General features: G+C 42.9%; 2 protein-coding genes across 4 annotated transcripts; both read left to right on the top strand.

The window, feature by feature from the left end:
* The first annotated feature begins 1,507 nt into the window (after positions 1-1,507).
* On the top strand, positions 1,508-18,730 carry nudt14 (nudix (nucleoside diphosphate linked moiety X)-type motif 14). The gene is made up of 5 exons (XM_079290881.1): positions 1,508-1,649; positions 10,477-10,520; positions 13,117-13,181; positions 13,787-14,093; positions 15,962-18,730. Exons 1-5 carry the CDS (start codon positions 1,569-1,571, stop codon positions 16,209-16,211), a joined length of 747 nt encoding a protein of 248 aa, XP_079147007.1. The 5' UTR covers positions 1,508-1,568; the 3' UTR covers positions 16,212-18,730.
* Positions 18,731-46,566: 27,836 nt separating this feature from the next.
* On the top strand, positions 46,567-71,889 carry LOC306793575 (protein jagged-2-like). 3 transcript variants are annotated; one of them, XM_079291232.1, is made up of 24 exons: positions 46,567-46,616; positions 51,017-51,271; positions 52,221-52,281; positions 54,878-55,008; positions 56,429-56,548; positions 56,814-56,927; positions 57,223-57,336; positions 58,680-58,793; positions 59,183-59,229; positions 59,404-59,577; positions 64,828-64,990; positions 65,099-65,260; positions 65,825-65,938; positions 66,100-66,213; positions 66,397-66,510; positions 67,180-67,296; positions 67,739-67,766; positions 68,340-68,425; positions 69,443-69,556; positions 69,734-69,849; positions 70,052-70,309; positions 70,434-70,565; positions 70,859-71,009; positions 71,140-71,889. In XM_079291232.1, exons 2-24 carry the CDS (start codon positions 51,055-51,057, stop codon positions 71,628-71,630), a joined length of 3,252 nt encoding a protein of 1,083 aa, XP_079147358.1. In that variant the 5' UTR covers positions 46,567-46,616; positions 51,017-51,054; the 3' UTR covers positions 71,631-71,889. The 3 variants fall into 3 exon arrangements, with proteins under 3 accessions (XP_079147358.1, XP_079147357.1, XP_079147359.1); XM_079291231.1 differs by having other exon boundaries at positions 71,137-71,889; XM_079291233.1 differs by lacking the exon at positions 58,680-58,793 and having other exon boundaries at positions 71,137-71,889.
* The last annotated feature ends 200 nt before the right edge of the window (positions 71,890-72,089 follow it).

Raw genomic sequence — 72,089 nt, 5'->3', positions numbered from 1 at the left:
TTCCTGGAGTCTTCACTGTCCCGGCCAGTAAAAAGTCTGGCACACGACTCCCTGGCAAACGACAAATATTCATCACATCTTTATATTTAGTTTACAAATATGTGTGGTGTCAATCTTCTCTTATCTAAATATTGGAAAGGAAGTCAGTAAGCGGATTTCCCTAAATGTTGAACTATTCCTTTAACGTTTTCCGAACCTGATGACATTTTAAGGAAGACATTTCTGTCATGTAGTTTGACAAAACATCTGGAGCTATTTCTGGAGCTTTGAACACCATCGTACTTCTCTTAAATCTGCTGATGAAGAATGTAAAGACCAGTTAAAAGCAAACACAAAAAGCTAGTAAGTGGACCTAAAGGTTTTTTTCTGGCAACTGCTGAATTTTTGTTTCCATTAGAAACACAAGTTATATTTGTAAAGCAGTATACTAAATAGGGTTATATTTTAGTTATCAGTTGAGAAACACAAACAATGCAGCTTTTCCATCTGTAAAAAAAGGCTTTTATCACATACAATGCGTGAAAATAGAGTTTAGATGGTCAAAAAATGTACACATTGAGTCTTTTAAGAAAATCTTGCGTTGTTTCATTGACTAAAACGGTGTCGAGTAAACTGATGAAAGACTTTTTCTGAAACAGAATAACACAAAAAAACACTAAACATGCTGCCCTTAATGAAAAATGCTCTCCTCCTTTGGGCCAATTGGTAACTGTCACGTAACCTTCCCATGAGCCAATCAATGTAATGTTTAAAACACCAAAACACAACGATGAGATGCATCCTTATTTCAGATTGTATTCCAATAGTCTACCCTAAATTATTGTATGATGACATGTTGTCAGCCAAATGTAGAAAGAATATATATCCGCATCAAAATATACTTTAAGTACCAAATTTAAAAGTATTCATTGTGCAGAATTGCCCATCTCAGAACAATATTTATAGTGTTACTTGAAAATAATTGGTGATGCATTATTGTACATCTGTACATCAATTAAATATTGCAGCTAATGAAGGTGGGGCTGATACTGCTGGTTTGTTTAACCTATGAATATAAAACAGTGAATTTGTTGATTTATTTGTGTCAATAATCTAAATCTGCAGCTGTCAAATACATTCAATGGAGTAAAAGATACATTATTTCCCTCCAAAATGTAGAAGAGTAGAAGTATGTAGTTACTTAAGTAAAGTACAATACTTATGATAATAAACGTAGCCCACTTAGTTACACGGTTGATTTGATTTGATTGCACCACTGATGATATTTATGAATGCTACAATTAAAAGTTTGTCGTATAATTCTTATTTGCAATAATAAAAATACTTTATCTAAGCAATACTTAGAGTCGTTATCAGAGCTATTGTTCCCTATAAAGTTTGCATCACTATTTACTATTATCAGCTGCAGTGCCTTCCATTCCTAATATCCTTTCACCTCTCGTGCCACCCTCGCGGTGCAGTCTCATGTCCTCTCCCGGCTTCCGTAGACATTCCTTTGCTGTCCTTTAGTGAGTGTGCGGTGACAGATACCCATCGGTGAGCCAACAATCCAGCTCCAAGTGTAAACTATGGAAGAGATTAATAACGTTGAAGTCACTCCGTGCACAGAGTCCGATTATATGAAACCGTTCAGGGTGCACTATAACCAGGTGAGTTATTTCTGTCTGATGGCGGTTAACAGAGGCTGCTGGATGCTGTAGGCTAGCCCAACCCCCCATTCATTTAGCTGCTAGCATGCTAGCATAACATGAAGGCTAAAGTGACCTTAAACAGAGACGTTTACTACAATATTTGGCGTCACTTTAACCACAATCACTAAACAACCGTATTCGCTTTGTTTTCACGTGCGGCGTGTTTCTGTGTTTGACCTGAGCCGAGGCAGCTAACAGACAGCTACAAGCTAGCAAGATAACGGTAGCTTATAGCTGAAGAGGTTTTTTAGAAGGAGCATCACGTTAACGTTAGCACATGCTTTACAGTACATTAAAGGAGGGGGGGGGGGGTGTAAGTTAGCGATGTTACGTGACACCTGAACTTGTTTACTTGTTGATCCCAGCTGTCAAAACTGACTCCAGTGTGAATGCAGTCTGTGAGGGGTTGGTGTCTGCAGGTCAGAGGTCTTCACAGTTCAGGTTTGCATTGAGATAAATTCCCCATTTATACGTGGGACATTGTTGAGACTTGCCTGTTGAAATGCTGTGGGGTTTTATCGAGATAAAACTACTCTAAATGTCTGTTTCGCCACATGACAGTGAAAGTACAGGTCAATGATATAACATGGGACATTCAGAGGCACATGGATGCAGCTAAGGTCAGCTGCAGTCTTTTACATTGTTGTCCAAGTATTTTTTATAGGTGTTTTCTGTGCCATAATTCCCATCAAACCTGCTTTTTTTTTTTTACAGACTGCATCCTTTTGTTCTTATTTGGTCATTGATCACTTATGCTGTGTTTGGTCTTTCCACACCATTATACTGATGAAAGTGTGAATCTGTAAAAAGTGAGTTGCTTATTAAGTCATGGTATCAGATAGTTAGAAATATAAGTGGACAATAAGGATCATTACCCAACATACTGCATTGGCCTGGCATTGAACCTGACCAGAAACGTTGATCGGTTCCTACATGATTTGTTGATCTCTTTACGATGGTATTATGTAGGGATGCAGATTGGCACGTGTTCAGCAGATAGGGTATTATTCAATTCAATTCAATTCAATTTATTTTTGTATAGCCCAAAATCACAAAATACAAATTTGCCTCAGAGGGCTTTACAATATGTACACATTTGACATCCTCTTGTCCCGGGACCCTCACATCAGAACAGGAAAAACTCCCCAAAAAAACCCTTTAACGGGGAGGAAAGAGGAAGAAACCTGTGGGAGAGCAATAGAGGAGGGATCCCTCTCCCAGGATGGACAGAAGTGCAATGATGTCATGTGTAGAACAGGATAGTGAATTACAACACATTCAATGTAATTACAGCACATGCAATGTATGACACAACCACGACAGGAGGCAAGACCTGGTCCAGGTATAACCCGGATACACAGGAACCTGTGAGGCGAGAAAGTATATTATTGACCATGATCCACAGTAAAAACGGTTTCCTTGTCATAATAAAATGTCGTATTTTTGCTATTAATTCACTTTTTACCTTACGTAATTAGAAATCAATCTGATATAAATCATCTCCTCTTATATGTTTTTGTAGTGTTTCTTGTGTAGATTTAGAAGTTGTTACATTTATCCAAGCAAAAGCTGCATTCTGAAGGGCCTGTGGGTGGACGTATAGTCGCTACCCATCCATCCATCCGTCTATCCATCCTTTCAACTATCCATTTTTAGCTGCCTATCCAGGTCATGGTGGCAATCAGGGCAGGCAGAGGGAATCGTCTGTGACCGAAATCTCGTTAACTGTGCGTTTTTATCTCAGGAGATCAAAAGCTGTCAAATCTCATATTAGCCGCCTCAGTGGTTTGCAGTAAATGCTCAATATTGTTAACTGCATCATGGAAATTGAAAGGCATGATATTGTGATCCTGGAACATGACTCTGGATCAGTATTTCTATGCTTTATTTACCTGTGTTTTATAGGTTTATGATAAAGTAAATACATATATGTATAAAGAAGTGCTAATGCTGAAAGAAAAGTGTGATGACTGTGTCCTGACGGTGTCCAGCAAAGTGAGAACCGCTTCCTCACCCAAACATAGGCTGCAGTCCAGGAAGAATTTATTTTTAGGTTTCAAAATATTTGTGCGGTATCTGTGTTCCTGGGTTATAGACTTGGCTTCTGTTGTGTAAAACCAGGATATTGACGGTGGTGCAGAAGATGAATCATGGTAACACTCACTCTAAAGACACATGCCCTGTAGGCGATAGAAAGATGTTATTTTACCTGATGAAGTACAGTTAATGTGACATATATATATATATATATATAAAAGGGTACTTTCCAGCCCTGAGTGAAGAAAATAACCTTTATCTTGCATGTATATATATATATATATATATATATATATATATATATACATATACATATACATATATATATATATATATATACACACATGCAAGATAAAGGTATATACATATACATGTGTATATATATATATATATACATGCAAGATAAAGGTTATTTTCTTCACTCAGGGCTGGAAAGTACCCTTTTAAACATAAAGAAACTGCATCTTTAACTGGAAAAGTGCTCTTTTGTAGTGTTCCTTTCAATTTAATCAGAAAAACTCAAGTAGCAAGGCACTCATGTTGAGGGGAGCTCATTGAGGAGGTTTTTTTTTTTTTGTTATTTGGGGTTTACACCTGTGACAGCAGTGGGGTGGGGGTTAAGCTTGTCAAGAGAATGGCGGAACGGCTAAGACAGCAGATGGACAACAAAAGAGATGACTCCCTCTCTCCCGTCCTGTCCTCCCTTTCATCCTCGTCATCTCTCCTCTGCAGCTCGGGAGGAGCTGTTCAGGGACTCCCCACAAAGGCCTTTCCGTCCTACCGAGGGAGCATCTCTTCCTCAAACCTTTTATGTCCGTGGGTACTGCAGCTTAGCCACTGGTCACACTCACACATACACACAGAAACGTACTCTAAAAGTAGATAATATCATGCGTGAGAGGCTCTCTCCTTCATTAGTGTTTACTGGTGTTTTGTCTTCTCTCTCTACAAGGCAGGTGATTGGCCCTCGTTGACTCCGGGAAACCCCTCTTATCTCCGTCGCCTCGTGCTTAGGTTGAATGACGGGCTGCTACTTGGAACAGGATAATTACCTTCCATTTATTCATTCTAATGATTTGAATTCTTCATCTGGAATTGTTTAACCCCCCCCACACTCTACTCCATCAGTGAGTAGGAGATCTATCATGATCTTAAAACACACTCTCGTGAATAGTTATTTGTAGGCTCGAGCTGGATTCATGGCGGTAAAACGAGCCCAACATGTACGACTGTGTCTGTAGGTGGAGAGATAGTTGTCTGCTTGTTTTAAAACTTTCATTTAGGGCAGGTATTTTAGTGTCACTTATCACCTGTGAGAGGAACTCTAACAAAAAAGGTTATTGAAGTTCTTGTTTTACCCGCTGACCAGTTTTTGTCATTAAAATTCACGCTGTAAAACATCGTACGCTGATTCAACTTAAAGACGTACTGCTGTCGTACTGACGTACTGCTGTCTCAAAAACATCGTTACCTGAACTAAAGTTAAAAAGTTGGTTCAAAGTTGTCACATGAGTAGAAATATACATAACAAACTAAGTTAAGTTCACAGAGAAAAGGGATTTTAAACCGAATAAAGTTGAATAAGAAGCTATTTTTTAATACCATATTTCAGGCACACATCATATATGTTTTCTACACTCAAAAAAATGCATGCTGGGAAGTCTGCTAATATCATTATCATGTTTCTTTTAAACTTTTAAGTTGATGAGTTGAGCTGTCTCCCAGCAGTACATTCATTGAACTCATCATTTCAACTCAAAATTAAATCTAGAAAATGTAAGTTGACTTAACTTGAAATTCTATATTTCCAATGATTTAATGACAACAGATTAGTTGAATCCACTGAAGTCCTGTCTGATGTTTTACATATCAGTACAATCATCAGGTACATTCTTTTATTTTGTCCAATACTTTGATTTATGACCAAAATACCTGTAAAATAATTACATTCCAATCAGCCTCAGCTGCACTTTGTGTTTATTGCTATTTAGAAAATGTTAGCATGCCTGAGCTAACGCGGTGATCATACATTATACCTGCCGTACATCAGCGTGTTAGCACAAAGTATCGCTGTGTCTATAAACAGCCTGACCGTGCTGCTAACGGTGCTGTAGACTCTCGGTCTTTGTTAAAACAGAAATATTTTGCGGTCAATTCCTCCCAAGTAGTCACTTTGCATTGGAGGGACACTCGCATGTCAGCTGACTTGATGCGATTTGAGGACTGCATGCTTTCTGTGGGTTGCACTGGAGGACACGGTCACATGGGCGTGAGCTCGAGGAGCGCGTCCTTGACACTAGATTCGGTGGATAGGAAACCATTAGCCAGGTTGTTTTAATGCTGCAGATCTGTAATATCGTCACGGCCGGTCGGTCAGTTTTGTGCAGGTGCAGATGCTTTCGGTCATTGTCATTAGTTCAACTGGTCGTAATGTGTGTGTGATCGCCTTGCTGCCTTTTGTTCAGGCTGGTGAGAGGACAGAGACTGAAGATAAAACCAGGAGAAAAAAAACTGGAGAGCACATGTTGAGATTCAAAGTGCTATTGTATTTGAGGACGGTAGTTTTTTTTTCTTTTTGCTGCAGCAGCTGCCTGCTTTATAGTGTATGGAGGTGTGTGTGTGTGATGGCTATTAGACTTTAAGCACCTAAAAGACCATACATCTCACCCTACAATAGCCATTCACACAGGAGTCTGTCATTTCTGATGCCCAAAGCCAGAGGGACCACATTCATTTCAAGGTCCTGTGTAGCAGTGTTCCTGCTTCTTCTCTCTGTCTTCGTGTCTCTCTCTCTCTCTCTCTCTCTCTCCCCCCCCCCCCCCTCCCTCCCTCCCCACGGGCTAATCTCTCTGTAGTAATCCATGTCGGCCATGATTCTCTGTCTCCCCTGGGCCATTCAAGCCTTCCCCGCCCCCCTTCTCTCAGCAAGTGGCCCCAGTAATGAGGGGAACCCCGCCATCTGTGAGTTCTGACAGGATACAAGAGAGGTAGTATATGTGTGTATGTGTGCGCGTGTTAGAGAGGAGTTTTAACTCGTACAGTATGTTGTTGTTGGAAAATAACACCGTCTTTTTAATGTTTGATCCTGAAAATGAATCATTGCTGAGTTTATTGTGATATATTAATATGATTACTGTAAACAAACTAGACTATTCTTCCATCATCCGCTGTTACTAGAAATCTGTGAAAGCTGTAGCTCCCATTTACACGGGAAGGACAGCGATCTCACACGTCTACTCTAAGGTGGCCATATCTGATCTTCTTCTCTAAGTTTTGGACTTCCACCCCGAATAAGCTTTGTTTTGTTTATTCACTCTTAACAAATGGAGCTTTTTGATAAATCTGAATACCCCCAATGTCATGTGTTGCCGGATCTTTTGACCACACGCGGCACAGACTGTGTGGAAGTAAAAAGTCAAAACAACTTTTAGTTTAACACTCACTTTGACATGTCAACAAACAAACATCACGCAGCATTGATTGTGTTGATTGAGTGTTGATTGAGTCGATGCCTCAGATTGTTTCAGAGCCACAAGCCAAATATTTCATTTCTAAATATTGCTGTTGTCTCGCGTGTGCTGTATCCTCCAGCAAGTGTATTTTGTTTAATAAAAACATGACTGAAAGAATGTCAACAAAACAGGAACGGAATGTCCCATTGAGTCACATGGGTGTATTATCATGAGTACATGATGCCACATGTCATGTTTGCAAAGTATCCTAGTTATTCTAGCTTCAATACAAAGTATAATACAGTAAGTGTGCAGTGTGCAGCTATATAATGTTGGTCCGCTTGACATCCCTAGTGTAGTGTACATGAAAGTACCCCACAATGTACCTGTAAGAGGTTCATAGACAGGATTTGTCTCATACATCATACAATAATTACGCTTAACAAAGCAACAAGCCACAAAAAGAACATCCGTCGCCTCAGGCACGACAAGTAATCCATCACACCCACACACACACACACACACACACACACACACACACACACACGCCTTCACACTAGTTTTGCTTTTACCGAGGGAAAGCGAGAGGGGTGCGGCTGGCTTGGCCTCAAGCAGGAATGATGCCGTGTAAAGACACTCGGCACACTTTGTTGACTTGAGAGGTTTTTTTCTTTTGTGAGAGTAATTACACCGCTAGACTGTCCGCAGGGCACGCAAAACTCTTTTGATGACACGGCACAAGCGAGGAGTTTTGATAACGCCTTACTGTTGGCTGACAGCCAGAGAAGATCTATGCGCTCCGATACCCACACTACCGTACCAGTTAGTACGCCACGAAGCCATTTCTGTGCGTCCCAATACATAGCATGTCAAATGCAACCTCAATGTAAACCTGCAGCGTGAGCCTGCAGTGTTGGTTTGTAGAAAATTCTAATCAAATCAAATTTATACATAAAATAAAAGACGGAGACAAGCGATGACAATGATGACAAACTATTTGAGATTGAAGTCAGGAGTATCTGCTCAGTATTCAAACGTGCATACAGTAAGCATTTATCATAGGACTGACATAATTGCTCTTACAGTAAATAGAGGCGACATACCATAACTTAGCCGACACAAACTTTAGGCTTCATGCTCTCGTTTCACGCCACAACATGACAGTTAATGATGCATGAACGGCGTTATGATAGCTTGGCTTCACTTTGAGGCCCCGTGGACGTGAGCCGTCAGGTCCTGCACCGGTCGTTTGAAAGTATGATTTATAATATTTGTTAACGTCCGATGTGTGGGAGGTTAACACAAGGCAGGCAGTAGCCCTGAAGTAAACTCTACATTTAGAAAGTTACACTCTGTGTGCTTATGTTCTCTCACTTTTTGTTTAGTTGTGTTAAGAGAGGAGTTCAGTCAAGTGTGTGGTGTGTGTGTGTGTGTGTGTGTGTGTGTAGGTGTGTGTGTGTGTGTGTGTGTGTGTGTGTGTGTGTGTGTGTGTGTGTGTGTGTGTGTGTGTGTGTGTGTGTGTGTGTTTGAGAGAGTTTATTTCCTTTCAGATAGAAATCTTATAGTTGCTCTTTGGCACAGTGGCACTTTCAACTCAAACCCTGTGTTGCAACAACAGTCACTTTATTATTTCGGATTCTATCACCGCAATTAGCGTGCCATTCCGCCTCCTCCCATTACTTGGGTGGTGCTGAAACTGCACCGGCACACATGGAGGCACATCTATTGTAGCTGAATACAAGCCTGTCCTAGTAAAGCTGTCATCTCGTCATCGGAAGGAGCTGGTGGGTGGAGAGGAGGTGTAGCCAAAATTTTGAATTCAGGCCATATTTCCTCCAGGCATCGAGAATGTAGGCCAACTTTACCGTATGTATCCAGCATGCAATCTGTGGATGAAGGAATATACGCTGTGTTTTCAGTTTAATTCACGTGTCTTTGATTTTATGTGACTGATAGAAATGAATTTCACCTCGATCAGGATTGTTATCGCGTCGTCCCTTTACGCTTACTGCGAAGTGATGAGCCAACAATCCGACTGTGTGTGTGTGTGTGTCACTGGCCACATATTTAAGATCTTTGTGCTGATTGCGATTGCATCCCTTTCGGGCTGGTCACACACACACACACACACGCACGCACACACACCTGCCTCGGTGGTTTGATTGTAATTGCGCTGCTGGAAATTTACTGAAGGAGTGTTCAGCTGCACATCGTGTTGTGGTGATGTGACAGCTGGGCTTTTAAACACTCGGATACAACAACTTCTCTCGCGTGCAGTTTGTAACTACAGGACATGTTTTAGGGTGTAGCGATCAGGAAGTCCAGCAGTGTGGACCGTGGATTCTTTTTTGACTGGGGATGCAAAAATCGTGATATACTCCCAAAAATCACCCATTAACGAGGCATTTACGAGACAAGAAAATGCACAATAAGACACTTTTTTCAGAGTTGTAATTCACAGGATGTTCCTGACATTTAAGCTAGGGCTGCACAGTTGATCAAAATCCAGACATGGCCTTCTGCAATTTACAAATCTCTGGAGGCGCAATATGTGTCAAAATACTATTTGTTTTATTATTATTACTATTTACTGTCCCAGACGTCATATTCTACAGTTAAGAAAACAACTTTAGTACAGATCAACAAAAACCCACAAAAATCACACCATAATGTTTTTCAATACGAATAATTATGAAAAAAGTATCACTCCCTCTTGTATCTCAAATAATTTAGCAAGTTAAATATTCGTCAAATTATTCACAATGAGATCTTTTATCAAAATCTCTCAGCCCAGCCCAAGCTGCTGACTCTGACAAAACGCATCGTATAATGTTGCCAGTGTTTGCTGTAAGCTGTGTATTACATTTGGCAGTATTTGGTTGTAACTAGGGAGGAGCAACAGACATTGCTGTGACTTGAGTTCAGAGTTTTGGCTCCTGTTTAAACTATGAGTTATTTCCACCATTAACGTTTGCATTTGTCTTAGTTGTTCGGTGCCGGCACTGTGCAATCTGCAGATGTTTTGTTGGGTGTGGTGTGTGATGTTACTCCAACGTGCCCATGTAGGAATCAGTTGTTGGGCAGCTGATTGCTTCTGCAGTAATCATATTAAATAAATCAGCGCTGTTTTGACTTCCTGTCACATAAAACGGTGGTAGTGGGGAGGTGTGCTACACTGAATACACACTGTGTTCACACTTTTTGTGTACTCTGTTGTCAAACCAGAGTGCTGGACGATTAACATAATGCTCCGTTTATTGTATTAACTTGTTTATTTTTCTCTTATTTCTTCACAGAATGGAACAAAGAAATCCTGGGACTTCATGCGAACCCATGATAGGTAAAAACATGTTTCTTCTCAACTGTTGGATGGAAGCAGTCCCCGTCTTATTGTGTGTGTGTGTGTGTGTGTGCATGAATAAACACGCGCTGTCAAAACCGTTGCCAATGAAATGGCTTTGAAATGTAAAGAAAAGGCTGCGTGTCTGTCAGGAGACATTTTGCGATCTGAAGAGCTAAAGTATCTGAATCTGATCGAGGATGAATTTGATGGTCTGAGTGACAAAGGGGCTCGATTTGCACCAATTACGCTCTCTCTGTACCTCTAAATATTACATAAAATATGACAAATACTGGAATAGCAGTCAAACCAAAACAGACCTTGTTTTTTCGGGGGAACTGGTGCCCTGTTATTCTACTTGGCAATGGCTGTAAATGTCTTGGGCTTCACAGGGGCCACTTTAAGAGAAATATCACACATTTGTGTCAAAACCCCGGTCCCTACTCCCTGTTCTGCCCCCGGGTACCTGAATGCCCTGCAGTAAGTCTCAGGTCATTTAAGCCCTCTTTCCTCCACTCCTGACCCCGGAGAGAGGTCCCTGTGAAAGACGGTTCCACCGAGGCCAAAAGCAGTAAACTTCAGACTTGTACTTCCTAAAGAAAATAGCCCATGGGAACATCCAGCCCCCCCCCAGGTGGAACTTCTGCAAAGTGTTATCCCCCTTTAGCCTGTATTCAAAGTTGTTTTGCATTTGCGTGTAAGTGCGCGTAACATTTTCTTCTCGGCTGGTCCCTTTTTGTGACATTTCAGCAGACTGTGAAATATCTAACTTAGTGATTTGAAGCTTCCTGGCTTCACCACAGACGGTACAGCAATCCGCCCATTGATCTAATACCACATCTCACCCTGAGATATCGTCAACTCAAGAGGACTGGAAGTGGCTGAATCCATTGTTTTCAATCACACGTTCCAAAGTCTCCAACTTGGGAGTTCCTCCACATGTCCCACTGAAGTTCACAGCCCGATGAAGCCGACAGAATTGCATCACTGGCAAAAAAGCAGATATAAAATGTTGATATCCAAAGTAACACCAACACCTTCCTTCACAAACTGCCATTGGTTTGATTATGTCTGGTGTATCCCCAGCCAGCTAATACATGTATCATTTTCCTGTGCAACAAAGACCTGATCATAGTGTCTTGACACCAGAAGCTTTGCAGTGCGACCCAGTCCTCACCTCAGTCCCGCTCCTCGCATGTCTGTCAGAACCCAGTTTTCCCGCCGTCCAGCCTGCAGAAGCCCCGCGGAGAAAGCTTAACGGTGCGTGAAAAGTCCTGAGCGTCCGTTTAGCCGGCTTCTCGGTTTAACCATTAGAGCATTTCTCTTCAGTGGGAGGATGTGGAACAGCTGTAATGGTGTGGAACAGCACTACAAGACCCAGGCCCGCCTCAGCGGGCAGCCTCCATGCCTCAGGCCTGTGTTTCCCCACTTTACGTCCAAATGTACCACAACACCATTATCCAATCCGTACTTGTTCTCTACATTGATGAGTGCAAAGGAGGAATGGAAGTGGCTGAGCCCAGATATGAAGCTTTTTTTTTTTCTGCTGATATTCATACATATTGTTGAAAATGGACATTAGACTTTATCTTGAAATATCTGTATTGCAGACGCATATTATATCGGTATCGGGCCGGGCACTGTAGCTACAACAAGTTGTGACAGCAAAGTCCAATAATGTCCTCTCACCCTGGGAAAGACAGGGCAGGGCTTCCTGCTGCCTCAGACACATCCGCTTTCCCAACACCGACCCCAGGCCTCAAGTCTCCACTGACACACACACACACACACACACACACACACACACACACACACACACACACACACACACACACACACACACACACACACACACACACACACACACACACACACACACACACACACACACACACACACACACACACACACACACACAGAGCAGTGAACCACCTGCGTGTGTACACTTCACTGGGTGCCAGCGCTGAACCTCCACCTCTTGCTTGTTGGGAGTCGGCGTTTGAATCTGGAATGATTTGGTCCTCTTGTTCCATAATATTGCTCATTTTTCCAATTGTGTTGGATTTGAGTTTCAGTATAATTCTGGTAGAAGCAATTTAGTTGAGAAAAGCCAAAGGTTGAGGGCAACGCCGCATCGTTTAATGCCCGTAGCGCACTGGACAGTGATAACATTGCTGCTATTGTGTGGAGCGTTGCTGGTAAATAGGATAGTTACGCATGTACATACGTTGGCGTGAAAAACGACAGTCATGGGTGTTTTTGACACGTTTTGATTTCAGTTAGATTACTCAAACTTTAACCACATTTTTAAGCCTAATTTTCAGAACAAATCATCCGTCCATGAGGGTTTGTGTGGACGTCCGCATTCAGCCCAAAATGTATGACCCTGCAGTCAGTTTACTTACTTTGTCAGGTTTTCAGACTCGCATACTTGTGGGCCCACCACACTGAAATGCTGGTTTTAATCCAGTAAACCCTGCAATTTGGGGTTCAGCATCTTGCCTAATATATCATGTCTGCATCGAGATTCACTGTTTTCGAAAAGTTGTCCGATTTTTTTTTTTAAACTTGACCCTTTTTGTCTCTTTTTCTTCAGTGTGTCAGTGCTGATCTTCAACATCAGCTCACACTGTTTTGTGCTCGTCAAGCAGTTCCGCCCAGGTAAGTTTTCCTCTCACGCAAAACAGGAGACTAACTTTAATCTGCATCCTAGTTCATTCATTTTCTTCTTGTCACCCAGAAAGATCTAGATTGTCGTACATCCTGTGGGCACTTTGACTAAGAAAAAACAAAAAGGCAGCACATTGCAATCCCTGTTTATTCTGCTGGATCTTAGTAACAATGCAGACTCATAAATAGAGAGCACGAGGCCCCGTTACAAAGCAGCCTAACCTCCTTTGTTAGATGTCGCCAGGGACTGTTCCACAGCGCAGTGTGCTAAATTCAAGGAAGTCTGGGCATTGATGTTTTTTTCCTCTCCTCTCTTTGTTGAAAAAATACTGTCCTTTATCTGAAATAAATCAATTTGTCTACAACCTAGAATGGCATTTTTTTAGTTTTTTAAAGGGAGTGGTCAATATGTTTTAAGAAAGCTTCCAAAGGTTAGCATGCATCCTGTCAATATCGATTAATTTGTCACTTATTTTTCCATTTAATCGATGACTCATAGTCTGTAAAAGAAGAGACAAGTACGCAAACGTGTAACGGGAATGGCGTCTTACTTCCACCCAGGTATAACAGTATTTTCTGTCTTCTCTGCCAACCAGCTGTATACATGTGCGAGTGGGAAAGGGCCAAGACGCAGCCGCCTCAGTCGGCGGAAAAAACTGAGGAGGGCGCCTCCGAAGCCGCCGCCGCCGCCCCTGTCCCCGAGTCTCCGGAGGGCCAGTCGGCCTCAGAGGGGGAGAGCTCTTCTCAGTGGCCCCCGGCCTCAGCGGGGGTCACCTACGAGCTCTGCGCCGGGCTGGTGGACAAACCCGACCTCTCTCTGGAGGAGATCGCCCGGCAGGAGGTGCTGGAGGAGTGTGGCTACGATGTGCCTGCCTCTAAACTGAAGAGGATTACTTCTTACAGGTAAGCTGATGGCACATGCGTGTGTGTGTGTGTGTTCTGAAGCTGTAGGAAAATACCGATGAAGTTTAAGTCTCTGTAAGTTTTGGGACAAGGCATTTCACTGTCTTTTTAAATATCTACTTTCGTGTCTCCCACTGGATTTCTTGTCCCTTAACAATTAATATCCTGTTGTACTATTTCGTATAACTTTCTTTTATAATTTCTGAACCTCCTCGAGCTATGTTCACTCAGAAATAACCCACATTTCCAGCTTTGTGTCTTTAGTTGGACTGATTCCAGGTACCATTAAAGGGTAACTTCAGTATTTTTTTTAACCAGAGCCCTATTTTCTGTGTTTTTTGTGTGTAATTGACCAATAGCGACAATGCGAGCGCTGCAGACGGGAACCGCTCGGGGACTGCTTCGGCAACCTGGCATCGTCCATTTACCTCCACTAAAAGTGATAGTTTTTGCCGTCACCCTGCCATGCGTTTGTGTGTACTGATGCCAGGTCAACACAATCATTTTAGCTAATCACGTCATTTCCACCTCGTCTGCAGCAGGTCTCTCCACTCTTAAAAAGTACTTTGGTGTTGTTGTTTTTCTCCTCACAGCTTCAGTTTGTCCGCAGCATTTTATTGGTATAACTCGGAAATGTGCAAACATGAACCATCGTTTATTTTTTTTTATCTTTGAGAAAACACTAATATTTTAATATCACTAATTTCAGAAATAATTGTCTGTGTTAGTCAGTTGTATACAAAAACATGGGAAAATAATGCACAGGTTGAAAAACACCAAAGTTACCCTTTAAGAACGCCTTTAAAAGAGCGATAGCGCGTTCAAAATCTCAACACTCACCCCTGTTGACTTTAAACGAAGTAGAAAGCCCTTCATGGATGAGTACTGAACATTACCAGTTATTATGACTTTGTTTTTCTACATAAATGTATTCAGCCATTTCTGCAGCATAATCCACTTCTCCACTGTCAATAATTTGAGTTATTTAAATTCTGGGTTGAGTATCCTTTTAAATCTCGAAGCTTTCTTAAAGTCCACTTAATACGATGCACCCAAAAGGAACGCATGCATTTTCCTGACTTTGGTGGAACTACATCAAGATTAAAAAATGCAACCTCAAGAGATGGGACTAAAAGTGCTGAGGTTATGTAAGTGAGCTGTAGAGATGCATCAGGGAAAGCAGCCGTCTCTGTCAACACATTATGAGCTCACGCTGTGTCTTGACGCAGCAGTTTAAAGAGCCGCACCTGGGCAGCTTTCACTGACAGCTCTCACAGCTGTGCTTTTGATTTGACTAGAACTCCTCTGCCAGCTTTGTTGGTGTCGTCTATGAGTGTTGTTATGAGTGGGCTTCTTCCATGAAACAGATGGGTATCGTTTTAACCCTCAGGACCCCTATGAGGGTTTTTTTTGACAGCAGCGCATGGTGTGGTGACGTTCTGTGCTAATAGTAGGCAACCCGAGGTCAGTTTGGCAGAAAATGGCATTGAAAATACTTCATAAATACTGGTGTGTTGCTTATTACCAGCATTCAAAGACGGAGTTTTACAGATTTCACATGTAGTTGGAGACGACAGATTTATAAGAGAATAAACTGGGCACAAGGTGTTAGAAAAACATGGGTGTTAACCAGACAGCAACTAAAGAAAGACACGATCAAGTTGGATTAAAAACAGGGAATAAAAGTCCCCTTCTTTATGGAAGTGACAGCTTGAAACACTGATGCATTTGCATTTTGTTAAATAATGAAAAAAACAAGATGTTGGACCCTCAAACGATATCCAGCCCTGTGTCAAAACGTGAGTAATTGCAAACATACGTACACATCAATCTTTTTTTTTTTCTCTCTCCCTCCTCCTCCCCTACAGGTCAGGCGTAGGTGTAACCGGTGCCAAGCAGACTATGTTTTATGCCGAGGTGTCTGATGACAACTGCGTGAGTGCAGGTGGAGGTGAGCCCCTGGAGGGAGAGCTCATCGAGGTGGTCAAAGTCCCGCTGCACGAGGCCATGACGTTTGCCTACGACGAGCGTATACCCAAAACCATGGGCGTAGTTTTTAGTTTCATCTGGTTCCATAATAACATGTCTCCCAAGTACAAGATCTCCACCAACGTGTAACTAGTATTAACCGACCATTCTTCATACCGTTTATTCCAAATTAAATCAAACACTGACCCAGCACATCTACTCTTCCCCTTCATGGCTCTTCATCCTGTATTGCCTTTTTGCTTATTGGTACATGATGACAGGTGGGCCCCTTGTCTTGTTGCCAACAGGTATCTTTAAGTTTTGTCCCGTTAACCTTTTTTAAGTTTCATGTGGTCTTAATATTTTCCCTTAAAAACGAATTTGCCATAGCTGGTTGTCACTGGCACATTTTTCTCTTCTTGATGATTTTTGTTAATCGTTTCGTTTACTGTGCCATCTGTTCTAAATGGCTGCATATCACTGAATTCATTTGCCTGCCCTTGATTAAAGGAACACTCCACTGCTTTGAGTGTAGGTTTCTTGAATGTTACCTGCATTTATGACAGCAACAACAACAAAAAAAGCATTTAAATACACCGGATTTAAGCTCAGAACAAAAGCTCACAGTCAAATAAACAAACATGTCAAAACACGTCTCAAGCATTCCTACAACTCCCAGCGTCCATTGCAAACTCTGTGATGCTAACCCAGCCACGGTTTGCTAACATTTTAGCGTGCCAGTATTTTTATTGGGAGTTCATGCAAACGGTTCCACTTGACCTGATAAAGTGTGCAGGAGGAACTTTGCATGTGCTGGTCATCACATGAACCATTAGAGATGCAGATAAGGTAACACAGCTGAACCAAGCAGTGGAGTACTCCTTTAATCCATGATCCAGTAATGCAAAAACTATGCTCGTCGATGGTGGGGCCTTGTAACGGACTGAGGTGTGAGGTGCGTTTTAACCACCACTTGTTCGAGCATGCCTCAATAGTGTTCTCTGATCCACAGCCTTTAAGCAACACTTCTGATAGTACCCTGGGCTCAACAATCACTCGGTGTCACTGCAATCAACTCTGTTAGGAAGTCTTCATTAAGTCAAACCAGTGGACATATTGGCAGACTTTTTTTTCCCTCTGCAAGCCAAGTGGAAAATGTGATTTAGGTCTTTTTCACTTCACAGACAAAGCCCCTGCACCGAAGGCCTCGCCTACGTGTTAAGTGTCATGGTTCTGGAGCACAATCCTGCAAAGGGTTTCCGATATTTGGACTGTAACATGCCACTGAATCGTTTGAGTTTTTGAAGGAGTTCTGTTTTGCTCTCCGGTGCATCATTTCTTTTTTTTTTATCATTTTCATTACAATCAAAGTCATTTCTAGAGAGTTCCTGTCATACCCGGCATGTCGAGGTGATATCTTGAACACATTAATAATGCAGGTGTAGGAGCATATTTAAAAAAAGGACTTAAACCCATCAATAAGATTGGTCATAATTCATTTCAGAGATCATGAACCGAGGTAATGAACACACAAACCTTATCTCACAAAGTGAATCTCGACAGCAGTTTGCCAAAATCTCAGGTCCAAAAACGTTTGGTCATATTCAGGGTGGATCTCTGGATGTGACGATGACCAGCATGTTGTTATATTCATATATTTCAAATTAATTTGCAGCTCAAAAGGCAACAGAGTTCTTAGTATATGTCATTGGTTTTTCTTCTTCATTCTAAAAGGGCTGGCACTTCATTTATTAATCAATATGTGAAAAGGAAGCAATTCCCCCACCTTGTAGTTTTCTTAAAAATATGCAAGTTCTGAATCAAAGACACCATTTTTAGAAAATTCCTGCTCACAACAGAAAACACACGTCATTATTCATACATCATTACTGTTGGACGTAAGGGAGCGACTCTTCTTGGTGCACCTGCAGAGTTTGGAAGTTGGAAAATATGTGTGACGAAATATAGTGAGTGACATTTTAAGTTGATTTAAAAAAAACAAACAAAAAGAAAACGGCCTGAATAACTTGGTTTGTTGACTACAAAATGAAAAGTGCTGTATTTTAGTTATTTGTTCAACTGTAGTTCAATGTTAACAACTTGAATAAATTGAAGGTGAAATCACGAGTTCAATCATAAACCTGCTATTTCAAACAGACAACCAGAATACAACTTACTGTAGACGTGTTTTTCTGAACTCGGGTGAATGAAGAAGTTCTTCAGGTAAAGATGAGCATCAATCCAGGATTCATTTTGTTCCTCGGGGCTTTTTTTTTTTTATCCTGAGGAACAACTGACAATCAAATGTGAACATTTGTCTTCTCTTACCCTGAACACCTTGTGTGTTTTTTTTGGTAATTCTTCTTCATTGGTGTGTGTGAGACTGAATCTCACAGTGGTTCTCTTAGAAGAGGACGGGGCATCTCGACACGGTAATCTGGTGCGGCTTGAGCTCTTAATTCATTGTTTTTATCTGCACAAACAAAGTCAAGAGAATTTGTATCAACCAAACTCAATATGTTCCACATACTTGAGTCATGTTTATCCACCCGGACTATAGGAGCATATGCAGAACCCGTAAGCCCTTTTTTCTCCCCGTACGCCCCTCATTGAGCGTCGGTATCCCGCCGCGCGTCAGAGACCATTCCTTGATGTAAGATTGTATAGTTTGCTGGAACTGCTTGAACTAATTTTATTTTGTTGATTTTCTTTGGAAAAAGAAAGATGACTCATTTGCTAAATTGATTCATGTTCTCTTAATAAATTAGCATCCAAACCTGACGTCCATCACTAAATCAGATTCTCTTTGTGTTTTTTGGAATCAATCGTAAAATTCCGATGCAAAATTTCGAGCGCAGACAGGAAGTATCCACTGTAACAAGTTTGTAAAAATGTGGATTGCACCTTTGGAAACCTATGAAATGACCAATGGGCAACTTGTTAGTGTTATGTATCGAGTTAATCAAAACAAGGACGTTCACACTAGCCGTGTTTCCATTCACATAGTTTTTGCGTGTTTTGAAGTATTGCGTACGAAAAACGCCAAAATTTGATAAAACTTCCTCAATTGCGGAAATAACGTTTTAACTGACTGCGTTTTCTGGAATATTCCCATAATGTGCGACTGCTTGTCTTCGTCTCCAAACAGCATGAAACTTGGCCAATAGTAGCTGACATGAAAGAAAAATTCAAACTTGCCCAATTAAAACAAATTCCTGAAGGCCTCTCCACATCTTTCATTCTGTTTACTGGCGGATTAAAGGCATGCGTAGCCTGTAGCGCCAACTTCTGACCAAACTACGCTGTAGCCAAGTTCATTTGCTACAAACCAGTTGATGGAAACACGTCTAATTCCCATTTTTGTTTTGTGACATTTCAAGAGTTTGTTTAAAATCAACTTGTGAGCTGAATGGAGACATGGCTGCTGTAAACACCAACAGGGTTTTTTGAACAATATTTTCGTAACCACACTTTATATCTTGATAACCATCATAATATCTTTAAATTGTCATTTTTTTAGCTTTCAGAAAGTTATTTATTTGGCACCTTACCCTCGTTATATCCCTAACCTTCTAATTTCCTCCATCTTCTTCCATGTGACAAACTGTTCTTTGGTCTTCAGTTGAATGAGGTCCCGAGTGGATCTCCACACCTGTATAGTTTAATGGAGAACCTTATTGAAAGATTCCCAATGGTGCTCACAGTTTTCCATCGTTTTCTTCTTGTCTGGTACGAGATGAACCTATTGTGGCAAATGATGAAGATGGTGGTCACTGTTTTGTCGCCCACGTTTTAAATGGGTTAGCCATAATCCTTGCAAAAGGAATATTCCTGTGTGTTTAGAAAATCTCTGTTTGCTGTAATTAGGCCAACTGCTTCTGATCTGGCTTGATGTAAAACAGCCATTTTTAACTTTTAAGGCCAGTCTGTAACTTTGTGTCTGTCAAATGTGGAGAGCTGCCATGTGACTTCTCTTTTGGCCAAAATGATATTTCTTTCTGAGGGAAGTTAAAGCAAAAATACCAAGGCTTTTCTTGGCCTTCTCCACGGGCTCGTCACTGCGGGCAGCATCAGCCAGCAGTCCACATTTCTCCACACCTTCCCTCCAGCTACTAGCTGACAGTCGAGTGTGTTTAGTGAACATCGCCGAGGACAGACGGCAGCCGTAATGATTGACGAAACTAAAGTGGCATCCGCAAAAATAGTCAGCTGTTGCAAGTGGCAACCAGCGGGGCAGCACTTCACTTTCAGCTGGTTCAGCCAGCTTTTCTCTCTATATATATACGGTGGGAATTTAAATTGATGTATTTTATGTATTTTGTTCAGCCTTTGGCGTCAAAACTCACAAGCTGGTCTGTTATCAGACCTGCAGTCTATTTTATACTCAACCATTTTTTGATATTAGTTTTTTAAGCTGTTCGGATGTGACGTGCTATGTTTTTATAATCTTATTTAGTTTCACACTGATGTGTTTTTTTGTTTTTTTTTACTAAAATGCAAACATTTTACTTTGACACCAAACTCTTTGTTCTAATGGAAGTCTTGTAAAGGTTGTTAAAAGTCGTGATTGGCAGAGTTCTCGGAGGACTTGAAGGAAAAGTTTGACCATTTAGAAAATATGCTTATTTGCAATTTTTGCTGATATTTTAGACGAGAGGATCGACTTCACTCTCTTGTCTGTGTGAATATGAAGCTACGGCCAGCTGCTGGCTAACTTAGCTTAGCATAAGCTTAGCTAATGCTAAGCTATCCTGCAACTTCCTGTTTACTTTTACGCCCTGTGAGTGTGATATCGATCTTCTCGTCTTAAATCTCGGCAAGAAAAGAATATCCCCCAAAATGTTGAACTATTCCTTTAAGTCTCCCACCGCGGCCATCCTAACCTTCCCCTCCACGACAAAAGCACTTTTGACAGTCCAGAGTGAGGTTGCAGACTGTGCCACCGGTAAGCCATATGCTTCTTCTATTGAATAAAACGCTTAATATATGAGGTAAGTAAAGGGTTGTTAAATTCATTCTTGCCTGTGCTGGATATTAACCATTAGCCCGGCATTGGACAGTTCTACCTCCATCTCTCAGGCACACAACGCAAATATTTTGTGTCCGTTTGCTTGCTTCTAAGGCGCTGACATATCAAATTCTCAGCAACATGTCAGAAATGTCAACGCTCAGTGGTTCTCTGTGACAGAACTCTTTAATTCATCGGTACCAGACTTTTATAGATGTACCCCCATGGCTATGCTGTAGTTGCTTCTTCGACTGTGATCGTGTTTTTCTTTTCTTCTGTTAATGGTTTGTTCACCGTTTGACGATTTCTTACTGTGTTTTTAGTGATCATGAGCTGAGCGACAGTCAACCGTGAACATGTTTTTAAAGGTGCTATGTGTAGTATTCTCTAATTACTGTTAAATTGGACCAATGTCTGAGATAGTTTAAACATTTACCTCCGGTGATCTGCTCAACAATACTTCATTTGTTGGAAAAGTCACTTGATTTTGGATGAAGTCGGCCATGTTTGCTTCTTTATTGGCAGACTGGTAGCTGAATATTCTGAAGCAACAAGGGGCAGATAATCAGATGTGCTGCTATTAAGCCGTTCATAGTGATTATAAAGTGTAGTTCATGTTATTCTGTTAGGTAGTGTAATATTCAGTGACAATCCTCCACATAATACCTTTAAGTGAAAGAAGTGTTATGATTTTTCTCATGGTAAAGACATAAAGAAAATTGTCCAATTGTGATTTTTTATTTTCACTGAATTTACGTTTAAAAAAAGTATTTTCTGAAAAAAAAGTACAGACAAGAATATTGCAGTTTTAAGAATTTATCTTGTTTCTTTATTGTGGGCAGTGTTTTAAGTAATGTTTAAATTTTGTTAATTTATTACCTAAATGTTAAAATATTAAAACTTTTAAAACATGACACTTGGTACAAACATACAGTATATATATTTAAATATGATACTTTGCATGTGCACTAACTGTGTTGGATTAAACTGCATTAAGTTGAAATAAAATGGGTTTGATGCCCAAAATGAAATTTATTTCTTCTCCTGTAATTATTATATTATATGCTTCAAGCTTATTTTAGGAGACTGTCACGAGCACGACACTACAGACCATAGGCTGGGTTGGAGCTAAGTACAACTGAACGCTGATATTTTTAGGCGACCAATATTTTATTTGTGACCTCTGAGTAATTTGTAAACTGTATGAACTTTAATAATTAAAATATGAAACACTGTATTGTGGTTTTAAGCAGATATACAAGTTTATAATGTATGTGTCAATAACTAAAACTTCTTCTGTGGATGCCGTAAGTGGAGGCTGCAGTATAAACAGATGAGGTGTTACAATACAGAAATATGTCTTCATGAGTCATAATCACTGACAAATAACCTACTTTACCAAGTAAACCAAGTCAAACCAATCTGCTCACAACAACATTAGAGGGTCTTGGTACATGTTTGCATACTCATGGGGGACTTCAGGTAATGTTTGCATGAAGTGTAACAAATACTTTACTTCCACAGGAAACTGAAACTGAAAGAACAGAGATAAGCAAGTATAATGGGATTGACTTGAAATCTGCAGTGCTTTACCTGCTGCTGCTTACATGAATCTGTCAGCAGCTGCCCGTTGATACACATCTCTCCTGAACAAACACATCCTGATTAAGAGATAAGCCGAAAGCAAATGTAGATTCTGCAGACCTGATGCTGATCGGTTTCCCAGAAATGAAAAGCAGAGTTCTCGCATTCAGCCGGAGAGAGGAAATAAAAGACTGTTGCACTGTGGAGATGATTTTATCGAGTAAGAAAAACAGGAAGAACATTTTCTTTCTCGTGGATTTATTGTTACAAAGACAAAAATTTAAAAAACTCATCAAACTCACATTGGGGCAAGAAGTCTTTCAATGTTCTTTGTATTTGCTTCAACAACTTCATTGCTGAAATGTGTCTGTCAAGTGTGACTTTCTGTATCGGTCTCACTTTATATCCTTTATGAGGCCACACTTCTGTTGCCCTGCTTTAAAGCATGTTGCTAGGAGACAAATGGCAACAGGTCACGCTTATATACTCCTACTTTAGTGTCAAAGCACTCTTCTATGGTAAAGAAGCACTCCATAGACACATCTGACTAGATACCGAACACGTTTTTAAATTCCATTTTCATGTATATCTCTTGCCATTAAGACTGAAAGAGAATCGTTTGACCCTCTGCTTCTTACGTGGGAGGTTCAAAAACACAAGTCAGCTTACGGCCTGTGTGTATGCGAACATTTCTGTAAATACCTCTTCCCCTGGCCGTTTACTATAGAAGCGTGGTGCGGATGGGCGGATAGATGGGTGCTTGAGTTGCGTCCCTGTTGCTTTCATGTTGTAACTGGACACACGGGACGGCCCCGTTCTCCAGAGACCATCTGGATGCGTGTTACCGCAGCAGATGGATTACCTCCCCTCTTTCTGAATGCAGTCCATTCACAGGTGGGAGCTAAAAAAACCTGCTCTTTGAAGGAACGACAAGATCCAGCACTGCAGTGAGGAGTCACGGATGTGCACAATACCAGAGTGATTCCAGCACTCTCTGACACACTCTCCATCTATATGCAAATGAGATCCTACACGTATGGGAAGGAGGTGTGCTTTTAAACCTTTGTCGACCTCTGCATCGTCACAAGTCTGCTGTATGTCTTCTGTAGACATCAGTAGTGTTCATGTGCTGTAACGTTATACTTTTCATACTCTTGATACACTTAACAGATACTTGAGGGCACAGTTATAGCAGTATTCCCAGCTGAGGAGGCCACTAACGGTGGAAAATAACTAAGTACACCTACTCATGTGCTGTGTTTAAGTACACTTCTGAGGTACTTGTACTTAACTTGAGTACTTCCATTTCTAACCCAGTATATTAAGTAATTGGAATTAGCTCTTTACCAGCTGCAACATTGAAGTGGTGTACACATGAATGCATCACTAACTGTGTGATATAGTGAATTAATGTATAATATTCCGAAATTGGACCATTCTGCATGATGAGTACTTTTACTTTTGGTACTTTAGGTATATCTTGATGCCAATTCCGGTTCTTTCACTTATTTAAGATTTTGAATACAGTACATTTACATGGATCAGAGTATTTTTACAATTTAGTATTGCTACCTTTCCCTACGATAAAGTTCTGACTACCTCTTTCACCTCTGCTCTTGGAACTGCCTCCATAATGTTTAGAGTAGACTGTTCTAAATAGTACATAGATTAACTATGGTATAGTTGTAGTTTGGAACAAATGTCCTTTTCACCAACCAACCAACCTTTTTGGCTTGTTATGACTCTTTAAAGCCTCAAATCCTCCATAAAATGACCAAATACATCCTCAGTCCATTCCCTCCAAAACAGCACACATAAGAGTGAGTGAAACATCATGGTTTGTGTTAAAATGACTACTTTTCGAAGATTAGAGATCATGGTTTGAATAATAACCACATGGTTGAGGTAAGGAAATGATATTGGTCATGGCTAAAAGAATCCAGGGTTTACTGTTGGTAGGAAACGAACATCGACCAACGATTTATTTTTGCCCGTTAATCGATCCTGTCCTTTGTGACTTGTGTTCGCACTATGATGACGTCATACGGCGTCCTCCTTTGCTCCTGATTGAGAAAACAACTCTCATTTTTCTTGGTCTGTCTCCTTTAAAGTGAAGATATGTCTACTTGCAACACCTTAGTCACAGGTTGCATAAAGTATGTCAATGAGTTATGACAAGTTCAACCACAGAGTGATGGCTTGCACAATAAATAATCAAAGATTAGGAAAAAAATGCAGCAGAGTTTGTTTTCTTTTTTCTAAACTTAGTGATCTCACAACCCTTCAGATGTATCCTGCAACCCCTTAGTTACAAACCTACACTTGAAATAACTCCAAGATGTGCTGCTCCTCAGCAGCCGTTAGGTCATAGCCTTGGATTAACATGGCATTGTGCCTTGAGGAAGAGCAGAGGAGGCGACTGCTTCAAACTGATAAACGTGACAGGAGCCAGGTGAATACCGACAACCTGTTTCTGTTTTAGGGCTGGCATCAGGCTGGCCATAAAGGTTTTGCTGCTCTTTTTTTTTTTTGCAGGGATGTGAGGCCTTATCAGTGACGTATATTTACGAGGTCCTGGCCTGTGCATGCTGGGATGGATTGGAGGGTTTTAGAGCAAGTCTCCCCATAGGTACCTCCATATGTGAAAGTATTCTTATCTGCAATGTTTACACTGACAAGAGACCACATATCCTCTTTATTCAGTGATTCATCGTAGTATGCATGGCAGGCAGCGTTTAGGAGATCTGAGCATCATATATCTCTCAGGGTTTAGTGGAGGAGAGGAAGCAAAAAGAAGCAATCATTTGGGTTTAAAAGTCTTCAGGACGCTTCCCTTGGAGATGATGGCGGAGTTTTTAACAGCAGAATATAAACAGTAAAGTATTTAGTATTTCTATGCCACCACAGAATATACACAAAATGAAAGGCTGTCCTGGATGAGCAACCGTTCATTTTTGTCGTCTTGCGTCGAATATGGAAAAGGTTAAATGGGGACTGCCACTACAAAATAAATCTGTTCCAAAGCACGAGTAGGAAAAGCGAGACATCCAGTACGGCGTGTCAATAACTGGCCCAACTGGTTAGCATTGTAACTTTGGTTTTTCCATTCACAAAAATGTGTGCGTGTGTTTGTGTGTGTTGACTGTTTCCGTGTTTGCCCAGTGTTATTGAAACCCAACTATGCATTTCCAGTTGGTTTGAAAATGTCACTTTTCCTCTTCTCTGAACAGTAACATGTCACACAGACTGGCATGAAATCGGAGCTCTCCGCATGTGAAAACATGAACGCATACAGCACTATCAGCAGAGCAGAACATAAGGGTATGATAAAGGTACACTGCTGCGGTATCAGTGGTGACGAACACGTCTCATCTTGTCGAAGCGGAAATGCCCTTTCCACACACTGGATAGCTCAGTCAGCCATGGGAACTGAAGTTATTATCGTACAGCTTTACACCAGTTCCAGCTGGTAAATCTGACGTATGTAATCAATAAATCACTATTATCAATCTGTGTTGCAGAGTATTGGTAAAACAACTGGTTAACTATGTGAAAAATATCCTCATAAGGAACTGAGGTTGTACTTTTTATGTGGGATATCAAGTATGCGATATGCAGGTCGCGAGAACACTGTTGCATTGTGGGCTAAATGCCTCACTCAAGGGCACATTTACAATAGTGTCCCTATCTGATGAGCTGCACTATCCTATCATACTCGTGAGCCGGCTTTGCTAATGTTCAGAGTACATTTTTTGTGTGATGACAGATGAGGTTGGATTTGGTTTGGTTGGCTGATAACTCCGTCTGACAGGATGTTCATGGAATGGTCAAAATGGAAACAGGACTCACACCCCTGCAGGGCATATCTGGTGGATATGAAAGCCTTTCCCAAAATCACAAAATAATTCAGATAAAACACAAAATAAGTGATTATCAGTTGAGGTGAGACCAGCTGTCCCACCTGTTCAACTCCAAACAAGAATTAGAAGAACGTAACATTTTATTTATATGTTGTCGAAGCGTTGACTGTAGTACGTGGATTCTTGTCATTTTCACATCTATGTGGTATTTTTCGATGTATCTGCTTGAATCAGGATATACTACTAAGACTACTACGACGACTATGACTACTACTATACTACTACTACTACGACTACTACTACTACGACGACTACTACTACTACTACTACTACTACTACTACTACTACTACTACTACTATAGCAACTATTGCTGCTCCCACAAACAGTGGTAATGTATACCGGTTAAAGGCTGCTGTGTTTCGAGGGGAAGGGTGGAGGCCAGGAAACAAGTTTGGTCAATCATGATGAACCATAGAGGTCGAATGGGAGGTAATTAATTATTCAAAGCCCCTTTTAAAAGACATATGCATTTGAATTAATCCACAAGGGAAATAAACTCCTATTTAACAGCACTGTTTATGTACGGTCCACGTGGTGTGACCTCCACGAGATAACCACATCTATTCATCCATCAGCAGTGTAAATAAAAGCATACAGATACGCGTCGTCATGATACATACATATTTATCATTTTGACTTAACCATTAGAGAAAGATGCTGCTGTGATACCATCCATTGAAACACGTCAGCAAGCGAGCATCGTCTCAGCAGCCGGTTTGGTGAGACAGTTATTAGAGCTTGATGAAAAACAGCATGTCTCAACCTTGACCCATCCTGCCCCCCCCACCCCCACCCGCACACACTGAGTCCCCAAAAGATGCTCAAAGATAAAAGAGAATCGACCCGTCAGCCGTATGTACAGAGATCTGAAAGGAGAAAAGCCATGAAAAATGGATGAGAGAAGAAATCCCCTTCACCCCCCCCCCCCCCTGGAGGCTGGCAAACCCCCCACAGCGCTCCCACTCATAATCCCTTCTCCTCCTGCACACACACACTCCTCTCTCGGCGCCTCACACACATGTATGCAAACAGGAGGACAAGGTAGGCACACACCACCCGAGGCCCTTTGGGAAGGTGTTGGTATTCTGAGGTGCTACAGTTTGGAGCCATATTAGACGAATGTGAGTGTAATATGACTGAATCACACAAACATAAATCTAAAGTCTGGAGTTGTTATTTTCAGGCATTTTGAATGTAAAGGCAAAGTGTGTGGAGGTTCCTCTGGTGAGTCACTCGGGCTTAGAGAGACGCTTGAAAATGAGTCACCGTTTCAATTTGGAGGCTCATATTAGTGAATCATTAAAAGGTCTAAAGGCTTTCACACATGCATCTCCACCTTGACTTGAAAACTGTTCTGGGGTAAGCAGTGATTTTTTTTTTTCAAACAAGTTCAACGCAAGATATTGATATATTTGAGCTGATATTCAAGTCTACAGCAATGCTAGCGTCTCTGTGAGGCTGTACTTTTAGTGCTAAATGCCAATGTCAGCATGCTAATATGCTCACAATGACAATGCTAGCATGCGGATGTTTACGGATGGATAAAACGATACCGGATCACCAAATGCATTGCAATCCATCCTGAGGGAGGACATTCATGTCTGTACTAAATGTTGTTTTACTAAAAAACATAAAATGTGAACCTCATCGTCAGAGCGTCACCAAAGTTTTTAGGATTCATCCTCAGGGGACCATAAATGTCTGTATGAAATGTCAAAGCTATCCATCCAATAGTAGCACAGACATTGCCATCCACACAGCTGCACCACTAGCATGGCTAAAAATACAGGTCACAACACTAAGACGCACACCAACACACACATACACACACTGTTCCTTCACCGCCCGAGGGCCCTTTACGAGGTGTGATCCAACTTAAGGCACTCACGTGTACTTGTGACAGCGTGTGAAATGTTCCAGTCAAAGCGGCTGCAGTGGCTCAGGCTATCGGCGGCCTCCTTCAAGGCCTATCTGAATCCGACGGGCTGGCAGTTGCCTGATGAGAAGGAGACAGAGACACGGGGCGGGGGGGGGGGGGGGGGTGTCACATACCTTTTGATTGGCAGCTTCTCTCTCTGGTTTTCCTTGACAGAAACAGAGTGGTAGCATGTGGCATGTCACTTACACAGACACGATCCAGTTTTTGTTATTGTCACCAGCCATAATTTGCATGTGTCTTATTCACCCATTCATTATTGTATTAACTGCATCTGCAGTTAAAACTTCCCGTTGATACGGTTAATAAAAGCTTGTCATAGAGGCAAATAAGATAAACAACTTACCGAATCACATTGTCTTTCGTCAAAGCGATGAATAGAGGTTTTGGATGCAGCTTCTGTCTTTTCACTGTGATCGTCATCGAGCAAAATGCTCTGGCACTCTAGAGAAGACCTCAAATAGTAATGTCTGTAAATTAACATTCAATATAAGAATAATGCACCGTCTAGTCTGAGTACACCTATTTACACCTATTTTTTCATTACTTATGTACATAACAGTCTATTATTTACTTGTATCTGACCAGCTTTGTTGTCCTTGTAGCTGTTATTTCTATTTATATGTAAGTACATTGAGGGAGTTGCAAGAAAACAGAGACAAAATCCTTATATGTGTGTACACGTACTTAGCCAATAAAGCTGATTCTGAGGTACTGGTTCACATATAAATTAAAGCATATCACCCATAGCTCATTTGACACTTGTCATGTCTTTAAAGTGTGTAACATGTGAAGACTGTGAGTAACAGGCCAGCTATATGGCAGAAAATACCAACTCCAAATGCTTTCTTACAGCTATTTTTTAACAATATACAATTTTTGTCTTTTTATAGCTGATTTGTGTATTTTCTCTTCCCCTTCAGACAGCCATTGGTTTCCATTTATGACCAAACACTACAGACTATCATTCGTTTTTGTCACATTAAGTCTCATCATTCATATGCGTTTTCACTTCAGTCTGCACTTACAGTTACATTGCCACAAATGTTGCTGCACCTTTAATAACAAAAAGGACAAATGATGGCCACTGGGACGGATTACTATTAAACTTAAACTGTCTGAACATTCTTTCCTCTGACATATGGCAATGAAAGGAACGCAGTTTGAAACCATCAAAAGATATAAAGCCTGACAGCATGCTTTGGTAAATGTATCACTTACTTATAATATAATGCTCTATGAGACCTAACATGCAAAAACACGAATACATTCCTCTGAATAGGTACAGCCGCAGAAACCACTGGTCATCGGCCATCTGACCACGCTGCCAGGTGATGCGAATATCCTAAACAGAGACAAGCATGTGTGCAAATGTTTACACGTGTGTGTGGCCAATATAACACGAAGAGGCTCAGGCAACAGGGAGACAGGCTGTTGCGGGGGTTTCCAATCCAAATGAGGTGGATGTCTTGAACTGAAGGCAAACCAGCTGCAAGTGCTGTATTATCTGTGAATCTGAGATATTAGGTTGATACAGCAGCAGACAGTAACAGGTTCAAATATAGATTTAATTTGAATAAGAACAAAAAAGGCTAAAAATAAAATATTTTCCTTCAAAATGCCTTGATTGACATTCGGGCACATGTAATGCTGTGTGTCCATTTCTTCATATTGCCTGGTTTTGTAGAAGCTGCTTAAATGGCGCCTGATGCGCAGACAGTAGAGGGCGCTCTGAACTGCGGCAACATGGGGTTGAATTGAGGAGAGCTCCTTGGTAAGTCAAGTCTCTTCACTGACAAGGTGATGTGCGTTAGGGGGCATTTTTACTTTCAGGAGCCATGAACAGTACAGAAACAGGGGGTTGAATGAAGTCATATGAATCGCTCTCATCAAAGCGTAGCACCAATAAATCGAAAGTAAACGTGATTTTTTTAAAGCATCATTTTAAATGAAAGCTACTAGTTTAAGAATAAAATGAATTTGGATGTGGGCTTTGAAATAAGAACACACAAAGAGGCATTCAGAAACAATGTCCCGTGTAAAGTATTGATCTAATGTGAACTATAATCACGTTATCATAATCTAATCACATGTCAGTCATCACAAATTTGTACAATTTGACTTCAGAAATTCAGTCTGAAGGACTATTGTTTTTCAAAGGTTTGTTGATGAACTAAATGCTTTGAATTAATGGCGCCTGATATTAAAAAAGGAAAGGAAAAAAAAGAAAACAGTCATCCAAATGTGTCTTTGGCTGTAATTAAATCCAAGGCAGCGCCGATGAGCTCCTCATGTGAAATAATAGCCCTGCTCATCATAATATCTTTGCAGGCGCGTTTAATTAAAGTGGACCCCTGCTTTGTTCGCATGCTGTAACGCGGCTTGTCCAAATGAAGCTCAACACAAACCCACCATATAATTCAAGTTTTGGGAGGAGGAGGAGGAGGAGGAGAAGGGGGAGGAGGGTTGAGGGGGGTGCGTATACTATTGTCCGCCCCTTAATCCGGTTGGCTCAGAGACTGCCCGCAGGCCAATTTGTAAGTGGTTTGCGGAGCTGCCAATCAAAAGCAGACATCCTCTCCTCAAGCTGTGGCTGGCTACGGAACATCTCAGTTGCTGTGTGGAGAGATTTGACGGAGGGACGCTCCTGTACATGGACCATCACTGCGCTGCAATCCGCCGCCTGCTCACGCATGTAATGCCTCGCTGAAATCTGGACGTACACGGTGGAGGAAACGCGCATGTGAATATTTTTGTTTTTGCATGTCAGGAGAGGAGGAACTAGTCGCCGGGTCCGCGGCTGTTTGTCTTTTCTTGTCGCTTCTCCCCCCCCGCATGTCACTCTAATTAATTGGAGGCATGTGGAATTGCACCAGGATTAGGAATCGCTTCCCAATATTGTGCCTGCTGTTGACGTTATGGACGGAGGTAAGAGGGCTCATTATTATTATTATTTTTGAATTCCCAAATTATATTCACGCTGCTCCACGCGAAATAAAATAAATGTTTTTGGGAATTAGGCCTGAACCAAGAAGTTGTAAATTGCACTGCATCAATTGACTGCTGCGGCGGGTAATTTGCTCCCGTCAGAGTAACCTGATTGTCTAAAATCCCCAGCCTGCCACTATAGGCTGTTCACGTGCTCCATTCACGATGCAACACATTATTTTGGATTGTCCACCCACTCTGAATATGTTTGTATGATTTTAAAAATTGAGAGTCAGGCACTGCTTGGCCACTTGTCCGTTTTTTACGCACGAATTTGAGCAACCCAAACACCATGCTGCAGCCTGTGAATATACAGGCCTGTGTTTAAATTGGGTCTTTTTTTTTTTTTTTTTTTCTTCCTAGGTGTCCCAGTCAACCGGCTATTTCGAGCTGCAGCTGATCACCGTGGCGAATGTAAACGGCGAGTTGGCGGACGGGGAGTGCTGCGACGGCTCCAGGAGCTCCCAGGACCTGCGCTGCACTCAAGACGAGTGCGACACTTACTTCAAAATCTGCCTGAAAGAGTTCCAGATGGAGGTCACCACCACCGGCTCGTGCACGTTCGGAGCTGGATCTACGCAAGTTCTCGGTGGAAATACGTTTTCTTTTAAGAGCTCAAAGAATAACTCCAATAAATTCGACGACGGAGGCAAGATTTTGATCCCATTCCAGTTTGCGTGGCTGGTGAGTTTCTCCAATTTTCTTGCTCCAATTAAGTCTACAAGAGTGTTTCTTGGCACCTTCTTCTCTGGAGATGGCACCGAACCCCGTTTAAAATGTGGGCAATGTGATGTTCACTTTGTGATGTATGAACACACCATAAAACAATGTATGAATGCCTTGGACCCATACTGCACATCACAGCAACATTGATCTGGATAAAAGTTCATCATTTTCTGTCACTGCAAACTAAGGACACTAACTATTATTTTCATTGTAAACTAGTCTGCCCAACAGTGTGTTATTGGTTAATCATGTGGTCTAAAATACCTTTCACACTATCCTAGTCTTCAAATGTCGTCTTTTGTGCGACCAACAGTCCAAACCCCCACAGAACAAGTACATTTTCCATCAGACCAAGAAGAGTAGCGCATTCATTTTGAGAACCAGGAACCGTTGGCATTCATGCTTGACAAGTGACTTATTGATTAATTGACAAATTGTTGCAGCTCTAATTGCAGCCATCTTCCGATACAGGAAACTCTAAACAGCTGTTCAGTAGAAGGCTGGACAGAAAGAAACTGTTATTAAAAGTTGAGATATGACCCAAATAAACTGCACCTATGGATCACATTGATGCCACATAGACCAGAAATCCTTGTTCTGGGTCATGCGTATGTGCCTTTTGCAGGGAGGACGGACCTCGTTTAATGGGGCTTCTTGGCAGCATCCCGTCCTTGTGGGGATTGACACACATCACGGTCAAACGATTGCACGCGTCGCACGGATCGGCTTGCAGCTACAGTGGTTCGCAGTGTCATCTGGGTCATCTTTTAAAGTTGCCCTGATATATGGGGGTTGGCTTTGTTCCAATCCAGCCAGCTTGCACCTGCCAAGGCCATGATGGGGTAATTAGACTGGGGGGGGGGGGAATGCTTTGATATGTAGACCCTGGAGGGGGAACTCTGTTACTTCTCCTATGGAGGAACTGTGCCGTGTAACTCCAGAACATGACATTTGGCTGATTCACAATGTTGAGGGAAATTCCATCACAATGCAATCCCTCAAGTGGAATTTGGTTTATTTAATGTTGAAATGGTTTGTGTTTTGGATTTCTACAGAATATAAACGGTTTGACTCCACGTTCATGAGATATCAAATTGTTTTACTTTTACGCAAGGAAACATTTAACTGACCAATTGATCACAGAGGTGTGATGTCCAGAATGACATGAAGTGTAGTTGCAGGTGCAGCCTGGTTGTATGTTGTTTTTTTGGATGGATGCTCCGATAAATTCTCTATTATAATGATGAATGAGTGTGACGTGTATGTTCGATGCCTCCGTGCAGTGGTTGGGTACGTACTGCTGGCTTGTTTTGACACCTCTCTGCGCCCCACAGCTTTGGGTGCCAGGTGGCCCCTGGTGGCCCCTCCAGGGCAATTAAGCTCTTGTGACTGCAGATGAGTGATGGCTGATGGATTAGGCACACGAATAAGGTGTGCTAAGAGCTAGTCCTGCGGCAGTGAACACACTTTTAGTTGTTTGTTTGAGAGGAAGTCACTCCAATTATGACCCCTAGCTCTTGTTGCCATCAAGCTTCAGTGACTCTATTGGAAATGGTTTTGGACAATGAAATGGAATATAGTTGTGTTTTTAGGAATCAAGCTATTGTTATGGTGCGTCATGTTTTTAATTCAGATTTGTAATGTGGTGGTCAAAGAACGGGTAGGCTATTGTGCAGACCGGAATATATATATGATTTCTATTTGGGAATATAGAGATAATTATTCTGATGGATAGAAAAAGTCACCTGCAACTATTTTGACAATTTATTCATCATTAAAGTCAGTTTTGAAGCAAAATGACCATCGTTTTGTAGTTCCAGCTTTTTAGTCCTAGCGGTTTGTTTTTGGATTTGACAGTTTGATTTGGTCAAAACAAGACATTTGAAGACCTCGCGCTGGGCTTTAGGAAATTGAGACATATTTTGCGTGGTTTTCTGGCGTTTTTATTGATTCATCAATTAATTCAGAAAATAATCAGCAGAATAGCTCCTAATGAAATGTTTGTTGCAGCCTTTGCAGTAAATTAGTTTAATCGAACATGTTTTCTGGTTAACTTTGTCTCCTGTGATGGTAGACTGGATGTCTCTGGGTATTTAAAGATAGGTTTGACAAAACGGCAATGAAGTTTTGACACCCTGTTTTGAAGAATAGCTGATTCAGACAATCCAAATAATGAGAAGCTCTGTGTACCGTTCTCCATGATGGCTTGGCATGTTTTTGCAGCCTTTTGGGTTGAAGGCGTCACATGTTTGCTCCAGGTTTCGTTTTTGCAGCGGATTATAACCGAGGCCTTGGAAAATGACCCACCTTTGCTTACTTGTTTAAGGTTCAGGGGGAAATCGCAAAGGTGTGATTTCACACGGTAAAAGCCACCTATTTAATGAAGGAGGCTTTTGTTGAGACCATCAGGTGGGTTCGGTGCCACATTTTCCCCCCCTTGGGCTAACCAAGGTGCCACCACAGCTACATGTACCAAACGCCCGCTCGTCTAACATTCATGCATCACATAGAATATGAACCAGTGGTAGTCTCTCGTTGGACTCATTGACTGACACCTCGAGGTAGAGGTGAAGAGGGCTATTCTGGTGTGTTGTCTGTCTCTGAAGTGTGCGCAGGCTGATAACTGTGCACTATTCCAGGGCCAGATGCCACAACAAGGCTGTGGGGTCACTTGGTGTGGCGTTGTCGCTTTCCTCACTGAAGAAACAAAGATGCAGTGTACTATAGGCTGTCATCTGGCCAACTGCCCACTTTAAGCCCCAATGAGGGCCGGACCCTTCTGTCATCCTGAACCCAGCATCTTGAGACAATCTGAAAAATGAAAGAATGCAGGAATTATTTTACTTTAGGTTCCAAATTCGGAAAATTACGTATTTTGTAACCCCGTGAATGTCTGCGTGAACAAAATAAAGCTGCATGTGTTGAATATCTTTCCTTCGAAACAGTGATTTTCAAATAGACCATGATATCCTGAGATGTGACAATACCCTTTTGATGCCTTTTTTAATTGTATGAATATTCACTTGTGAAATTGTCAAAGCACTTTTCATCTGCCGGTTGAGTGTCGGGCTGTAACGGTTACACTCATCCTGCATTTCTGGGAAAGGCGTCGTCTTCTGTGAAGACGCAGAGACATCCTAGCCTCCTCTCGGCTCAGCTATCATCCCACCAGCGTGATGCAGTCGCTAATGGCTGATCTTACTCAGATTGCATGATACTTATCCATTCTTTAAAAATCCTCCAGTGATTCTCCAGTTCTGTAAAGAGACGATAGATGCTGCTGCCACCTCGAGTTCAGCCTTGGAAAAGCATACTTTTTATTTTTTTTAGCGTTGGCGTATATAAAAATAAGCCTCCGGCATAAAGACTGCAGGCAAGTCATCAATACACAGGTACACTCCTCCTAAAACCACAAATGATTGTTTTCACATTCCTGTTTTTGTACAGCTTAGACAAACAAGATCTGTGCCAATGAACGTCAAAGGTGTTGGTAGGTGTATTCTATTGACATTTTATAGAGGGGCAAGCTCCCCCCCCCCCCCTTTCCTGTCTGTATGCTAGGCTAAACTCTTCCTGGCTCAGTTTATGCACATAAGACGGGGGGCCGGTATCGATCTAAGTCTCGTAAAGAAAGAAAACGAGTGTTTCCCCATCATGTTTAAACTACTGTTTGAAGACACTGTTCAGATTGAAGGTGTTGTTTTCAGTGTCTGTACTGTAGCATGTGGATCATATACTGCGCCTCGTTTGAAGACACTGTTGAGATTGAAGGTGTTGGTTTCAGTGTCTGTACTGTAGCATGTGGATCATATACTGCGCCTCGTTTGAAGACACTGTTGAGATTGAAGGTGTTGGTTTCAGTGTCTGTACTGTAGCATGTGGATCATATACTGCGCCTCGTTTGAAGACACTGTTGAGATTGAAGGTGTTGGTTTCAGTGTCTGTACTGTAGCATGTGGATCATATACTGCGCCTCGTTTGAAGACACTGTTCAGATTGAAGGTGTTGTTTTCAGTGTCTGTACTGTAGCATGTGGATCATACACTGCGCCTCGTTTGAAGACACTGTTCAGATTGAAGGTGTTGGTTTCAGTGTCTGTACTGTAGCATGTGGATCATATACTGCGCCACGTTTGGCCCGTCTGATTGAGTTTCCATTTCGTTGGCCCATGCTGTGTTAGCAATTCAGGAGAGAGAGGGAAAGGGACACGTCTTACTTCCATTTGATCACGAATGAAATTGCCGGTGGAATTTCTCTGCCTCTCTCTCTTCCTCCCCGCACCCCCAGCTACATTAGCCGGACGTCCGTTCGATGTGAGCCAGCTTGTAATGTATCTGCTCTGAACTTGGATATGCATCAGACCTCCCTCGGCTAGTAAATGGATGCATGCAGCTGACCCGCAAACGGCAACCAACCTCATCGGGAAGCTTGAGCAGTTGCAGATTCTGAATTAGAATTTGTTGTTGCCTCATTGTAGTAGATAGTCATGACAAATTAAACCTCTATACTCCTGTATAAAAATAAATGAAGCCAGTGTGTGGTCAAGGGATGGTGTGTGTGTGTGTGTGTGTGTGTGTGTACCAAGTTGGTTTGTTTGGTCTGTTGCTCGTGCACTCCCTTGTGCTGTCAGTCTCTCGAGTGGGAGGTGTGGATGATCTCATTCACGTTTAGGCGACTGGTTGATCTGCACAGACCTGCTTGAGTTTGTTTCTCTTGGAACAAACCCCAACTATTTAAATAGTTTTGGCTCAGTGTTCTGGCCACGTGTACGCCAAATGCACACAGTTAAGCTGTCATACTTTTTTTTTGTGTGTGTGCTACTGTCAAGCATTGTTCTGCATGTCTCCCTCTATAGAAGACAAACGAATACAAAATTCTTATAAATGTCTTTGGTGAACAGATGTTGCACCAGTCTTCGTGAGTACAGAGTTCTATGTTTGGGACGGAGGCTTTATTCGTAGCTTATTCAAACACCTTTGACTCTGCACATGTCTCCTCTCTGGATGCGCTCGCAGAACCAGAGGCTAACGCAGGCTGCCGTGGTTAGCCACACCTGATGCGGAGTTTGTCAGAGCTGTTGCTAGGAGACGGCTACATTGGCCTCTTGTAAACAATTATCTTTCCTCTCTGTGGCTCCCTCCCCCATCCTTTTCTCCTCCGGTCCCAGGGCTGCTGCGTGGAAAACCACTCTCACGAGCCTCACCTGTGATGCAGCACTGCTGTGTATTGATTATGCAATCATTACCCGGTCGGGCTGAACAACCCGAGGTGAAACGACAGCGGTTCCTTTAGCTTATTTTTAACTTGTGGACAACAACACGTGTGCATTCAGTGATAAACGTCAGTGAAAACACTTGTCTGCAGCTTGCAGAGTCCCTACAAGACATGCTCACCCTAACCTCAGGCTTAACTAACGAGCAAAGAAGCCATTGTTTGGTCCCTAGTGGCCCCTTTACGATGCGTTTAGTGTGGACATTTATATTCCTCACTTGTATCGGCTGTGCCACTTGTCGACAAAAATATGATTGCTTGAATCAAAAAGCTAATATTTCAGTCACAAAGGCTGCAGGAGACTGTGCTGTTTTTGATCAGAGGTAACAAACACCCTCATGATTTTATTCACCGTGAAACATTTCAAAGAGCGTTTCATCCGAACCGTTTATGTTGGATTACACACAACTTTGTAAGCGGTCAGAGAATTAGCATGCAACGTCAGATTTCTGCAAAGAGCTGTGGATTCATCTCGAGTCTGCTGTTGCCTTACATCACAGTTTACAAGCCTGACCGACATCTGCGTTGCTGCTTCCTTCATCAACAAAGTGTGGTATTGACTGTGCGATCCGGACAGCTGCCCTGTGGAAACCAGTGTGGACTGAACTCCTGTCATCGCCATCTGACTCTGGCTACATTCTTGATATTGCATGGATCTGTGTTATGGTGTCGCAAAGAAAGGAGGCGGCAGGGATTTCCTCTGAGAACACGCTGTTTTGTTCATTGTGTGATTTCACATGAGGCACAACATGTACGGATGGGAAGGAACTGCTTTTAGGGTCCATTAATTAAAAGGTTGTTCTCCTACTTGGAGCCTCTGGGGAAACAATGATTTGTTAATGTTGTACATACAATAATCTGGCACATTAGTGTAGAATTCATAGCCTTTTTCTTTTTTTTTTTTCTTTTTTAAGCTTCTCATCACTTGCTTGGCGCATTTTCAGTGTCAACCATTATGAATTTTCCACCTATTTTATATCCCTTTTTAACTTTTATGATTTAAAGTTTCTGTGATGCTGTGAGCTTTTAAAGTTACTTTCTACTCATTTTGGACATATCTCTGCCAAAATGCACCAGTTTCCCTTTGGTGCTGTCCTCCTTACCTAGTTCACTTGTAAATCTGCTCCTCTGGACTACATCCCAGAAGTTAGTTTTAATCAACAGTCTTAAAATGGGTTGTGTACAAAATCAACCTCTGCAGAACCTGGCTTTCTTGGTCTCTTGTTAGCCTTCGGCTTACCAGTCTGATAGGTGGCTGAAAGGTAGTGATGATGGAGCTAATTGTCTCATCTTAAAGTGGAGCCATCATAAACTGTTGGCATCCATCATGTCTGTTCCCTCCGTTTGCCTGGTGCCAACAAAGGTATTGAAAAGCAAAACGGATGAGACGTATCTTGTATGAAAATACTCAAATTACTCTCGTTCAGGTTAGTGCCTCTCTGCAAACTACAGTTTAAGCAAACGGCTGCACTGTGAAAAGCCAATGTTGAATGTGTAAACCAACATTCAAATTGGTTATGGCCATGGAAATATTTCAAATGGGATCATGAGGAATTGTGCAAAGATAATGCAATAAATCATCACTACATAAATTGTAACGCCGCAATATTGACTGGTCTTCAATTACCACGGCTGAGAAGATTGGAAACCGCTACGACATCATTTGAATTCCATGTTTGTGGTTCAAAATCTGTCTTTCTTTATAGCACAATGGAAAAGGTAGGATGGTGGGTTATGACTATACAACACCTACAATCATGTCTACTCTTCTCAAACTATTTCCTCACATCCCACTGAATCTTTGTTTGTGGTGTATGGGGGGGAAACGACTTCAAACATCAGTTGCTGCCTCCGATGAACGACAAAATGCAATACGTGAAGTCTGCTGCTTGCCTGAACAGCAACACAGATGTGTATTTTTCTCTGCATTGATTTGTGTTTTTACACCGTTTGTGCGTGTTGCTGTGGCCCGCTGCGTCCCCTGCCTCTTGTTAAATGAATGGTGTGCAGGTGGTAGAGGCTCCTTGTGGGGGTAATTAAAGCACATCATTACACGGGCAGTTAAATTGTCGCTGTACTGTTGAACCCGTTTGAAATGATAATGGAGCTCGGCGGGAGGCGGCGCTGTATTGCACTCCAGTCAGGCGCCCTGTTGTTTTGGATCAGAAATTAGCCGGTTAATGTTTCTGCAGTATGTCTGCTGCTGTAGTAGCTCTCAGACTTCTTCAGGCAAATTAACACCTGAGGAAGTAAGTGACAAATGTCCACGAGAACTGAGCAACAAGGGATTGTTTAGAGCCTATTTGATTTGTGGCACAAGTGATGATGACGTGTCAGGAGTCTTAAAAGCTATTGTTGTTGCAATCTTGTCAGACCAGTATTTTTAGATTTAAATACCTCCATATTTTGATAAAAGAACAACCTGTCCTCTTTTTAAGGTATTAAAAAAACGACTTTATCCATTACATTTTTAGCATGTAAGAAATTCAGTTTGGTGCATTGTTTAAAATCACCTCTGTTTTGACTTTAACTCGTACATATCTTTTATCCTTTATGTGAAATCATTTAGCTTTTCTATGCAAATGTCTTGCCGTTTGTTTTACGTGTTGCATACTCTTGGATCATGCTGGTTAATTAGCACCAGGAGGGGAGGGGTTTGTTGTATTGGAAGTGTATGGGTAGTGACCCTGTTGGCATAGTAGCAGCATGTTCAATGGACCGTGTGTGTGTGCACAGCCGGTGCACACCAGCCAGCCAAATGCCTTGCCTTCAGTGCGACATCTCTTGGCACACGCTTCCGGCAAGCAACTTGTGTGCCACCACTCAACCTCTCCACCCAACAGATGTATGACTGGCATCATGCAGTCTGTAACGTGCTTTGTCAACCACACATCGTAATTCTAGTGGCGTAAATGATCACTGTCAATGGTGCTTGCCTTATCTGCAGAGATTCATTTAAACTAAACACGAAAGAAACTAACAAGGATACTGGTTTTGCCATGTACCTCTCAGGTTGACTATTCAGAATGAGTGACATTTGATGCGTGGTGTTTCTGATGGAGGGTTTGTGGTCCGGCACGTGGTGAAGACAATGGGATGGAGTTAAGTTCAGCAAATACAGTGATACCTGACTGTTGCTGGTGTTTGTTTGAGAAAGCACAGTGGTTGTGGTGGCGCACTCGCAATAAATAGTGCTATCAGTGCCAACGTCAGCAACAGTGGTGACTGAGCTAACTGTGTTTACCTGAGGGGGAACTGGAGGCTGGGCACTATGATTCTGCGCCGACGTTGGTTGGGGAAGGCATTATCGGCTGTAACCGCCGTTTGATTCTGCTTATGCAAGACTGAGCGCCAGTTTCGTCTACATGAAGTCCTGGGGCAAGCAAAGTACAGACACGTTTAGTACGGATGTCGAACACGCTCAACCTTCCAGCTTGTACTTCTTTGCCTGCCAACATCATCCCCACATTTTCAAGGGTTTTGCCACTTCAGGTCATTGATCCTCTCAACAGAGTGAGGAGCTCGACAGAAAGATTTGCATTTGGGTCCACGCTCCGGGCAGTAGTGATGGGAAGCTGGTTCAGTCCAGCTCGCATCATCTTTTTCACCCATGATTGGAAGAAGCTGCCCCAGGAAGTGTCTCAGGATGAATATCACAAAGACACCCTCTGAGAGCACAACCAGTTTGGTGTCTAATTCTTTAACCTCAGTATCATTAGGAGTTGATATCAATCTATTTCCCCTCCAGTTAGTCCTAACAGCTAATTAGACTAACGGATGCAACTGAACATTTTACACTTGATACTTGAACATAATTTAATGGGATGGCTCTCATTCTATTATTCCTCCGACTGAGATAGCTATTATCCATCACTGGCCATTAAGAGAGATAGTGCTGCTGCTGCTGTTCATCCAGATTTTTACAGGTAATTCTAAAGATCAGTGTCCGAAGAGGGTAGAAGTTTCATCACATGCTGTTGTGCCCACTGCCCTTCCTATTCAGCAGAGATGCCGGAGCTCGATTGCACTTGCTGGAACAGCGTAGACTCAGCCAGAGTAAAACCAAAAGCTGGGATTGACATCACAGATTAATGAAGATTACATACGGCGATTACTGGCCACGGGATGAATCGTGATGACCTCATGTCCCATCAGAAGGCAATAAATCAGGAGATGTCAGTGGAACTCTCCGTGGAGGAGTCAGGAACAGGGAGGTGGACTTTCAGGTCACCTATCAATGACATGGGAACAGAAATGGCTCAGGGTTACAGGCTTTTTATAGGTTGTACAAATCTATGAATTTTCCTAGTTATTGCGTGATGGGTATATTTAAAAAAAAAAAAAAAAAAAAAAAACAGCTCCCAGGAGTAATTCTAAGACCTCAATCAACATTTGAGGTCCTTACTTTCCCCAAGAGTCAATCAAACGTCAGATCCACAATGCAGACTCACCCCTCCATTGATACCTCATTGTTGGCAGACTGGGATCTCCCACGGGATTACACACCAGGCCTGGATCTCACATTCTTGGTATTCTTCGAATGCAAACGTGCTCGTCACCCCACATGCAGAGATCTGACCCCTCTTTTGAAAAAGAAGCGTGCAGATCCCATGCTTAGTGACCCCAACCTGCCCCGGCTTCCACTTCCCACTGCCACCTCTTTCTGTTCCCCTTCCCTCTTTTTATTCCACTGGCCACCTTCCCATCCACCCCTCATCTGGCGTGGGAACCTACACCTGTGGCTCTCCCCAGACATCAACACCACATCATCTGTCTTCACCAAAATGGCCTTTTGTGATGACTCAAATACCTGAATTCAGTGAATTGATGAGGTTTGGTGCAATGCAAAGATGGAACTGTTGCATCATTTTAAGCAAACACAGATTCACTGAGTACATGACACATTACATTTTTTTTCACCATGCCCCCCTTGACTTGAGAACTAGGATTTCTCTCAGTAAATCCTCTAATCCATTAGGGGAAGGGCTGGGTTGGGTTTTTGAGATTTGATTGACAGCGGATTCTTCGGGGTCTCTGATAAAGCATCTGTCTGATGTAGCTGACGTGTGTATTTTGTGTTGAGAAAGTGTTAGTTTAATGAAATTAGGATATTTTCTGTGGTGTGTGTGTGTGTGTGTGTGTGTGTGTGTGTGTATAAGATTAAGACTCATGCAATAACCACTAGAAGCTTCTTTTTTATTTTTTTACTTTGCCCATGCAACTGTCCAGCCCAGGCTCGGCAGCACACATGCTGACACTAATTGTCCTCGTGCTGACTGTGTCTCTTCATGGACAATGGTTTTGATTGGGATGGGGGTGAGTTATGATGTTGGGACAAGGGTCTTTGTTCAGTAGCCTTTCCCCCTTCCCTCCCCCACACCTCCCCTTTATCCCCCTGCCCATCCATCTATCTTGTTCGAAACATTTGGGCAGCTGTCACTTAATCCAGCTAATCACAGAGTGGGATGGTCTGTGGGAAACCAGACCGTGGCTTTGCTCAACCCAAACATGCACCGACTCTGGGAATTATTTACCCAACCAATGACAACATGTAGCCATTCAAGCAAGACTGGATTTTAGGCACACCCAAACGGTGGAAGTCACATTATGGCCACCGTTTCTTTCTCTGCTCTTTTGATTCTGCCTCATGACGAGGCTCGTCTGCCACACTTGCATAGTCTCCTGATGCAGGCAGGCATCATCCACTAATTCATTCATTGCCACTCACAGTTCCTCTTGAATGCATTGGCAAATGCACGCACCCACCCACATGCTCCGACTGGGGCAGCTAGCCCACCCTTTTGTGGTGGGGGTAGGGGGAATGGGTGGAAAGGTCAGAAGCTGAGCTACATGTCGTGGGATGATCCACGTTCATGTCAAATAATCAATCTTTGGGGCTGCATCTGTTGTGCGTCTGCAGTTGGACAAGTTGGCAGAGCTTCCGGAAACTGCAGCACAAACATCGCCCTTCGCCAAAACCCCCAGACTCACCATACTCTTATCTTCTCACCCACCTCACTTACCCCAGTCTGGGTTTGGCCTGTCACGTATTACCGGTAGCTATAGTCTTATACAGCTGTATCCCCTTCTATGTCAAAACTATGATCCCAAGCCCTTTAGCTCACCCCTCTCCTGTCATCTTCTATCCCCTTCTCTTGTCACCCGTGGTATTCCACAATAACACTCCCCTCCCGCCACCACCCACAGCCAGACAAGCCTACTTAATCCCGCAGCAACCAGCCTACCAGCTTGTTGGTCCCCTTTGTGTGCGAGTAATTGCAGAATTGCGGCAGTGTATGGTTGATTGCGTGCAGCGTAATGTCTCAGGGAGACATCAATTATTGTTTCAATGTATGTTTTAAATCTCCTTTACTTTTTACGACTGAATTTTATTTCTTACACTGTTTCTTTAATTGTTTTTAAATCTCCTTTTCTTTTGCCTTATGTTTTGATGCTTTTAATGGTTTTATGTGAAGCACTTTGAATTACCTTGTTGTTGAAATGTGCTATACAAATAAACTTGCCTTGCCTTGCCCCCCAGATCAACAACACAGACTGACACACACACATTTTCCAATCCCCCTCCCTGTGATTTCTCCTTCCCGCTTCACTGGGGCATTAAAGTCCATCAATTATTTGCCTTATGGTTTTTTTTTTTTTTTTGTACCCCCCATGCCAACGTCTTATCAATGACGGTACAGTAGAGGTCACATCAGTCACACTGTGGCTGCTACAACTGTCACTGGTAGTGACGTAATGAGTGTTATTTAGGTCAGCTGGTTGCCTAGCAGTGTGCCCTGCAGCACACCAGCTGGATTACTCTTGTGATGCTGGTTAGCTTGGTTAGTTTCCTCGTTTGTGTGTGTGCACGTGTTAATGTTTACTAAAACCAGTGTCTGCTCAGGTTTTTGCAACATCATTGCAAACAATTTGACAGTTTGCATGTTTTCAAGAACAATCTGCCCCAATATCCAAAAAGTATCTATTCAAATCTGTATCTAAATTGTCTAAATGTAATTGACATGAATATAATTGGAATCATTTAAAGTTATATTGCTAAATCATTAAGAATTGTTGTACTTGTAAGCATGGTGATGTGTGCATTGGGAGCGGGGATCTCAGTAGAGCCACAACTACTGATTATTCCTGTTATCGGTTAATCTGTTTTTTATTCAGTTAGTCCACAGTAGGTTAGATAGTAGTGAATAGTAGCCATGCCATTTTACCAGAGCTCAAGATGAGTCTTTAAGCAACAGCCTGAAACCAAATATATCCAATTAAGGATTATGAAAAACAGCAATTCATAAATGCCTTAAAGCATTGATTGATTATCATTAGTTTCTGTTCCATGAATTAATTAATAAACTAATCATTTCCACACAGTAAAACATATTAATCAATGCACCACTCCTGTTATACTGGTCAACTGTTATACTGATAATCCCCTTAGCTGCTGATTTAGCTCGCTGTCTGCCTGGCTTTGTCCTTGGTTGTCAGAGTTCATCTTACACAGCTAATATTGGCAAAGTGACCTTCTTAATGGACATCCTACCTGCTGAGGCTTTATTTTCTTTCCTGAAGACCACCAACCTTTTAACAGCCATTGTTTTGTTTGTGGAAGAGGAAAGCTGAAACACTGGATTTCAGTGGTGGTTTTTCAGAAGACATCAGGTCTAGAGTTGGTCGAACATAAACCAATCATCCCAATTATGATACCGTGTTGTTAATGCATTAGATTTAGCCAGTTGCAAACATTCAGTAACCAGCAGCTAGTTCTAATGAACAGATATATTTCAAAGAAATATATATTTAATAGTTTTTCTTTATATATGGTTATATTGGTTTTAGATACCATGACAACTTGTGTTTTTTTTTTGTTTTGTTTTTTTAAACCATGAGGTTGCCGGACAAACCAACGGAGAATCCAGGCAGTCCAAGTCGAGATAAAGTCCAGCACAAACGCTGCCTTTAGAGGTGCTGCCAGGCTAGTGGTTTCTTTTGTTTCCAGTCTTTATGCTAAGCTAAGATAGCTATTCACCGCCTGGCTCATATTCAGCATACAGACATGAGTGGCATCAATCTTTTCATGAAATTCTTTGTTCCCATTTGTTTTTGCATGATGTGTAAAATGTTCGATTGTAAATATTTAGTTATTGTTGCATGCACCTTCACCAGGACTATCTTTGTGCCTCCGTGGCCTTTTCCTTAGTTGAACTCCATCACAAATCTCAGTGCCAGGATGTTTGGTATCAAAGCTTCAGGGTAGGTGCAGGTTCATACTACCACATTGCGTTCTGAGCCAGAGGAAAGTTGGTAGAGCTGAACCAGTTTGCTGGTTCCCTTGTGTCCTCTCCACATCTCAGTCCTGCAGCTTCTCTTGGCTTCTTTCCACAGTTGTACTATCCTGCTGTCTTATCTTTTGAATCATTGGGTTTCATTGGCAGTGTAACTCAAGCGCACCTCAGAGTAACGGGGCCAAGTTGCATACGAGACTCTGTAGTAGCGATGGAATTGATTTTTGCATCATCTGTGTGTAGAATGACTTGCAGAACTATGGCTGAAATGATCATCCACAGTATTCTCTCTCAATTATAAACACATTGTGATAGTTGGTTATGTTTACTCCGCCGCAAATTTGGGAACCAAATTACAAAGGCCGATGTTAAATGTTCCTTTTTTTTTAAGCTGACAATAGACGAGGCATCATGTAGTTCTTAGCAATGATGATCAAGCACTAAATGATCAAGTCTTTTGATGTAATTTGGATTGAAGTATTCGAATATTTACACAAAGATATTAGAAAAAATACTCTCATCACTCATTGAAAGAAAAGGACTTCAATTAGAGTGTAAATTTTGTAGCTATGTTTCTTTGTGCTGAATAATATCATTCCTACTATGCGTTCGCTCTTGAGACATTGTTACTCCAATGGACACCAGTCTAGTTGCTGAATTACCTACACATGAATGGGCAAACTCCTACACCTTTTGTTGTGGACATGAAGAGAGAGCGATGCTATTTTGTCCAAATATCACTTGACTAATTTATTTTTTCCTTTCCCTCCAGCGGATGTACACGTTGATTGTAGAGGCCTGGGACTGGGACAACGGCACACGCAACAGTAAGTCTAAACTTCACACAGCTCTGTGTGGTGGCTTCTATAAACAGATTCTGGCGGTTTTAAAGGATTTACAGTAGGGTTCCTAGATGGACTGTTTGCGTGCCATATTGTCAATTTTGTTTGCAGCTATGAATCTATTACTCTCAACAGAAAAATGTATCTTAAATCATGTATTGCTGCTTCAAAATGTACTAGTTTCTTTTTTTTTAATGTCACCTCGGTCACTGGAATATTCTGACGTTTTCTGATGTTTAATAGACAAAATAATTTATCCAGCAATCTGCATCCACCTGCAGAAGAATTGATCGTTTACATAATTGATCAAATGGTTTGAAGAGTTAAACTCAATCATGAATGTGAGCCTTCCTGTTCACATCTTCAAATCAATGAATGGAGTTTTGTGTTCATTTTGTAAATGGAAACTAAATTTCTGTTGCCACACTATAGGTTTACAGGTTGAAAACGTTGTACTGTACACTGTAGCCCCCGAAACGCTTACGATAGAATTCCCGTCTTGGTTCTTCTCAGCTGTGTTTGCTGTGGCCGTCAGGTCTGACCAGCTGTATCCTGTTTTCCTTTGGTTATGTCCGCTGTGTGGACTCCTGTATAACCCCTTTATCCCGTCTGAGCGGTAGCCCAGTCTGGGAGGAAGAGGACCCATTGAAGACTGTATGTCTGGATGTGTGGAAGTAGCTTTGATCTGTGGAGACGGTGGCATTTTTCACGAGTCTCTTCATGCCTTTCTGTGCATTCAAGAGTGTACGTGAACGCATTTAGTCGGGTCCATACTGTCCTCTCCAGTTCAAACTGGCTGCTTATTTATGAGGTCATTCCATCCTGTTTTGCCCATAACATCAAACGCACTTCCACCCGTGAATGCGGACAATGGAGGAGAAATAGATTTTGACATCATAGCGCTTTGATTAGACTGCAGCAGTTGTCGTTTCTGCCGGTGGGCCTCCAGTAATTGTGTACATTTACAGTAATTACCTCTGATGAACCTTAAATGTTCCTTGAGAAACAATCCAATTGATTCTCTGCCAGCTACAGGCACTTAAGTCTCAGCCAAATGTCTATAAATTAACAAAATAAATGCATTTTGGATGTAAGGATACAAGAAATAAGAAGCACATTTTCATCACTTCCAGTTTGATTGATTTCACTGGCATTAAATGAGAAGGGGAACACGTTCCTTGCTCTTATCTCAAAGTATAGAAGGAATGTGATAAAACTTTTGACCTTTTCAAGCTCACGCAGGTTTGATTCATTCTGTGTTGGATGCTGTTTGAAAGCCGCACTGAGCCTGATGTTAGGTCACAGACGTCAGCTGACTTCAACCTTTATGTCACGGGTTCAAGAAACGCAAACGTGTGGAACAAATGCTTCTTTTGACCCCCGTAAGAGATCACAAGGGAGTCTGCTTGTAGATGGGAACCTAATCGTGAAGTCTAATGGCGTCAATCTAACTACATGGATCTAATTGTAAATCAAGAAATCTGTCTGAATGTCCATTGCATTTCTTGAACAGTTCAACCAGTCTTCGTCACACTTGGTAGTTGTCTTGGTGAGGACCAAAGGGGGTGCTGTGTCAGAGTTGGTACAGTTTGGACTCTCGACACATTCAATATGAAGAAACTTTGAAGAAACCGGCGAACAGCACTCTGTGCAGCGGCGAGGCTTCAGGCCTCAGCTGACAAGGCGACGTACACATCACGGGTGACACAGCAAAAGGCTAAAACTCTGTTTCACTGGAAGCCGGTGACTCAAAGCTACGAACTGCCGCTTGACAATTGCCAATTGTCGCCAGGTGACGGGCGTGACGTGCAACTTTTTTCAACGCTCCAATGAGGCGGTGCAGTGTCGACCGATCTATGTTTTGACACAACTACGTCAACAAGCGCTTGAGCAACACTACGAGCAACGGCCATGTTGCTCGTAGTCTGAACATGGCATGAGTCGAGCGTGTCTCTTCTGTTCTCTTCCCTGGAGTCAACGAGTGCCCAGCTGTTCTAAACAACGGTGCAAGCAGCACTCACGGCACTGTTGCCTCTAAAGTGTTGCACTTTACAAAGCTTACAGAACGAACCCTGTCAACTCGTGTCGCAGTCGATGGAGAAATGATCATGTTCAGTAACTGCAAAATGTAAATTTGACTATTTATTTGGTGTGTGTATATATAGTTTGGCTCTTCAAGCCTGCTGTGTGGTTGTTATTTAGTTACCTGTAGCACTGCGGACCGGATGTCTGCCGATTTCCTCCAGTCAAACTCGATTGGCACAGGAATGGGCATGCTCAGATCAGCCACATCTTGATGCCATATACAGTATAGTGAGCCTGTTGTCAAAAATATGTACTGTACATGTGCTTTTTGATTACATTTTGAAAAAGGTTGGAATAATTTACAGCAGGCGGCTTGAAAGAGGGAACATCCAGCTAAAGACAGTGTAGTTGTCTGACCACATCCTGAGGGATCAGTCCTAAACTGCAGGACAGAAGGTGTAAAACGGCTAGAATCCGGTACTTTCATGTCACACTAGACGGCCTTTGTTGTAATGCATATCTCTTATATGATATGGACAAGTCTTCCCTGTTGGAATTGTCAGTTTTGAAAATTAATTTCATTCTTTCTCTGGCCTCCTATTGTCGCCATCTCAGCCCAAGTAAAAAAATCTGTGTGAATTGACAGTAAACTACTGAGGTGAGGCCCGGAAAGAGAAGTACATGACTGTGTGTGTCCGTAAGACATTGAAACTTGTTTTCTGGCCTGAGTCAGCACCAGCCTGACGTCTTGTGCTACCAGTGAGTTGGTCTGTCAGTGAGAGTCCTCTCCTCCGGCGTCACGTCCTCCAGTGTACTTCTCTTCCTTTCCCCCTTGTGTCCTCAGGAAAGGCAGCCGGCTGTTTTCCTTGTGTTTATCGAGCAGGAAGTGGAGTGAACTGGACGGCCGGGCTCAGTGTTTAGACACCGAGGTAGCAGAGCCCGGCTTGGGCCCGGAGCCCATTGTTCTCTATCTGGCAACTGCCGGGGTTATTTCTGTTATTGTTGCCTAATTCCGTCTGACATTGTGTCAGTCCCCCAGCAGAGGAAGGTGTGTGTGCATGTATTTGTGTGAGTGTGTGTGTGTTCCTGGTTGCTCACTTAAAAATGTCTATGGTGCATTGCAGCCCAAAGCCAGGGAGAGAGGAAATCGCAGCAGACCCCCTATTTCCACAGAGATTGTTTGCCAGCTTCGATCCCACTGTGATAAAGATTGCTTTGTTTCTGGAAGCCGGCGCTGCAGCGAGCCCCGCAGAGGCAAACCATGCTCAATGTCAGCGTTGGCGTGCCAGAGGCTAAATGGTAGCAGCAACCTCCCGACATGACTGTGCATATACAGACGGCTCAGAGGCACCGCTGATGTGTGCCGTCACCAGAAAATAGATCAATTTGCAGACGATTAATTTCAATTGCGTACTTAAAATTCAGAGGGTGCTTTCCGCACGCATATAGTGTGATATCAAAGCATCAGTCTGTTCAATAAGAATGTACTGCTTTTCCTCTTGAGGGAGTGACTTTACATCGGAATAAAGGAGATTCCACATCGTTTTACGATGTCTGTTTCATATAGAAGGTTGACAACGTGCAGTTGCGAGGACTCGTTTCTGAATGTTAACTTGTAGTGTCATGTTCTTCGATAGATAGATATTCTGCTAAAGGTCTCGAGCCAAGATGCTCACCTATCCAAATTCGTTGGCATATTATCAGCTTTAAAGTTGAAAGGGTGAACTTGTTAGCAGTGCAACACTCACTTTAATTTGTAATCGTGGTGCAAAGGATCATACAATTCACAGATCGGATCAGCACTAAAGTAAAAACGGCGCAAATGTAACTTTTAGAGATCCCCGATCACGTTTTTTATTTTTTATTTTTTTGCCACCAATATTAAATTGCCAATCATTGATGATCCATATTGGCAGATACAGATCCCTTTTTTGTTTGATTATAGCAGCTGGTGTACAAGGCTCCACACTATCTTTTTGCCACCTTCCCAAAAATGGTTTACACTGACTTCTCTGAAGTCAGTGTAAACCATCAAATTGTAAATGTTATCCTTTTACTTTGTTATAGTTCTATGATAAGGAAGTAACAGATTGGATTTTAAATGGATTAAAACAGATCTTGTCATTAGTAGTGGTCATGGTGTATTATAATCTGCTGAGTGTAAACGGCTCATAATTCATCTCTAATATCCATTTATGTTTTGAAAACATCGCCCTCAAACAACTGGAATTATTAAAGTTTCTCACCAACACTACATTTTACGAGATTACTTGAACACATTACGATAACGTCATAATATACCTTTGCCCAATCCTCAGAGCCTGAACTCATCATAATGTAACATCTGCTTTATGTTTCAGTTGAGGAGCTGCTGATCGAGCGCAGCATTCACACTGGTATGATCAACCCCGGCGACCAATGGCAAACCATCCTGCACGACGGGCCAGTGGCTCGCCTCGTCTATCGCATCAGAGTGCGGTGCGACGAAAACTACTACAGCAACAAGTGCAATAAGCTGTGCGTTCCTCGGGACGACTACTTTGGCCACTATCGCTGCGAGCCTTCAGGAGCCCAGGTGTGCCTGGATGGCTGGATGGGCTCAGACTGCGGGACAGGTGAGCTGCAAATGTCCAGTAATTGTAAAAAGTTCAACATTTGAGCTTCTCAGATGTGACGCTTGGATGCTTTTCCTCGTGGCATTTGATGGTAAACTGAATATTTTGGGATACAATACTGTTGCGTCAAAAAGAGATCACTACATTCTATTTTAGACACGAACGATGAATTCATTAATGACATAATCACTAGTTCGTCGCCATACTTCATTCTATTAACAAAGTTGCAGCGTATGCTCGCCTCTTACAGCTTTGGGATGTAACTAACCATTTGAGGATGTTTTTGGACATTTGAACAACTTCAAATCTGTAGATTATGTAATTAACGTTAGCTTCAGCCCTATTTTTCAACTTTGTAGCGTAACGTGGTCAGATTATTTGCTGGATAAAATAGTTATTAAAATCTTCAATTGAATTGTCGTCTGATGTACTGCACTCGTTTGAGTCGTATCAATTTAAGTAAGTCCAAAGCAATTGTCCAAGTAGCATTTTGAAAAGCATGCTGGAAATGCAACGTGCGCTGCCTGCTTGTGTTGAAACGTGGCAGCGTTGGGGTCGTGCTTGTGGGTGATGTCGGAGAGAGCGGGGGGGGGGCCTCAATAAATCAGCCAACTGACCTTAGAAGACGAAGGGTGAAAAGAGGAGGGCTGGGTTGTTTTTAAGAGGGGGTCGTGTTGTACATGCAGGCTATAAAGTTGTCTCTTCCTCGACCCCCCCCCCCCCCCCAACCCCTGGTCAGGGTGCCATGAAGTCTCACGTCTCGTTGCACTTGTTAGAAAGATGGCAAACAAACGAGCTTGCCCTGATCCCACCTTTCCATATCGTTGCCTCCCTTCTTATCTTCCCCCTCTCTCTGGGAAGAAATGTAATGATGCATGTCTCCCAATGGAATTTAATTGTCACCTTTTTAAATGACTTCTCTCCGTCTTCTTGCTTTTTTTTTTCTCAGCGATCTGCAAGCAAGGCTGCAACCTGTTATACGGCGGCTGCTCTGTCCCGGGGGAATGCAAGTAAGATTAGCAGGAATATCTCATGTACAGAAATCTGACTGCTCCAATCCTTTTTTTTTATTATTTTTTTTTTTTCCCCCATCAGTATCTTCATCTTTTTTTTACAGATTTGTGTTTAGATCTATCATATTATGCATGCAGTTCGTTTCTTTTAGTTTGCTTTGGTCTGTTTGTATTAGAGCCATGTTTTCTACAGTCAGAATATGACCAAAACTCGAGCTCAGTGTGTGAAAGACAAAATAATGATGGAATTCAGCTGCCAAACCGAGGCACCTTTACTCGTCGTAGCCTGTTGTTTCTTGGTGTCAGTCTTTTTGTGGGCATCTCCGCCTCGCTTCAGAAGAAAAGGGCAATGCCGCGCCTGCCTTCTTGTATTTTTAGCCACCTGAAATCCTCTACAGAATACCAAGCGCCTCATCCGCTCTCTGCTGCTCGGACTGAAGTAAGAGAGTCGTTGGGTGTGTGTGATGTGACCACTGGTAAACGTGCTGGGAATTGTCATATCCCCATCCGCATTGCAGTCCTCCTTGAGGGGCAGGAAAGGAAATGAACATCCCACTGTGTGGTGTACATCTCCCAAAGTGGAAATGGCCGTCAGATAAAGTGACGTAGAATTGCCCCGTAGGTCCACGTTTCCAGGATGTGGTACATCCCGTCGTCATTTGTAAACCCCCTCCTCCCACCTGCCAGATGGAAAGACACTCCGCTCCCATTATTAGGAAGCCGGGTTTGGCTCTGAGCCGAGGAATAACGGGGGATGACCAGTTTTGCGGAAAACCTTCACATATTTTCGTGTCTGCCTCGTTCAGCATCCTGATTCCAGTTAGCAGGCAGAGGGGCACACCGCTTATTCTCCCTAAACATGTCAAGTCCCAGTCAACAGGAGAAGTGAGATGAATAGAAGAGCAGCAGTAAAGAATCTTCCTGCAGTGGCATGAATTTAATGAAGCCTCGGGTCACAGAAAGCTGGTATTAAATCCCTCGCTGGCTCCTTTCACTGCCTCTATTTCATCAGTTTTATGGCGTTTGCCAAGGGCTTTTTAAGAAACAAAAGCTGATACGTGCCTGTTGTTGCGCTGCTGCATCGGGGCTTTTTATTCGGCTTGTTCTGACATATCTGTCGGAGGCTGGCCGTGTCACTTGGGTAAGCTTTGCAACACATTTTTCACCACTCGAAGCGCTTTGCAAACTTTGACGTGTCAAAGCGCCAAGATGTTGGAATCCAGCTGAGAGGAAACGTCACGCCCACACCCGCCAGGGGTTGAGGAATCGTGATATCAATGTGGCCAAGAATTAAACCACAGACTGCCTCTTTTGATAGCTTAAAGGGCAATAAGCGAGTCTCCTTGCCATAGTTGTTTTTGTTAGTGCGATTGCCACATTGCTGTCACGTTGCCCTCTGAAGCTAATCGGACACAGTGGAAGAAGCATGCCAAGTGTTCCCCGATGCCTGAGAATGGCCGAGGAGGCCTCGTCTCTCAGATAGAGACAGCGGTGCCGTCTGCAGGAGACTCAAAATAGCAGTCGGTTGGCAAGACAGCTGGCCCGACGACGCCGCCGCCCCAGCCTTGGAATAGCCGAGCGCTGTCGTGACGCTGCAGGCGCACGTACGCTGTTTACACGCGGTCGTCTCCAGCCACTCGCTGTCGGAGCCGCCGTGGCACCCTCGTAGCCCTCGGCCCCAGACTCTAACCCGACGCACGGGGAGCCGCTGGAAGTATTCTTAACCCCTCCTGCCTTGGAATGTCACCCTCCACGAAGATTAGTTGGTCAGGAGGGCCGTGGGATAGGTTGGCACACGAGCAGATGCAGCATGAGGTGCGTTTCCACTGTTGGGCAGGTTGTCGGAGGCTCTCTTTGTTCCTTTTGCACGTTTAGCAGCTCCTGCAGCTCAGTGGTTGGAGTCATGAATCAGTGCCTCTTGCCACAGACTTTATAATAAATGTTTCTTATAAACACAACTTCATTTATTGGTTTCTTTTGAGAAACTTGGCCTTTTTTTTTGGCAGCTTCTCACTGGACTTGAACACCGTCGTTAAGACCTTTTTAAGAAAATCTGATGATCGGTTCTAAGAAAACAGGAAACGCCCTGGATTATTATTATTACTTTATCATCCAGTGATCAACTGAGCGTAACAAATCATGTGTTTTTATTAGGTTACGTTGACTTTGTTTCTTTTTTTTTGTCCCTGTAGAACATTTAGAAAAGATAACTCTGTAATGAAACTTGTGTGCCATGTCTTAGAAGGCCTTTACTATTACATCGGTGTAACGCTTATTTATTTTCTTTTACATAATTGAAGGTGTTGGTGATGTAAAATCTCACACAATAAAAAACATTTTAATATTTCAGATGTTTAATAGCTGCGACCGCTCATTTAAAGCTTATTTAACATTTGCTTTTTTTCCAGAATATGAACTCATTCATAATGCCAAGACTGTCTTGATCTATTGTTTTTTTTTTTTTTTTTTTTGAGAATAATCTTATGATTTAAGAGAGTGCGAAGAAATAAACAGCCAATGAAATAAGAAGCGGGGATGCCTCAGAGAGCAGGTAAAGGGATTAGACGAGTGACATGATGTCTGCGTTTGACAGGTGTAACTACGGCTGGCAGGGCCAGTTCTGTGATGACTGTGAGCTTCACCCCGGCTGCGTCCACGGGACCTGCAACGTCCGGTGGCAGTGCAACTGCGAGAGGAACTGGGGTGGCCTGATGTGCGATAAAGGTATGGGAAAGTTTTTTTTGTTGGCAAAAGCGCCCGCTCTCATCCTGCACGTTCTTTATTTATTTATTTATTTTTTGACATTTTATAGATCAAACAATTAATTAGTTGCAAAAGTGTTGTTCTGGCACTTTTAGGTAGCGTAAGGAGAGAAGTTCTATCAAAAGCCTTTATCGTGCTGGCCTGTTGGTTAAAGCGGCAGCTGGTTTCGACCTCACTTGTTCTTCATCCGGGTGGAACTGGCAAAAGTAAATGGGGAGGTGCTCTATATAGGAAAATACGTAGTAAACTAATAAAATGCAGAGTAAACAACGATGCTGGAAAATTAAAGGATCAAAATGTCAAAGCAAATTATATCACAGAGGATGATGTGTTCCCATCAATAGGTTCAATTTAAAAGATTTTTGGATCCGATAGCAAAATTGATGCTCATTCTTTCAGATGTGAGTGACTCAATGAATAAAGAAAATAATAATCACAATGATAAATCATGAATATTTTATGTTTTGCAAAAAAAAAGCAGTATTTAAAGGTACGTTAACGTACCGACACATGAGGTCTGAGTTCTCTCCTCGTTCTCTCTGACTCGAGAGCAGCAGCTGGATAGTTTTACCTCCTGTGGCATCGGAGCAGCAGCAGGGACACTCGATCCCCCCCCCCCCACATCCCTTCGTCACAGAGGGCTCTTCGGGGGATGAGAACGGGTCCTCAGATCCCCAGTGGAGACGGATCCCTGCTCTTTTATTTACCAGCCTGTAGGGTGACCTGGCCTTTAGCCTAAGGATGGTGTGCAGGGATCAAATAGGGTTTCGTTGAGTTTCTTAGGTGTACGGACAAAAATAATTCGCAATTAAAGAAGAAAATGGACGTCTAGGAGTCTATTCAGTCTAACTGAACAAAAACTGTGACCTGTAACTACTGTAAAAGCTTTATCATAATGGAGTGCAGCAGAGTGGTTGTGAAAACACTCTGTGCTTCCTGTCGGAGCTCGACAGCTGGTGGATCTCGACAAGCTTGCTGGGAACTACCGGATAAAGTGGTGAAACGAGAGTTATCTCACAGGGTCGATCCAATTAACAAAGTTTGAAGGTGTGGAGCGATGAGGAGGCTAAACAGTTCCTCAGATTAGTACATGAAACAAACATTTACATCATGTGTTGTACATCACTTTGGTGTGTTTCATTAAACTCTGTCCTCTCATTGCGCCCTCTTCTTTTCCAATAATTTAATGCCGCCCAACTGGAGACTGAGCATGACGCTCCCAATTCCTAATAATCACATAAGGATAGTGTATTGAAACACAGAGCACATTAATTAGAGGTTTCTTGATGAATGTATCTTCTCTAATTTTGAGATTTGGTCTAAAATGGGTGAAATCACCGAATTAGAGTCTTCGTGTCTCTAAATGTGCGTCTTCCTCCAGATCTGAATTACTGTGGTCGCCACCATCCTTGTGTCAACGGAGGAACCTGCACCAACACTGAACCGGACGAGTACCACTGCGCCTGTCCTCAGGGATACTCTGGCAAGACCTGTCAGATAGGTGAGAGAGAACCCGCACTGCTGTTTATGACGGGCCCGTCGCAATAACTACGGTTGAGCAGCATGTTGTATCAGAATATTAGAGAACGAGAATTTTCATAATGTATGCAAAATTGGAAAAGTATGACAAAGGATGCCCTATGTGATTATTGAAATGATTGAAGAAAATTGCTTCCTGCCAAAAAGCCCAATCTGAATCTGTAAGAAAAAAGTAATGTTTTACTTTTCCCTTCTTTGAACTCTCTTCCCCCCCCCCCCTCCATCAGCCGATCACGCCTGTGTCTCCAACCCTTGCGTCAACGGTGGCGCATGCCACGAGGTTCCCACAGGGTTCGAGTGCCAGTGTCCGCCGGGCTGGGAGGGTCCGACCTGTGCCGACGGTGAGCCCCTGCACTACTCTCAATCGTCTCCTTCTTCCATCCTCAGACTTACACTTACGTCTTTCACTCTCAGCCACTTATTTTTTCTTCCAAACACATCCACAAACTAGATTAATGTTTTACTTCTTAACTAGTCCATGCTCTTACCCCATAACCTGTCGGCTCTCTCCTTGTCCTCTTGCACCGTCATCTTGTTAAAGTCTAACTCGAGTCCAACACAAATGTTGCATGTAGTTAGAAATAAACAAAGTGAGTTGAGGTGTGTTTTTTTTTTTTCTTTTTTTTTTCCTCTCAGATTTGGACGAGTGTGCCTCCGGTCCATGTGCTCAGGGTGGAACCTGTGTCGACCTGGAGGACGGCTTCGAGTGCGTGTGCCCTCCACAGTGGGAGGGAAAGACCTGCCAGATAGGTGAGATATCAACACAAACACCTTATTTTACCAGAGGCGGTTAAAAAAAAAAAACGGTACTTCCCGTGTTCAGGATTTCAGTTCTTTGGCAAACAACTCTTCATTTCTCCAGGGAAGACGTGTTTTTGCAGGAGTTTCTTTCCATTTCCTAAAACAAATAAAATGACCTCGGAGACACTGCTCAGATGTGTTTTTGGATTTAAATTGGCAACCAGCAACCTGAGGTCCATTGCCAGAGTACAAGCTATCAATATCCTGGATGTGCTGGCAGCTGCCCGCTCTTTTCTTTTTTTTCTCTGACTCTATGAGCTACTAGTGTGTCTATATCCGGCTGTTTGTTTGTCTGTGGCATTCGTTTTTTCATTACGCCTACCGTCCCAACAAGCGGACGTGACCAGCGTGAAGCCAGGAAATGGATTACGACCGGTAAACAGTTTGTGTGTGTGTGGGGGGGGCCTGAAGGTAGGAAAAAGATCCCAAGTGTTCAGTGTCGTCTTACCAGCTCGGATCTCAGCTTACAGGCAGCCATTGGCCTCCTGTCTTACCTGGCGTTTGTGTGTGTGGAGTTTAGGGTTTCAGAGAGAAGACAGGTGTGTGTGAGTGAACTTCCCCCCCCCCCCCCCCCCCCCATCCCTTTGAATATTTGAGCAGTGGTGCTTTTTCTTTGTTCTAACACTTGATGTCTCGGTGAGGGTTTGTGAGTGAAACTGTTCAGTTTGCACTAATTTAATCCTCGTCGAACCGATAAACTGTTAAGTGTCAGCTGTTGTCTCTCTGAGGAGTTCTGTGACACTTGATGACAACGAAACAATGACGTAGGGTCGCAAAAAAATTCAGTTTCAGTCAAAGATGAAGGCAGTAAATATTGGGTGAGACAGAAGAGTACGACGAGCAACAAAGAACATGGACGACGACCCCATGGGCACAAACTAAGTGATAGATTTATTTATTGTAAAAATTCAATCTTATATGCGTCTCTAATAGTTATGCATTCAATCATCAGTAGTTCAGCGATTTCTTTTTTTTTTTATATTGCAATGACAAAGTTTGGGGGCTCACAAGAGACAGAGTTAGAAAATGAACAAAATTGAAGCAACGGAGGCCGAGGTGTCCTGACTTTCACTCCCAAGTATAAGTCCAGCCCCAAAAACACTGGACCCTACATTTCCCAATATGCAACCAAAAAGCATCTTTTTATTTATTTATTTTTTTCAAAGCGCAAGCTGAGAAGACTTAACCAAATAACCAGGTTGGGTTTCTGGTCTCTTTTCTGTCTTTGTCCTTTTCTTGGTTGTTGTTTCAATTTGATGGACTCGGTCTGCTTCTACTTCCTGCCTTTACAGATGCAAATGAGTGTGCAGGAAAGCCCTGTGTGAACGCTTACTCTTGCAAAAATTTGATTGGCGGATATCACTGCGACTGTTTTCGAGGATGGTCCGGACAAAACTGTGACCTCAGTCAGTATTTCTTCCCTTTCCCTTAAAAGTCACTTCTAAATTTCTGCTGCTTTCAATCGCCTCCTCTCACTTCCTGGACTCACAACACGGGTGTAGTTTGGCGTCACCTGCTTTCCCCACATGTGGTAACCCGTTCCTCTTTCGTCTTGGCAAACCAAATCATCCTGACTGAACTTGCATGCCCAGTTCCTTGCTGAGGATCCACTGCATGACCAGTCACAATCTATACACGGTTTATCTGGCACTCTATTCGCTTCACTCGTCATTTCTTTTCCTAACTTAATCTGTGCACATCCCACACTGTAGTGGATAAGGTGATACATATTCCATGTTCTTCATAATGTTCGATAATAAAACGTAATCATTCATGTCTATTGCTTCCTCTTCAGACGTCAACGGCTGCCATGGTCAGTGCCAGAATGGAGCAACATGCAAGGTACGAATGTTTTCATTTGAATCTTCATATTCCACTTTACCCGGTCGTCTTGCACCAAAACGTGAGCCGAGATGGCTTTGAGATGCCCACACAGTCTGTGCGCCGAAGATCCACCGCCTTGTGTTTGTCGTTGCCATTGTTTCTCTTCATTTGTCTTTTTGTTTTCTTCGTTAGGTGGGCCCCAGGGGTCACCACTGCCAGTGTCCTCCAGGTTTTGTGGGCTCTCACTGTGAGGTCCAGAGGAATAAGTGCGACAGCGGGCCGTGCCAGAACGGCGGCCAGTGCCACGCAGTGTTGGACGGCTTTGTGTGTCAATGCCCACCACAGTTTGCTGGACAGCTGTGTGAGGTGAGTCTCGTGTTCCACGAGTCGCATTGGATTCTTGTGGATAAAGTGACGGTTTATAAGTTGGTGGTAGCGTTTGATTTTTACAGAAGATGATCCCTGTGGACAGCAACTGCCATAAAGCGTGTCGTAATGCTCCTAGCGGCCAATGAACTTTATATATTGCCATGGAAAAACATGCCGATAACACCACACAATGGACGCCATGATGATGATTTGGTGAAAGGAAGAGAATTGTAATACTTGCATGATGATTCGTTTTTTTTAAATCTACACAAAACGACTTGTAATGTTGTGCAAATACTCAAACTGCAGTAGTCGTTGCAGCACAGTTATCTAAGCCAACTGTCCTTTGCCAAAGTACGATCTGCCTAAAAGTTGTGTGGTACGTTCCAAGCCCAATAAGCCAAGCGTGGGTTTTATTGCGAACTTCTTCTGTCTTTGCTGCAGCCTTTTTATATTTGAAGTGTGTGTGTGTGTGTGTGTGTGTGTGTGTGTGTGTGTGTGTGTTTGAGGCTAATGTAGGTTAGCAGTGAGGAAACTGACACTTCACTGCATCTCTTGGGTCCTGAATGGAGGACATTGCTGGTCAGGAGCCAATCCTCTTTTAGCATCTCTACTATAAATATGAGCCTCTCTGAATGAGGGGACGCTGCTGGATTTCTGCCCGCATACTACCGATGCCTGCTATGGCACGGTGTAGATTCCTGCACTGCAGTGCCACAACTATGCATCATATTTCCCTGATTAGTGTCTCCTCTCAAGTCCACAGAAGATTGATTGTGAAAAGGTATTTTTCTTTTCCATTTCTGATCTGAATGATTTCTTCAGAAGGAATCAGGACAACTGGAAATGCACATCTACTCTCTTATAGGTGACATCCCTGTCTTGGTCAATTCATACCAGTTTATAGATTTAATCCTTAGTTTCACACGCATCATTTATATTTGGGAGTCCAATGGAGGGGCCTAGTTGCAGCTTGTGTGAAGAAATGTAACAACCCGCTCACTGATTAAATCTATAAACCAGTGCAAAAATGTAAATTTATGTCTGCCGTGCAGACCGCTGCCTGCACATATTGAAATAGGCATATCTGTAGACATATGAGTCAAAAAAAAACTGTTCCGACATTGTCTGGTCTTGACACGCATGGACCGGTGGGAATGATTGAAATGTCTTTTCAGTGTTGGAATAGAGGTGCGTTTGCAGGGATACAGATGGCTTAAAATAACTCAAACAAAGTAGGACAGGGAAGTAAAGTGGCCCCCGACTTCCTTCGCCCATGGTTAACGTGTCCCCCCCCCCCCCCCCCGCCTCACTCTATTCCTGGTATGCAAAATAGCAGTGGTGCAGCTGTTGTGATGTTCTTCACAGATCTCTCAAAAATGAATCCAGCGAGTCGCTGGTTGCTTGTTCGTCCGGTCTCTCGCTTTCAAATTCTGTCTTTCTGGGCCTTTTGTGCCGACGGCTCCATTGGCCCTTCAGCATTGAAGTCTTGGATTGTTCGTCCCTTAAGTCAGTGATTTTCAACCGGTGTGCCGCGGCACACTAGTGTGCCGCGAGAGATCGTCAGGTGTGCCGTGGGAAATTTTCTAATATCACCTAATTAACCATTGTCGGGTGTCTGTGCTGTAATAAAGTGTCGCAGATAATGTAATACTCTTATATGGCAGTGGGTGTCAGCAGAGGGATTTAAATACCTGTAAAGACAATAGAGTTAGTGCTGCGCGACACGTGACAGTGACAGTTTGGGATCAAAGCAAGACGAGCAAGTGACAGTGATGAAAAAAAAAAAAAAAGGTGACAGTGATGGAGAAGTTTTGGAAAAGATGCGCATCAGTAAGAAATTTGCCTTGCAACTTGATGAGTCGACGGATATTAGTGGACATTGTCAGCTCTTGGCCAACGTGCGTTTTGTGGATGGAGAAGCCATTTGAGAAAACTTCCTATTTTGCAAGGCACTGCCAGAAAAATCAACAGGAGATGAAATATTTCGGGTCACGTCGGAATATCTTGACAAAAGCGGGCTTTACGTGGGAAAACTGCACAGGTGTCTGCACTGATGGAGCCGCAGCCATGGTCGGGCGCATCAAAGGCTTCGTAAGTAGGGTCACAGAAAGAAACCCAGCTGTTACTGTTACGCACTGTTTTTTGCACCGTGAGGCCCTCGTTGCAAAGACCTTACCAGCAGATCTAGGTCCTGTGTTGGATGATGTTGTGCGCTTAGTGAACTTTGTGAAGACGCGACCTTTGAAATCTCGCTTATTTGCGTCTCTGTGTGAGGAAATGGGAGCGGAACATAAAGTGTTATTGCTCCACACGGAGGTCCGGTGGCTGTCGCGCGGCAAAGTGCTGGCCCGTGTATATGAGCTCCGAGAGGAACTTAAAGTGTTTCTGACAGCCGAGAGGCCCGATTTCTCAAAGCTGCTTGCAAGTGATCAGTGGTGTGCAAAGCTGGCATACCTGGCTGATATATTTCATCATCTGAATGAACTGAACACACGGATGCAAGGCCGAAATGAAAACCTGTTTACAAGCACTGACAAAATGAACGGATTCCGTTTAAAGGTGCAGCTCTGGCAACAACATGTGCAGCGTGGCAACCTTGAGATGTTCCCACTCACCGAGAAACTGCAGGATGGCAACACTGCTGCAATGTGCGAGGTCATTGGCAAACATTTGAAAACTCTGGAGGAGAAGTTGTCATTTTATTTCTCTTCAGCCTTCACAGAATGCCTTGACTGGGTTAGGGACCCATACAGCTCAGCATCCGTTGCTGGAAAGGACATGACTTTAAAGGAGCAAGAGGAACTCATTGAACTGAAACAAGATCGTGGTTTAAAGCTAAACTTTGCTGATCTTCCTTTGGACAGTTTTTGGTTAGCTGTTGCCAAGGAGTTCCCCATTCTGGCCAACAAAGCTATTTTGACATTGCTCCCGTTTTCAACCACATATCTGTGTGAGCTGAGCTTCTCAAGCTTGACAGCGATAAAAACTAAAAACAGAGAGAGACTGAGAGCTGTTGAGGAAGAGCTTCGTGTGTGTCTTTCTACCATTCCTGCCAGGATATCCATGTTGTGTTCATCAAAACAGGCCCAGGTTTCACACTAAGTGAGTACAAATACATTTAGAAACTATATTATTAACTATATGTATTATATGTACTGTGTTAGTGTCTTTTTGTGTCATTTTGGTTGGTGGTGTGCCCCAGGATTTTGTAAATGTAAAAAGTGTGCCGCGGCTCAAAAAAGGTTGACAATCACTGCCTTAAGTGACACCAACATCAGCACGTCCATCTCTACTCTTAGAGTTCACCTCCATCCAGTCTTGGTTCTGCTTAGACAGCCGAATCCCCTCTCGCACACAGATGATGTAAACTGAGGTGCATATTAAGCCGTTTGCTTTACCTATTCTTTTACATGTTGAAAAGTGGTTTCCACTGATGGCAACCAGAGTTCAAGAATTGGTTGCTGGTCTCTCAAAATTGTTGGCAATCGCAAACTGGCGCCCCTTACCTTCGAACCTGCCTGCTGCAATGAAACAGTCCAAACAGTTCACTTCATGTGCTGAAGATTTATTGGCGCTCTTGCCCTCAGACACACTCCCCTGACCACACGCATGCAAGGTGAAGAAAGACATGTATCTGGCCTTGACACTGAAGAGTAAAATAAACTGTGTGACCGCAGACTTCCCCCCCCCCCCACCCTGTTGCCCTCCTCCAACTCCCTTCTTCAGCACCTTAAATGGCAAAAAGGGTTGAACCCAAAGTTTATGCACAAGTTTATGCCCTCGTAATGGGCTCCATCTTTCTCGTGCCTGCTCAGTGTCTCACGCTTTCTTTCTCTTCTGCCGGGCTCGTGTCTCAGAGTAATCTTGCGAGGTTAAGCGCGGCACAGATGTAAAACCAGAAGCATTGGATTCCCTTGATGAGCTTAGGGAGACTTTCGGAGGCTTACTTTGCTCGTCCACTTACCTTCGATTTGTTCTGAGCGGCAGCGGTGGCTTGAGCCAAGCTAAGCCGCTCACCTGCGCAGACTTAAGATCGGCTTCCTCTGTCGCTCATTCACTTGCGTCGTCACTTGTTTTAATAATCGTCAGAAAACCGTCTTTGTGAGGTGATGGTGTTTTGGTAAATTGAGTTATTATGGCAGCAGCCTGTCTCCTCCCACAACTACCGGCCAAAGGTCCTTGGGCAAGGCACTGTACCTCTGACCTGGTGGAGCTGCTCAATGGAATCAGACTGTAATTGTGAGGAAGCATTCGTAGAAGTGTGTTGGTGCTGGTTCTTTTTGGATGTGAATTTTTGAAACTTTTTGAATGTCAAATTGTTTGGAACTACTTTCCCTGGAGAAATAAATGTAAAAAACCAAACATTTTTAATAATCTTCTACCCCAATATAGGTCATTTCATACCTTGATACCGATCTATATGAGGGGATAGCATTTTTCACGGCCGTTCAATAAATGGTATATGAAAACCACATGGTGAAGCTTCTTATTGTACACCTGTTTGAATCAAATACTTGACAAATGAAAAGTAATGAGTATTGTGTTATTTAATTAAGAACTTCAGTGAACACTTCAGTTTAAAGTGAAATTAAAGTAAGATATTTCCAGCTATGCGCTGACTGTTTACATTCAAACGGTAATCAGATTAATATAATAGTTTGATTTAACTCAGATTCATCAGAGAATGCTGAGTTCGTACGTGTGTCATGATATCGGCGTCGCGATACGATTTTAATAAGACGATAAATTATCGTACTGAAATATCGGCCAGCCCTGCTTTTTAACACATTGACATGTTATCACCTCATAAACTTGCTGTGGTGAAAATGTTGGCAAAAAAAACAACTATTTACACTCGTTTCAGCTCTATTTTGGTCTCTACTAACTCCTGAAGGAACTATCTGTCTCTTTAGCGGTTAGAAGTACTCCACTACGTTCACCAGTTGGTTGCTAACTTTGTCGATGTGCCGTTTGGTGCTGGGCAGGAAGCGTGCAGTCGGTTTTCAGAGCTGATGCTCTCAGCGGTGAGACTGAATCAGAATAATAAAGTTGAGGTCCAGAAAACCAGAATAACCACCGTCAATCCGAATGATGAAGAAACTGAGAGTTAATCCTTTTATCAACGTAAAAATCTTAATTTAAGCAGCTTTAAGTGATTTTAGAAGTTTTATTTCGTCAGTTTGACTGACGTGTATACTGACTGTGTTGTAAATGCATATCTTTGCCTCCTTAATGTTTCCTCAGATCTATGGCTGGTCCCCCTCGGACGCTTGTGATCCAAACCCGTGTGAGAATGAGGCCAGGTGCCACAGCATGGACCAGGACTTCTACTGCGCATGTCCCGAAGGCTTCGAGGGGAAGACGTGTGAACGGCTCAAGGAGAACTGCCAAACCGCTCCGTGTCAAGGTGACAGAAGTCGTCTGCAATGATGAAACTGTGTTTAACTACTATGTGAAAGACAAGTAATCAATTTGAACAGTGTTTTTATTTATTTTTTATTCTTTATTCTTGCAGTGATTGACAGCTGTACTATTGCCGTAGCAACCAACGACTCCGCTGGAGTGCGGCACATCTCGTCCAACGTTTGCGGTCCACGAGGACGCTGCATCAGCCAGCCAGCGGGCAACTTCACCTGCATGTGTGATCCGGGTTTCAGTGGCATCTACTGTCATGAAAGTACGTAGAGACTCTTGCTTTGAGATTTGTACCAATTTATCAAAGATCATACAGACAACTGTATTTCAAAAAGTGAAAGAAAGTTGGTCATTTGCCTTCAAAATGCTTTTTTTAAATGAATTTACAAATACTGCACACATTTCTATCATTAATATTTTATTCCACAAAACGACACGAATATCCTGTAATTTCCTCAAAACAGTTATACAAGTCTATTACTTTTTCATTTTCTTTTTTTTATTCCCCTCCCCTATTTAGCGTTTAATTATAGATGGTTTATAACACATTTTGATGTTATTGTAAGATGTAAAGTTCTATTAATGTCAGTAATGTTTTACATACAGTCTAACAAAGTTTTTGTCATATCTAATAAGTGAAAAAATAAACGGTGATTGTTATCTCTTAATAAACACCGAACATTTTCTTCTTTTTGTTCACAAATGCATAATAGTGTGTGTGATAAACATTTCTGAAGTGAACTACTTACAGAGTGTTGCTAAAAATCATAGATCTTCTGAGAGTAGTCTTGCTGAAAATGTTAACCCCCCCCCCTCACTTTTTCAGATATTAACGACTGCATCAACAACCTCTGTGGAAACGGAGGGACCTGCATTGATGGAGTGAACTCCTTTCAGTGCTTCTGTCCTGATGGCTGGGAGGGTCGGCTGTGCGACCTCAGTGAGTCCCTCTGCGACGTAATTCTGTGTCTGCAGAGTTTAGATTTAATAAAGAACATGCCTGCCTGTGGCAGAGCTTCAGCCTACTCCGTTTCAGATTTCTTTGCACGAAACAACAGACAGTTTGGGCAAAGATCTAACCACTCTTCCTCCGTCCTCCAGATGTCAATGAGTGCAGACACAACCCGTGTAAGAATGGCGGCCGCTGCGTCGACCTGGTGAACGACTTCTACTGCGAGTGTGCCGACAACTGGAAGGGCAAGACCTGCCATTCCCGTGAGTTATGTCGACTCTCTGTTAATGTGTGTTATGTTCTTAGCTTGCTGCGACCCCGACTCCAACATGGCTGACACGCGTTTGTGTGTTGGAGCATAAGAATTATCCCTTCTCACTGATGCTATGAATAGTCGTACGAAGATCGTGTGTGTGACCTCGGTGTTTCTCTGTAATCCTGGTCAGGCGAGAGTCAGTGTGATGCAACCACCTGCAGTAACGGAGGCACCTGCTACGACCACGGGGATGCCTTCCGCTGTGCCTGCCCACCTGGTTGGGGAGGAAACGCATGCAACACAGGTGAGGCCTCGGGATGGCGACTGCCTCTGAACATATTTGAATCAGCTGTGTTTCAGATGTCTGGAACTGCATCTGGACAGCCAGAATAACACAAAAGGTATATTTTCGGTTGCTATACAGTCAAAGTTTGGCGATTAAATCAATTCAGAGTAAGGGCTTACCACTTTCCCAGATATAAATAAATGTATGTCAAACAATCCATAACGGTCATAAGTTGCCGACATTGACTGTACAAGGGCTGCATGATTATGGCCAAAATGATAATCACGATTATCTTTGATCAATATTAACATCACGATTATTCATTGATTTTTTTTTTTTTTTTTCACATTTAAATAAACAATTCCAGGTTGTGCTACATTCCTGCTAATTAACAAATCTGCGTCACGACAAGACTTGAAAATATGGTTCTGAATTCAGTGCATTTGTTTTTGTTTTGCAAAATGAGCAATGCACAGTGTATTACTCTTCTACTCTGGACTGCAGGCGCAACATTCAAGAAATGATTCGGGAAATATTCAAGAATAATTGATGATCAATTCTAGTTTTAGTTTCAGGTTTTAGTGCCAAAACACTGTAATATGTGATTTGTTGGCCAAGTATGCTGTTCATACCATTTTCTGTTTGTAAGATCTGTGGTCTCTGACTCTGCTTTCTCTCGTCCCACAGCCAGGAACAGCACATGTGCCTCCAGTCCTTGTTCCAACGGTGGAACCTGTGTGGGAGGAGGAGACACCTTCACCTGCATCTGCAAAGACGGCTGGGAAGGCCCCACCTGTGGCCAAAGTTAGTCTCTAAAATCTAATATTTAAGAGCTTTAAATGTCACAGTAACTCAAGTAAAACAAGCAAATGTGTGATTTATTAAAGGCTGCACATTGTGACAGTGGTATTTAATGAACCACGGATGGGGAGGGCTTCTCTGTAATGCTACAAAGAGTACATAAGTTATAAACCAGCTGACATGGGATGTGATATTTACATAAACTTTACAGTTTCTGAGCTTGTAATACAAGAGGAATTTGTGCGATCGCAAGCTATATTCACATGTCCTCTGTGTTTTAGCAGCAAATGTAGGCAGCTAACATTAAAAAGTGTCACAAGTAGAACTTGTAGCTAAATAAATATTTTTATCGTCAACAAAATCAGTACATTTTATTAATGCAATTTACACACACAGCCCTCTAACAACGTAACGCTAAAAGTCTCCTTTTTGTTCTTTTCTCCAGATATAAACGACTGCAACCCTCACCCATGGTATGTACGGTGTCCTGCCTCACTCACTCCTGTGGCTGTAGCCAAACTTTCCCCCTCCCGTTGTATTCCCGTCTCCACACTTCACACAGACCTTGCAGGCTGGAGGGGTGAAGGGCCGCTAAATGCAGTGGAAGTTGTCCTTAAATCAAGCCTCAAAGGAGCGTCTCTCAGAGGGGGTTTGGATATTGAATAGGACAGGGAGAGATGGAGAGAGAGGTTTTCTGAAGGGGGGGGGGGGGCGTGCAAGAGTCCCACCTAGCCCATGGTGAATGCAGGTGGGGGGTTGAGTGGCGGGGGGGATGGCGTTCGTGTCCATTCTTCTCATGTGACCTGGGGGGGAGACGGGCTTTGAGGAGGAATGGAAGGAGAGGGCATGATGAGAGGAGGGACTGGACACGCCAATTAGCATCTGAAAGGTGGAGGCTTGTATTGATGAGTTGAATTGAGCCTTGTGACCCCCCCCCCCCTCTCTCTCCACCGCCCCACACACAAAAACGATCTGCTTTGTTGCAGCTGGAAAGGATGTGGCTCTTATCCTGCCTCATCTAATAGTTTATTTCTTTCCTCTCGCAGTTACAATGGCGGCATCTGTGTGGATGGAGTCAACTGGTTTCGGTGCGAGTGCGCTCCCGGATTCGCCGGACCAGACTGCCGAATCAGTGAGTAATGACATGAGGTTACCTGATTTTTAGATGAAGAGCAAATATGCAAAACCCCCAACCAAAACATTTCAAATCAAAATCCTGAACCTCATTCATAAGAGGCTAACATAGCCATGGCAACATGGTATGATTAAGAGGACTGATAGGTGGAGCAAGGAGAGACCGAAAGGAAAAGGAGGTGATGGACACATTGACACCTAAATGTAAGACCGGTACGCCGCCCTCGCCCTTTTTCTTGGTCCTCTAACGCCTCAGAGGTCAGAGGTCGTCCCTCCTCCGTACTCACACGGAAGACAAATTACTCAGTGACCCTGAAACTCTTCTTCTCCTCCGCTCTTTTGTTTCGGCCGGATAAGCGTTCACCTTTTCTCTCAGGCTTGAATTTGAGAATTCTCATCCAGACTGTGTTCATGTGGGATCTGGATGACTGGCTCGGGCTCTCTGTGATATTGGCGGGAAGGACCAATTGATATGAGTCGTTCAAAGAACTGCTCAAATTAGAGATGGGTCGGTGGTCAAACCTGTGCAAAATTGACTCATTTATGAGAATAAACGTGGTCATTTAAAACTTACAATGCTGGGTTTTATCCAATAATTGGCTTTGTGATTTATTTTGCTTATTATTTTTGGTTTTGACTGGCTGCTATTTCCCCGACGGGACCGCAAGATGAATCTGAAGGGTCATGAGATGATTGACGGAATTGGTAATACGAGGAAAATAAAATGCTGCCACACAATTTTGTTTTATTTTCTGCCTAAAATTGTACCGCAAAATCTGTTAATTCCTGTAAATTAGCAAGCTACTGGAAGTAAATAGCTCGGTACAGAAAACGTTCCAGTTACTAACGAGCCCTACAAGTAGTTCCTATGTCACCAAACTTATAGTTCGCAAAGACACAGTACAACTGCATCTGTGTTGTGACCGGGCCTTTACTATAAAGGGTCAGTAGCTAAACGTGTTGGGATCCAGGGCCTTCATCCAACTTAAATTTGATGCATCTCTTACCTTTCCAGACATAAACGAGTGCCAGTCTTCACCTTGTGCCTACGGTGCCACCTGTGTGGACGAGATCAACGGTTTCCGCTGCATCTGTCCGCTCGGTAGAACAGGAGCCCGATGCCAAGCATGTAAGTAAATCTTTACTCTCTGCTCTTTGAAGTCATACTCTCATTGATTCCATTATGTCGTCAACGTTTTGCCTCATTGTGCCGAATTTTGACAACTTTGCTTCATCCATTGGTTGAGTCGCACATGAGTGCAGCCCTCTTGCTGGAGAAGTGCAACATGTCTCTGTCTGTATGCAGTTATAGGTGTTGGGAGGACTTGCCATTATGCTGGGCTGCAGTTTCCCCATGGCAGCCACTGGGAGGAAGAGTGCAACAGCTGCCATTGCATCAATGGCAAAGTGGACTGTACAAAGGTAACATGGCCCTTCTTAAAAAAGAAGCTTAACTCTGCTACTCCTCACTTACAAACTAACTCAAACAGCAAGGTAGAAAGAGTTTCAACCAATGCACAAACTGGCTGACGGGTTTCTTAGTTGTTGGTACACTATTAGAAATGTTTTTGTGGGTTTACATGTTGGTGATTTTTTTTTTTTTTTTTTAACTTTGTGACACCAGGTGCTGTGTGGTCGGCGTCCCTGTCTGCTCCAGTCTCCAGACCAGGACCAGAAACAGCAGTCCTGCCCGGCTGGACGAGAGTGTCTGGAGCACAGCTACCTGACGTGCTTCTCCCCCCCTTGCCAACAGTGGGGGGTTTGTTCCACGGCTGGACCCTCACCTCCACAAGCAACCACCAAGTGCCAGCCGAACACCGGACATTTGGACAACAGCTGTGGCCGCGTGACACTTGTCTTCAACAGAGACAAAGTACCGCCAGTGAGTCGTCTCTTCATATAAATCTCTGCTGTTGAAGTCGTGAACACATTTTCAGGCTGTGGTTGTTTTGTTTTGTCCTGATCAGTGTGTGTGTGTGTGTGTGTGTGTGCGCGCGTCTGTTCAGGGAACAACAGTGGAGAACATCTGCTATGAGCTGAGGTATCTTCCTGACACCCGAAGCTTGTCAAAAGACCACGCCCTACTGCTTTTGTGTGACCTCTCTCGGTCCAATCAGGATGCTGTAGAAGTGGCTATAGTAAGTGAATGATCTGCGTTGTCTTGTTCTTGGCTCAGCACACGCACTATATTCTTACGTTCTACAGTGTTAATAAACCCCCATTTAGGCTGAGAAGCACAGTTTGAGTTGGTTGGGACCCAAATACCCAAACAACTAGTGCTGCTATTTGTACAAAACAGTTGACCCTACAATTACACTCACAACGTTTTGTGCATGTATAAATATGTATGTTTAAATATATATTGTCAATATTCCAGACTTGGTGCTTGTTCCCAGCTGTTATGTCTCATTTTCTCTGGTTTGGTTCTCAGTCTTTCCAGCCGGAGGATCTACCGGACCACAGTCTGATCCAGGAGGCAGCCAGAGCTATAGTTGGCACCTTGTCCAAGCGGCACAACAGCACCGTGATGTTGGCAGTTATTGAGGTCAAAGTGGAAACACAGGTCATGCCCCCCTCAGTCGGTGAGTAATAATTAACAAGGGTGTCCCACAAGGGTTTGTTGTGGTCCTCGTTCAGTTCCTCAGTTAGTATCCTCACTATTTCTACTGATTTCTACTCCTCGTCCTCCCTTGGACATCTTGTTGTCAGCAGATTACCAGGTGCCTCTACTATGTGTGGTGTTCTGCTTGCTCTGCCTGTTCTGCATTATCGTATGCGTTTGGTGGACGCGCAAACGGAGAAAAGAGCGCGAGAGGAACTCGCGACCAGCTGCCGACGACAACGTGAACAACCAGTGGCAGCCACTTAGGCTCGTTGTGGGGCGTCAGCAGCAGCAGCAGCAGCAGCTGAAAGAAAGCAACAGGGACGCCGAGCAGGAGCGCAAAAAGCTCATGGGCCCCTATCGGACGTGTGACGAGGGGGAGGAGACGGAAGGCGAGCTCGAGGAGGAGTGTGGTGGAGCAGAGGCGGGAAAGCAGCCAGTTTACAAGTACTCCAAGACTGCAGTGCAGTCCAGCGGGGAAGTGATCTGTACCATGCACAGTTCCTGTTCACCCCACCGGACCCCAGGCTACAGCCCCAAAGACAACCGCTGGAAAAATGGCAGTGCCGTCTTGACCGGTCAGACAGACCGTTGTGTATAAGACATTTAAACAAAGGACTCGCAGTGTGGAAACGAGGGAAGCTGCAAGGCAGCAGCGATTCTTCTTTTTGGATTACTTTTGGGAAGAAAAAAAGGCTTTGCTTTCATGTTTTTTTGTCACTGTCCCCTGAAGTACTTTTTGATTCAGGAGGCTAGAGCACAGTGAACATCCTTGTTTTTTGTTTTTGCTTACTTACTTTTCTTTAGTTATGTACAGAAGGGGCTGAAATGTAACGGTTGTTCAAGAGGCTAAAGAAGCTCTCTGCAATTTTTGTTTATGGAATTGTACCATTTTTGAAACGATGAATCATCGAAAAGGAGGGGGGGGGGGAGAAACCAACCTGAATAAAGTTGTTTGTTTGTTTACAGATGTTTATGATTTTGTTAAATTGTCAGCGGGCTCCTGTTCAATGTGGGGGGGGGGGGGGAGGAAGGGTTTTGAGGGACATGGACTGCTGTT

This window comes from Melanostigma gelatinosum, assembly GCF_949748355.1.
Source record: "Melanostigma gelatinosum genome assembly, chromosome: 19".
In the NCBI taxonomy this organism is placed as follows: Eukaryota; Metazoa; Chordata; class Actinopteri; order Perciformes; family Zoarcidae; genus Melanostigma; species Melanostigma gelatinosum.
The sequence above is the reverse complement of the archived record's forward strand: the minus strand, read 5'-3'. Positions and strand labels throughout refer to the sequence as shown.

Bases quoted from the DNA above. Each gene is read 5' to 3' on its own strand.
- LOC306793575 (XM_079291231.1), top strand. From the start codon at position 51,055: ATGATCAACCCCGGCGACCAATGGCAAACCATCCTGCACGACGGGCCA. The intron at 66,214-66,396 runs GTGAGTTATGTC...AATCCTGGTCAG, and splicing joins GGGCAAGACCTGCCATTCCC to GCGAGAGTCAGTGTGATGCA. The intron at 69,557-69,733 runs GTAAGTAAATCT...GTCTGTATGCAG, and splicing joins AGGAGCCCGATGCCAAGCAT to TTATAGGTGTTGGGAGGACT.
- nudt14 (XM_079290881.1), top strand. From the start codon at position 1,569: ATGGAAGAGATTAATAACGTTGAAGTCACTCCGTGCACAGAGTCCGAT. The intron at 1,650-10,476 runs GTGAGTTATTTC...ATTTCTTCACAG, and splicing joins TCAGGGTGCACTATAACCAG to AATGGAACAAAGAAATCCTG. The intron at 14,094-15,961 runs GTAAGCTGATGG...CCTCCCCTACAG, and splicing joins AAGAGGATTACTTCTTACAG to GTCAGGCGTAGGTGTAACCG.